The sequence below is a fragment of the Anguilla rostrata genome, chromosome 1 (assembly GCF_018555375.3).
Source record: "Anguilla rostrata isolate EN2019 chromosome 1, ASM1855537v3, whole genome shotgun sequence".
NCBI classification, from domain to species: domain Eukaryota; kingdom Metazoa; phylum Chordata; class Actinopteri; order Anguilliformes; family Anguillidae; genus Anguilla; species Anguilla rostrata.
This window is the reverse complement of record NC_057933.1, coordinates 48905881-48977969: the sequence shown is the minus strand read 5'-3', so window position 1 is coordinate 48977969 and position 72089 is coordinate 48905881. Positions and strand designations below refer to the sequence as shown.

Sequence of the window (72089 nt, the reverse complement as noted above, 5' to 3'; positions counted from 1 at the left end):
TTTCAAGTCAGGAATTGACTTCCAATTCTACACATTGGCCCATTTCAAACTCTTAATACAGCTTAAGTGATGCACAGAGGAATGCTTTTGGTCAGTGATTTGTAGATTCTGCCCCTCCATCAAAATACTGCAGGTGTGCTCTGTCTGAAGGTCAAAAAGGCCTTACTCAAGGATTAGATTCCTGGTACAACAATCCAGAGCTTTGGTGAGTATTCTGGAATAATATCAAAGGCTTGTGATTGCGCTGAATCTTGACTGCACTCCTGTAGTTCTAAGCTGAAACCTGGCTTCCAAGTTATTTTCCACACTGGAGAGGAAGCCATTGTCACACTGTTTTGTGGTGAAAACAGTGGCTGGAACATAAACGTTGTAATTTGTGCATAATGACACAACAAGAGCAGAACTTGAGCACCCTGAGGCATTGTTAGAGGAGCTCCTGTCAGTACATTTCCAACAACAGCCTTAACGACTACACAGGCATGAAAGGAAGACGTGCATATGGCTGCAGACAAGGATTTGATCTTGGTTCAGCCATGTGGGATCCTTTGAGTTTCAGCCATCTCTGCTCCATCTTGAGCTTACGCTTATAACAAACCATAGTGTGATACCTAAGGACATGGAAATTGAACACACACACACACACACACATACACATATACACACATTGCTAAGATCAAGCAGCTGGTTTTCTTAGAACAATAGACTGACCACCCCAGTGTCCAGACCTCAACGTCATTGAATATGTTTGAGATTACTTGGATCGAGAGAAGCAGAAAATACAACTAATTTCTAAGACTGAACTTTGGAGGTGTTATTTTCAAATACATGAGAAAATATCCCTGCTGATTTCTTAAAAAAACTCAAAGCTTCCAAATAGAATGGAAGCTGTAATAAAGGCAAAGGGTGGACACACTAAATATTTGATATTGTACATAGTTGTGGAGGTTTTTGTGTAAAATTGATTTGAATATATGTTTGCTTCAATATTTTCTGACACTGAAAAATAGATAACTTGCACTTAATGGCTGTTTTCATTGGAAAGTAAATAAAAGAAAGGGCCATCTCTGACTTTTTTCACAATACTGTAAATATTTGTATATATATATATATATATATATATATATATATATATATATATATATATATATACACACAGTATATATATTAATAATAAAGAAACGTTGACTCTTTAATTTGTATTTGTTTAATCCTGTGCATATGCCCTGAGACAGAGCCCTCATTATAACACTGCTGGGAGCCAAGTGATCCCGTGTTGTGATTAGCGAGATGTCTTTAAATGGGATTACACACAGTTCGCAGCTACTGCGCGCTGCCACTGGGGAGAATTGCGGGGCCAATCTGCCCCTCTGAGACAGGTTTGCAGGGACAGGGGAGGACTCAGGCTATTTTTAACAATTAACACTAATAAAACCCACACAATGGGATACAGTCAATAAAGAGCCTGACAACGTAGGAATGATCTGGGAGGGGCAAGTCCGTGTCACAGTGCATCCATAAACAAGGTGTTTCCCTTTGTACATTCAGGATAAGCAGGTCTATCCACCAAGCGATGATCTTGAACATAGGGTGAGGCCCCTCACTGGCACATGAGGCGTGGTAAATGTTGTGTTTACATTTAAGTGTCCTCAAGGCTGCCTCTTACCTGTGGCTTGCTCCCACAGTCCATTGCCTGTGTCTCTGTCTCATCCAAGTCCTTCAGAGAATGATTCTGTGTTTGACTGGCAGGGATGATCGGGGACCTCCGGCATCTAGCATCAGGGCGACTAATCCCAAGACTGTGCCATCAGTTGGCTCTCAGAATGGCAGCCGTTAAAAGAGGACAGGTCTTGGAGGCCGGGGCTCAGGAATTTCCCCCGTTTCCGACAGCTGGACGACGCTTGAGGGCAGAACGCACGCCTAACACTTCATTTGAAGGAGCAGCTGAGCAGCGGAATGTCCTGTGAACGCACGTCCTGGTTTATCTCCCATGAACCTCGTGTGCCGGGGCGCCAGTCCCATGTTCGCGGGGAATCGGTGGAACACTGGGTTTATGCAAACAGTCACGCACCGCATCCTTATTCGCTCCCCCCTTATCCTGAGGGACAATTCGCTAATTTCCTGGCTCCAACAGTCCCTTGGCCCCTTTCGCAAAACAGCCTCTTCCCAAGCATGTTCCTCTTCTTGTCTCACTGGCTGATTTCTCACATTTCAGCCATGGAACATTCCGACATGGTGATATCCATCTCTCGGTAGATACTGATGGGCCTCACCAAATATCCCCCTTCTCACTTGCTGCCTAACAGCTTAGACAAGGCAATATCTCCCGGCTGATATGGGCTGATCCAAGATCAGGCATAATATGTTTTGTGGCTGATACTCTAAAACATCAAACTCCCCCTACAACCAGCATTTTGCACTTTTCTCCAGAGTAGTATATCATTAATCTGTACTATTTACTGTTTCATTTGGTAATTAATCAGACCCTGTACATTGTCCTAGATTAGTAAGATAAACACATACATGCATCAAAGAATAAGAAATAACTGGACTTCAGTGTGGTCCAGCGTGCTCATTTTGGCATGAAGGGGTTAATTGTCCTGGGCTTATTTTTTTGTAGTTACCCCTTTTTAGTCAGAAGGGCAATATTCTGGCAGTAATAATTTCATGAAGTTCACAAAGCATGGGACACAGTACAATGCATGCAACTTGTTGATTTATGAAGGATGGCTCTGTCAATCGCACACCATTTTCTTTCTGTACACTAAGGCCTCAGCCTTTTAAACACAAATAACCAAAAATAAGCTATTTTCAAGCCATTCTCCAGATTTGGAGTTCATGCTTTTTACAGCTGGGGTTTCCTTTAATTATGTGTTCTAGGAGTTCTGTCAGAGTAATAATATGCAAGGGATAATAATATAATAAGAAATATCAAGTTAGGCATCTGGGCTCTGTGATTCAAACGCTTATCTCCTCATACCATAATAGGCCGAATCTCATACCAGGAATGAGTGATATCGCAGCGAGGAGGAATATCAGAGCACTCTGGGCCCGAAAATGGAAGCGCCTGTCCTGAAAAGAAGGGAAGCACCCACAACTCAGAGAAAAAAAAAACCTCAGAAATCAGATGGAGGGAATTCCATTGTGGGTTGCATAGTGTCTGCACCCAGCGACGCGGCAGATTCTGCACATTCCCTGCCGGGAACCTCCCCCGTCCTACTTCCTGATTCCTCTGGCCGATGTAGCTGGAGCCTGGTTCAGACTGCAGGGTGCCTCACGTGAACTCTCATCACAACATGGGCTTCTGCCAAGGAAATGTGCACGGTTCTGTAATGGGAGGAGATGGGAGAGAGACAAGAGCAGAAGAGCAGAAGGAATGCCGTCAGAGACTCGCATCACTGCTGGGGAGTGTGGAATTCGAATGCAATCCCAGAAATGCGGAGAGGCAGGTGAAGAATGCTGTGAGTCACCATCTAGGTGGGAAGATGTTCAAATAGTTTCCTATCTTTATTTTTTCATGTCTCTTTGATCAGAAACACTTAGGCAATATTGAACCTCCTTAATCATGGACCTGGAAACCGACTGAGAATATTGCGGAACTGTGTAAAATTTAAGACTGGATAGACAAAAGACAAGGAATAAACATCTTTCTATGTATAACTTGCAATCGAGTGAACAAATCCTTTGACACAAAAATAGAATAAGTGCAATAGAATAGGATACTTTAGAACAGAAAAATAATTATTTTGTTCTTGGGCCTTTTCCCCTTCAGCATCACAGGATAAAGAAATAGATTATTAATATATATTGACATTCGTGTTTCTTTCCTAATATCTGTATGTGTTATGGGTGATTTACAAAAAGCCTCATACAATCAATGACACCTGTGGCCTATAAGAATGGTGGAAATGTCCTGCTACTCCTGGAAGTAAGAAGAGTTATGTATAAATATTCTATGGCCTTTTTTCACATTTATCCTCAACAAATCTTTCCCCTTTAGATATAAATATAAAATATGCAATACCAAAATGATATATTGATGACAAAAATAAATATTTTGCAAATGTATTTAACATTTAGTGTTTAAAACACTACAGGTGTATGAAATATGCTATATATATATATATATATATATATAAAGGATGATTGATTGATTGATATGTTTTATACATTTATTCAAATATTCCATACATTACTAAATCAAATTTATTAAATGATGAAAAAATGTATGTATTGAACACTTAATAAATGTTTTGTATATTTAGCAAAAATATTTATGCACATTTTCCATACCTTTAATAATGTCTAATTTCTTAAATGTAAGTAAAATATTTATCTGTAGCCAGTCATATGCCTTTCATTGAGAGGCCATGAGTGCTCTGGTCTTCAGGGCCTCAAATTCATAAATTGGTTTTCAATAAACTAATAGATATGATGGACCTATCAGTGAAATAGCAATGATTTATTACCCAATGACATTTCATTTCAATAGAGTTGAAAAGACAATTGACCACCACTTGATAGTTTGTATTTGTTTCAATTTGTCAGAATGCAGCTATATTGTTAATACTGCATAGGACATACTTACATCAATACTCAGCTGGATTCAGATCTGGTGACTAAGAAGGCCATCACATATGGATACAATCACTCTCATGCTCATCAAACCATTAGTTTACTGTGCTTACTCTGTGGATAGATGTATTGTCATCCTGGAAGCCACCCCTCAACTGCTACAACATAGGATAAAGGTGCTCACGCATAATCCTTCAATAGTGATTCACACTGACCTTGTAAGGAGCTGAGTGCACCCAAGACCGGGAAAATGCACCCCACACCATTACCGAACCCGCAGAACCCTTTACTGCTGGAGCCTGGCATTCAGGCCTGCAGGCCTGTGCTACATATGCACTTATCTGCCTGTCAAGAACATGGTGATAGATGATTCTTGTGAGTTTGAGATGAGATGAGTTTGTGCACTGCTACCAAACTATGTTATCCTGCTCTATGGAGATCTCGATGGACCATTCTTGATGAAACTACCTGCTCACAAGCAAGACTAAATTTTACTTTCACTTGCACCCCAGACAAATGCATGTGTTCACATTCGCACGTGTGCGGCTGTCCCTCACTAAACCTGCTAGCAGTGCACTTGGGTGCCACAATGGAGTTTCATAGGCTTTGACCATGAGGTTGGAGTGGATGGTTACTACTCTGAAATTAATTATACCCACGAAGAGGTTGGGATTTGACTTGAGGCCTATCACCAAAAGGGGGTAGGCCTCAATAGAGCTTTTTGATGGAGATGGAGCTTTCAATGGAGAAAAATCACTGTTGTTGTGCAGAAGAACTAATGTGAACATACACTCTGAAAGCTGAATATTTCTGTCTGCCGCTCCCCCTACCATTGACCTTCCAAGTCTAAGAGTGCTCCATCAGTTGCTTAGTTAAAATAAACGAAAGCTCCAGGCATTCTCACCTTTGGCCCCTTTAACACTTTTACTGAAAACCAAAGCGTTAACATTTGGAGGTAGTGCTCATGTTGCAGCTGTCAAATGTTTCAAAACTAGTAATTCATTACATTACATTACATTACAGGCATTTGGCAGACACTCTTATCCAGAGCGACGTACAACAAAGTGTATAACCATAACCAGGAACAAGTATGACGAAAACCCTAGAGAGAAGTACCGGTCCATCACAATTAATCACAAAGTTACTTACCTAAGGTGAGTGAGAATTCTTCAGAGTAAAAATGAATGAATGAATCAATCAATCAATCAATCAATGAATCAATTAATCAATCAATCAATCAATTAATCAATGCTGTACTTCTAGGCTTTGTAAACATTGTGCCCACTACCAATTGGCTTTAAATCTTAGCTATTATGTTTTTATGTTTTCTGTTTGATGTATTATTATTTATTATTATTAATGTTTTGTCTTATAGCTTAGACTTAGTCAAAAATGTGGATCCTAAATTATTAATACTTTAGATATTCTATTTATTTAGCATTTTTATGTCAATTGCATTTTATTTGTTCAATTAATCTGAATTTGATTTACAGTGTGCTCATTGTACAGTGCAAAATATTGACACTGTTGGTAAAGATGAGCAAAAAGGCAATGAAAAAAAACCATTGTTGTTTCTCTTGCACTCTCTTGCAAATTGATTAAAAAAAACTAATTCTCTGAGTAATGGAATTGCAATACTATTGTAAGATATTCTCATATTTATAAGCATAGAAAACATTTTATAAACAATAGAATGATTTTTTTTTTCGTTCTTATAGTGCCGATAAATCTGGGGAGCAAAACATATATTCATTTGTGCTGCACTTATTTTGTATGAAATGTCATGTTTGAGCCACAATATTATTATTATTATTATTATTATTATTATTATTATTATTATTATTATAATAATAATAATAATAATAATAATAATAATAATAATAATAATAATAATAATAATAATAATAGGGCAGCACAGTGGCGTAGTGGGTAGCACTGTCGCCTCACAGCAAGAAGGCCGTAGGTTCGAATCTCAGTTTGGGGCCTTTCTGTGTGGAGTATGCATGTTCTCCCCATGTCTGCGCGGGTTTCCTCCGAGTACTCCAGTTTCCTCTCACAGTCCAAAGACATGCAGGTAGGCCAATTGGAGACTCTAAATTGCCCATAGGTATGAGTGTGTGAGTGAATGGTGTGTGTGCCCTGCGATAGATTGGAGGCCTGTCCAGGGTGTATTCCTGCCTCTTCCCCAATGCACACTGGGATAGGCTCCTGCAATTCCCCACGACCCTACTCAGGATAAGTGGGTATAGATAATGCATGGATGGATGGATGGATGGATGGATGATAATAATAATAATAATAATAATAATAATAATAATTTTATGAAATATTCACAGAGTTGGGTCCATGGCCCTTGTTGATTTGAATGTGCTACATGGGTAGTTTCCTCAGTCTGAAAGTGCTCCGTAGCTCAGTAGTTTCATCAAGCATGAGTTCTGTGGTTCAATAGAATGGCCTTCAAAAGTGGCGCTTCATACATAAAATTGTTTTCATGACCTTATTTAATTGTTTTAGAAGTGCTGAAGGCTCTTGTAAATTGTGTATAACCATTAAATTCCTTATTCATAGAATTTGCCGATATTTCAGACTAAATTTGATCTTATGCACAGATCTAAAAATTTGAGTATTTATATAATGTTTGTATGCGTGAATAGGGATTTGTACATCAAGCTTATGCATGTTTTATTTATAAATCACAAAGGACCATGAAATGTTGTGTGCATAATTACTCCACCCTGTGAATGGGCTCAATTAGCTATATTCTGGATTAATATGTCTCCATTTAAAACACAAATTGTTTAGCAATTGTATGGCAGAAGCTTCAACTTCTAATGCAGTGGTAACCAACCCTGTTCCTGGAGATCTACCATCCTGTTGGTTTCCATTCCAACCATAACAAAGCACACCTTATTCAACAGCTAGATATCTTGTTGAGCTAATTAGTAGAGTCAGGTGTGCCAAATTAGGGTTGAAATGAAAACCTACAGGATGGTAGATCTCCAGGAACAGGGTTGGTTAGCACTGTTCTAATGGTAGGCTAGTAAAGGAAACACATACATATGGTCTGGACCTTGCTCAGAGGTAAGCACTTGCAGCAGTTGGTGAGCTGAAAATTGGCGGGGCAGGAAACTTTCCTTTGAAGTGATCATTGGTCTAAAACCTGTTTTCATAAATTTCCCTCGATTACAAGTGTGTCAACGATGTGCATAGTTAATTGGCAAGTAACACACATCTTGTGTTAGAGAAATTAAATGATAAATTCAGTTTAGAAAAATCAATTTAATCACTAAGTACACATTAAAACATGCACCACTCCGTAGCTTTCAGAATAGCCAGCAATAACAAAATTTGTGAAGTCTGAAACATAGAAGTGGTTTTTGCTTGAGCTTCAAATGCAAACATTACAGTAATTTGTATTGACACAGATAATGTAGTGTGCAGGAAAAATGGTCTCACCAAAGGGCCTTTATACAGTACGAATAAATTATATTGAAATTATTTCATACCATGCTGGCTGTGGCTGGTGAGTGACTCCACAGAAGACCGTCCTAAGGTGCAGTTTGACCAGCTTGTGCAATAACTTTCACTTTCAGTTTTGAGTTAGAATTGACTGAAACAATTAGGCTTTTACAGTACATCAGGTAATGAATGAAAAATGACTGCGTCTAAAAATGTCAAACTTGGAATACATTGAATTATTTATAGCGACTGTGTTTTGGCTGTAAATGATTCACTTAATAACTTTTATTATATATTTTTCTTAGTACTGTCACTTTCACTCCACCTGCTGTAAATAAACACCGTCCTTCGCCTGAAGTTTGATGTTGTGAGCCTCACTATGACTCCCAGGGCCACGTGTGTCCTATTACCTCACGACATCCCATAAGAGGAAAAAGAGGGAACCTTTCAGCACAAGGCATAGGGTTGATATTTGATCCCTGTGTGTAGCTGTGTTCACCTCTCTGAATACCCAGTTAAAATGTCAGAATGTTCAAATGAATAATAACAACTATGATGCACCGAAGAACAGCATATAATAAACAGTGTAGCATGAACAGGAAGTCCTTCCCTTTGCCAGAATGAGTGTAATTACTCTACATGGCCAAAAGTATATGGACATCTGACATCCAACCTCTCATCAAAAATGATGGGCATTCACATGGGTAAGTCCCCCTGTTGCTGTGATAAGAACCTCCACTCTTCTGGGAAGGCTTTATACTTGATGTTGGAACATTGATGCAGGGATTTGCTTCCATTCAGCCAGAAGTGCAACTTTAATTAGGCCTAGCTTGCAGTCAGCATTTAAATTAATCTCAAAGGTGTTGGATAGGGTTGAGGTTAAGGCTCTGTGCAGGCTAGTCAAGTTATATCACACCATTCTTGACAAAACCATTTCTATATGGACCTCGTTGTGTGTCCAGGGGCATTAACATGCTGAAACAGGAAAGGGCTTTCCCCAAACTGTTGGGTAAGCACAGAATGTAGATTTATCAACACTAGAACTAAGCCCAAACCATGAAAACCAGCCCCAGACCAAGGGGTGTCCAGATACTTTTTTGATCATAACGTGTATATAGACATAAAGTCCACATTGACCTTGGGCAGGCTGGTACATTCCCTTTGGTAAGGATATAAACATGCAAATAATAACAACATTCATCAGTCATACCTCTGGAGCCCTTTGGTATACTGATATATAAAGAGGTAGTGTACATACAGGATTATGGTTTTCAGTTGAAGGGAAAAGAATGTAGTTACACAGAAGAATATGAGTGGAATGTTGACATATGTATCCAGCACAGACTCATGCACACACACACACACACACACACACATATGCTTGCATGCTTCCACATACTGTGCACACACATTTGCTTTCACATACAGATGCACACAATGGCATAGGCAAGTGTGCACGGTCTATCAGAATTGTTTGCAGTGTATTGCTTGGCCTTGGTCTCCTAAACAAGCTTTGGCCCTTGCATTGAGGTTGCTTGTGAGTTGAAAGCCACCCCTCTCTTTTTCTCCAGCTTAAGGAAAACATTGGTTGGCATCCTTCCGTCCTTCCTTGTGGACTAACAGCAGCAGAAATCACAGTGCAGTGGGCAAAAGCAGCCTGGCCAGGTCTGGTTGCGCGTGAAGCGAAAGCCCAGCTGTAGACCCTCGCGCGGTACGGCTGCGCCGCGTTAGCGGTTGTCCCCGGTCATCTGTGACGGGGCTTTCAGCGGTGGAGCTCTCTGTGTGTGCCCGCTGGGGCGGTGAGGGATTTTTCCGCCTGCACCAACTGCCTCTGCAGGTGTTTTCATACGAAACACTGGCAGCTCCCGGGGCACAGCGACCGGGCTGTGTCCAATTACACACGCACCATGGGCTTGCGTAGGGACTCAGTGGTGGGGACTGGGAGGAAAGAGGGTACAGCTCGTGGGGTGGGGGGGGGGGGTTGTTCCCCAATCAAGGTCATCAATCATCGCTAAGTCACATACTCACCTGTATGTTTAGTTTTTGCAGAGACCTTCCATTAAAGCAATATAATGGATGCAGTTAATAGTAAACTATATCACGTTACATCACATCTATGATAAAAATTTTTATTTTATATCTTTCCTTTTGAAGCTTAAAAATATCATTATTTTCTTTATATCAATATTAGTTGGAATCACAGTGTGGTGTGCACATTTACTTTGTATAATACTATCTTCATCTTTCCGTGTTCTTCATACATGTATTTTACATGGGGGTACAGCCCAAGGGAGCGGATTACTTTTGCTTTGTTAGGTTTCTTTACAAAGCATAAGTAATGGTGTGTAATGTTAATCTGTTCAGGCTTGTTCAAGATTCATACAAACATTATTCAATGCAAGCCATTTGTGAAAGAGAGCTTGTCTTTTCTAGTGTCTCTCTTCTCATAGCCTCAAGTCCAGGAACACTCTGTACGATCTGTTGCGCTCTGCCTCTCAAATTGGTTGAAGACCTCTCTGAAGAGTGTCTGTCTGCTGGGTGTGAGGGCACAACACGAGAATGTGATGGGTGCCTCCTGTTCCCAAACCGTAGACCGCTTCCCCCTAGATGGGCGGGCCCCATCCCTGGGCCCAGAATTTGACCTGACAGCATTGGACCCTCCTCTGTTTTCACAACACTTGCAATGTTATTTATTTCAGAGTTTGTTCCCCCCCGTGGTCAACGGAGGACGAAGAGACTCGTGAATTCATACTGCCACGATGAGGGTGTGTTTGGAGGCTAAACTGAGTGGGAGATCTCGGTGGGAGATTAGCGAGGATATCGGTGTGTGACAGGGGGCACATTGTCCAGGGGGCACATTGTCCAACCCCGCCCTCCCATCCTCTCACCAAAAGTCACAGAGTGACAACACAGCATTCTGGTCTCTCATAGGCTGGTAAGTATGCCATATATTTTTGCATCTCTCGACTCCCTCAAACCCCTCTGTAACTTAATCCATAAATGCAATGTACAGAGTTCTGTGGATAGTGGAAATTCTAATGGAAAGGCCTCTTTAGACTCGTTAAACTGTGAAACACTATGGTTTCATGCCATGTTCACCATCTGCCATCGCACCAGGGCCCTGTTCACATACGTCGCTTAAACAATCCAGGATCATTTGACACGTATCTTATCAAATTATCTCGCTAATTAAATTCAGGCTTATTCCGTTTCACAAATGTGAATTACAATTTGATTAGTTAGTCCAGGCTTTAATCAGATAACTCCATGCACCTGCTCTGCTATAAAGAGCAGATGAATGCACGCCAAAATGTAGGATCACACTCCTTATATAGACACAAAGCCAGGTGACGCTGCCGTTTGCAGGATCACATGACACATTGAAACTGACAAAAGCAACATTTTTCTAAATCTCATATTGTAACCTGTTGTTTAAAAAAATGTAAAACACATTTTTGGGGGGGTTGTAGATCACATTGTGCACTACTATTAGTTGTGGAGGTACAGTAAATAATTCTCTCATGACTAAATTGGTAACATTCATAAAGATAATCATCTGAGTGCCTTGAAGGATCTTGTCAGTCTCTACAAACGTTTCCTTCTAAAAGCTCTTCTTGCAATGATGGCTCATTCGTTGAAAATAACCTCTTACAAACTGTGTGTGAATTTCTGCAGTTGGTGTGTGTGTGTCTGATTTCATTGTTTGGCTCATAGGCTTTGTTCATGCTATCCAGCTAACTGAAGCTTAAACCAGACGTTTTGCAGGTTTGGGCTTAAGACACTGTTGCCCCAGTAAACAAGTCTAAATTGTCAACTCGCTTCATGAAACTGAAATCCAGAATTTATCCCAAAATGCCAACAAACTAATTGGGTTAACTCAGTTAGCCATGTACATGAAAAAGGGTCCAGCCCATAGGAAAGCAAAATCCAAGAAGAGATCTCATAGTTGTTACTTTCATTTCTCCTAGACACAAATGAGCTATTTTAAATACTAAGGTGAGACCAAAGGCCTTTTCTCCTACTTCTCAAATGCAACTCAGGAGAAACAACCACATATAATCTCATTTATGTCTGATCAAAACAAGAGATCTCTAAATGATCTGAAATAAGTCCATAATTTAAGTCTCCTGAATATGGGACCATGAGATCAGAGAAAGAGTTCAAAGAAAACTCAGCTATGACTCCTAGGATCTCATGATTCTTCTCAAATATGTCTCAGTTTTCTCATAGTGACCTCATGAGAAACAACCGCATCTCAATTCAATATCCATTCGTCTTACCGAAGTCTCAAATTCATCCTCTCATTATCTCATCTTTTCTCTCCTAAGGGGGTTTTAGGAGCAACAATTCAGATTGAAGTGATCTCAAAAAGATGTACAATTGAGATCTTATTACTTTCTTAAGAGTTAAAGAAAAGACTATCCTGAGCAAAAGATTTTTCCTCTGGGGGGTCAGGAGGATTCTTGCTCTCGTGGAAGGTTATTCTTCAGGTCCTGTCCAGCTTTGCCAATGGAAGGTGAAGTTAAAATTAATCCTGGTCAAAGTGCTTCCAATAATGAAGGTATATAAACATACCACAGTCCTCACAAGGACAGGCGTTTGCCCCCTGGGGTTGGGTACACAAATAACATATCCCTGTGTGTGAGGAACCTTCACTCAGAGTGACTGCGTGCCCTGCTGAATCGGGAAGCCTCTTTCTGCAGGCAGGGTCAAGCAAGGCGGATGCATGAAAATGGCCTCACATGCCTTTAACACTGAGGGGCCACTTTGTCACTGCAGTTTAGAAAAAAGGGAAAAAAAACACTCCCAATATAGTCAGTTATAGTCAACGGCAACACCCCCCACCATGTGACTCTCAATGTTATGCGATTGTTCAGCTCAGATTGATTCATGTCACACCATGTCAGGTTAGAAATCCATTTGGCACTCATGGACTGATCCATCCATGAATTAATTTCCACTGACCAAAACAGGAGAAGACGTACCCTTTCTCTGCACAAAAGTTGTTACCTGACCACCAATTTGACAGAAATGATCCTATGTATTTTTCTTTGACAGAGTTGGCTCATTTTCAACTCATTTTCAATTCAGTTACCTCAGTGCACAAACACACTCAGATATAGACTTGAACGCTTGCACACACACACACACACACACACACACACACACACAGTAATAGTAATTGCTACATATGTGTTATGGACTGTTCTGCTGTTCCTTTTCTCGTGATGCCTGTGGTGGCCATGAGACCCCACAGGAAGAGAGGGCCACTTGTGGGGACAGGGAGAGCTCTCCACCTCCTGAAGGGTGGGGAGCAGGGTAGATTTGAAAAGGTGCTTCAGTGAACAGGGCCTCCATCATGCAGAGTGTCTGTTACATGCAAGGACACTGCTCTGCCGACCTCCAAAAAATTTTTAAAAAAAAAACCCAAGCTTTTTGGAATGGAAACCAATGACACAGCTCGATCGATGGTTGTGAGTGGCAGAAATTAGGCAGAAACATTTAGTGCGCTACATCAGGAAAAGAGGCCGCTTCATGGGATTGCTCTGATATGTATGAGTCCCTGGGTTCTAATTCACTCTTGTGACTGCAGAGCACAGGAGGGCTCAACATGCACTGTGAGCCGATGGAGAAACAGGTGCAAATTACACAATTAGCTTAGATGCAACACTCTTAAAACTCATCAGGTGGACCTGACGATGCTCCCCTTTCACACACCCCAGTCCCATGATCCCCCTCTGGTTCCCGCCCTGACCCTGAGGGGTCGGCCCCAGCCAAGCCCTTAAATTTAAAAGCGGCTCGGGTGGTGAAAGACGACCCGCTGAAAGACGCCCTGCTTTAAGGAACACCACGTGTCCGTGACACACCACTAGCTCCCCGCTGCTATATCTGGACGCACTTCCATAACATTCTGTCCTGTTCCAGCAGCCGAAACCACGCGGTGGGTAGCAGGTTACAGATAGTGGTGTCTCCCTCTCGCTTTCGGCCTCTGGAAATGGTGCCATCCTCCAGCCGGGCCTGAGAAACACAGGCTCGAGGTGTCAGGGGGGATGACTCCTGAGCACATCGAGTCGAGTATAGCGTATTTGGAGATGCAGCCGGACTGCCTCCATGCAGTGTGACCCCTGCCTTGGACTGTATGCCCACGCCCCCCCCCCCCCACCACCACCCTCAGGATGCCACTGAAAGAATCCATGGGGTTACTAAGTCAATGGGTCAAGGGGTAAATGGATCAGCAAGAGTCCCATGAATAAGGAAATATTGCCAAAATATGAAGTTGTAGATTTCAAGCAGAAGTATTTACATTTCAGAAAATGTACAGCATAATATATCTTCAGTATATTTGATAAAAAGTATGTGTGACATACATAAATATCACACCTTAATTAAAATGTAATGTGATATTTATATTTCATTTATTGGAAGTTTGTACATTGGAAATATAAGAATTATTGGCACCCTTCAAGAAAAGAAGCAAAAATGCCTGTAAAAAATTAACAACACATACAATGAGTCATATTTTGGGCTCAAACATATGGGGGAGCTGTATATGTTTACTTTAACACAATGATCACAAAAAGTTTTATTGAGTGGTACAATTTTTCTGTAAAACATCAAAATTGGTACCCCAGTGATTAATATTTGGTGAAGCCTCCCCTGGAGAGGATAACAGCTTATTCCTGTAATGTTTGACAAGGTTGGTGAAGGTTGATATTCTTAGGTTTGCACTTGTGACCGAGGCAACCAGGTTTTTGCCTAATATATCCTGGTATTCAGTGGAATTCATTATTTCATTGATCTTAACAAGAGCCCTTGGACCACTAGCAGCAAAACATCCCTGCAAATCGATGATCCACCACCAACCATATGGGTATTGGGGGCTTTTCCTTGTATGAAGTCGTCTTTTGTAGCCATACATGCCGATGGTGTACAAAAAGTACAATTTTGGTCTCATCTGACAACAACACAAAATTCAAATTGTGGTTCCAATGATGATTACCAAAGTTCAGACACTTCAATTTGTGGGTTGCTCCCAATAAAGGCTTCTTTCATGCAAAGAACTTGTTGACATGGAGGTGGCAAAGAAAAAACAAACTGCTCCTGTTTAGTTTAAGACAGACAAAACAGGTATCGCTATCACCGCAAGCCGCTTTGATCACGTTTTAGGAATCGTACGGGTGTTGCATTAGAAGATATAATTGGCCTGTCATGTAGACAGCCTCGTGTGAAACGCGCTGCCGGTGGGCTGCGAGGGACGTGGTGTGCATCGTGGTGTGGCGTGCCTCTTTTTTTTCCCAGCCGAGTTCAGTACCAGTTCACGTTCCGAGCCCCATTGAAAATAAAAGGCTTGTGTTGCACCCGCGCGAGTGTAACATTGCTCCACTCTTATTTATAAAACAGCTGAGGAAACAAAAGGGCCCAGTCAGAAATCTTCTTGAGAAACGAAAAGTGGGAACGAAACCAGGAGCTATTACGTCACGTGAGGATGCTTGTTCAGCCAAGATAAAGTGGAAAAAAGAAAAAGGGGAAAAAGCTTCTGGCCCTGCGTCAGTTGCAGTCATTGGAGTAGCTCAGGGCATTCGACGCTCAAAAGTATGAGCTGCGGAACATAGGGCTTCTATTTTTTGGGGTGGGTGTGAGCAACAGAAAAGGGTGCAGAATTTAATTGAGGGGTGCAATTAGTGTCCATAAGCACCCTCTCAGTCCAAGGGCTCCCTCTGTTTGTTTGTGTCACATGCAAACAGAAGAGCCAAACAGGAGAATGCCTTTGCTTTGTTGATGTTGTGTGTGTGTGCACGTGTGTGTGTGTATGTGTGTGTGCATAGGTGTGTGTGTGTGCGTTCTTAACCTGCATTGAATGGCCCCTCCTGACTGATACCTGGAGTAAGCCCAAAGACCTGAGTAACACAAGCAAAGGGAAACCTGGTTCTGTTTACATAACCCACACACACACACACTTGCTCTCCCCTAAAATCATCTCTATGGAGCCAATTGAATAACGACTGCCCCTCCCCCAGTAAGCACGGCTCGGGCAAACTTCAATAACTGTTCTTTTGCCATGCCCCTGTCTTTTCTTTTCTCCTTTCTTTCGGTTATTTATTTTCTTGTCTCTCTTTTTTTCCCTCCCAGTGCCCGATGACGCATTCACGGCATAATGAAACTGTTAAAGAAGGGGAACAGGGCAGGGTTCTCACCACGAGGAGGGTAAAGTGACACCGGCTGACTGTATTTACAGGGTTTCCACTTTTAGACAAAAGCTATTTTTAAACCTACTGCCTCTATTCAAGGGGGCTCGGCCTGTGTCACCACCGTGTTGCCACGCGGCCCTGGCATCATATGCCACTTTATTTTTACTGCCGTCATCTCGGCCAACAAGTGTTCTCCCCAGTTCTCCATTACTGTGATAAACAGGGGTATTGAGTTGGGGGGGGGGATGGGTTTCGGATTCCATTTCGGGTCTTCTCTCTCCGACCGGAGCGTAACTCATTCGAAGCAGCAGCTGACTGGGACATGCAAACAACCGAAAGGTTGAGCGGGAGCCGCGCGGCGGACCGAGGGCTGACGCTGGCATTACACCTGCATCCCCATTGGCAGAGCACCCAAGCACTGATAAACTCTTTGCTCTTCTGTAGATTGGAAATCTGTGGGGGAAAAAAAGACAAAAGAATGTTCTAGTTACACTGTTCTTCAAGTCACCAGCAATGGACCTGGAGCCAGCAACAGACCTGGATTTGCCTGTAACTGTGATCTAAGCATTGATGCAAGTGTAACTACTTTTTTTGCACTTACACAGCTAAGCAAGTTAGTTTTGGTGATCACTGGATTCATCAAAGCCTTTAGATTTAATCGTAAGTAGAAGTCAAGGACTGTTGGCTGAATGTAGCCTATATGTTCTTCATGATTTTGTTCTCACAACTTTCAGTGGGGTCTTTCCTAAACAGTAATTAGAAAAACAACATATGAGACAATAAATGTATTGAATTAATTGAATAAACATTTACATTCAATTCATTAGCCATTTAATGACTTTGACTGACCATGTAATTTTTCCCCTTGAGTTATTTGGTTATTGGGTTGAATATTATGAATTGGCTATACATGTGTTCTCCTTTTATACTGGACCCTCAGTCCAGTATAATTTCCCAGTTGTGATGCTGCTGTTGAGCAAAGAAGTTAATCCAAACTGTGTTAGTAAAATATCAAGCTGTATAAATGGGTTGTATGTGAAAATGAAATCTGTGCCAGTTGCTCTGTATGAGAGAACCTGCTGAATGCCTAAATGCGATAACAGTGTAGCCCCATCTCTGCATCTTCCACAAATACTTAGTGGGATTAGATGGCTTGATCAAGATGCCACTGCATAGAACCAACACTGGACCATCAAACTGAACCTACACAGCACATTATTCAATCTCCCTTACAGTTTTGCTTGTTTCAGCTATTTTACTTTCATTGAATATTGTCACTTTATTTCCTTTCACAGTTTCCTTCAGTAGGAAAAAGAAATAATTTATCAAATTCAGAGCATGAAAAATACAGAGAAAATAATTTGGAACAGATTAATAAATATCTTATATTGAAGCCATAAACTAAAATGTTATCGGTACCTTGTGTATGAAACAATTGATGAAAAATTTATTTGCAAAAGGCTAGAAAAATGGTACTATTTTTTTTCTATATTCTCTGTTCCACCATGCCCAGGGATTTTCAAAATTTGTAGTGATTGTGTATGCTACATAAAATTCAATATTTCAGAATTTGACTTATGAACCTACAACTGTCTCAATAGCCTGAAATCACTCCTTATGGCTTCTATACAGGTTTCTATCCAGAGAAATGAACTTAAGACAGTGATTAAACTGTCTGATACTGAAGCATGGTGGGCCGAGTTGTTTCTGCCTAATGAACTGTTTGAGGATCAGTTATATCCCAGCCATTTTGTTGCCCCCAGTCTGGTCCTGGGTCAGCCCCTGAAACACCTGGAACGGGTAGCGGTAGTGACTGAACTCAGCCCAGCGCATAGGCTGTATTACAGTGGCCTCGACGCAGGAAACAGTATGGCCTAGTGGTGACTGTGGGAATGGAAACTGACGTACACACATATTTGCATTATACGGAGAGCATGAATGGCATGTTCTTAGAAATGTTTTGGTTTTCATTTTAAAAGAAGTCAATGGCTATTCTTTGAATATGAACCGTTGTGTCTAAAGCGAAGCTTGAAATTAATTTGAACACTTCTGGGAAAAAAGCTACAAATCTTGAAGTAATAAACCCACAGGACAAGTGTTTCGTTTGGGAGTACAGTACTGCACTCACATCGTTCCAAAGAGCCATTTCACTCTTTTAAGATGCCTTATTATATGTTAACTCAGTCCTACAAACAGTCTGGCATAATAGCACTGTGATGGCATGAAATTGTGATACATAAATATAATTAGTGTGGAGGTCAAGCATTCCGTGTATTAATTCACATGCCCTATGTTTTGCACTTGGATATTTTAATTCATTTTTCACAGCGCTGTTCCAGGAGGGACAGAAATTAGGATCTGTGAGGTAGAGGATCTGAGGGTCCCCTGGGACTGCCGACATCACAGACTCATCACTGAGCTTACAGAGCAAAGATCCCTGCGCCTCCTTCATAAGGACATGAAGGCAGAAGAGTTACGGTCTGCTTGTAGAGTGTGCACTATGTTGCAGAACAGCAGGAGGGCACCTTAACCATCAACCACACCCCCACCTACCCCACCTAGGGTGTTTAGTCTTCGTCGCTGTTTTTGTGCAAAAACAAACAAACCACGCCCAAAAGAAATGCATTGATTTCTGTTTGTAAATTTTGAAATGATAGAATCTCACAAAGAATGCTCCACTGTGCTTTATTATGTTATGCTGAATAATAATTGAATGGATAGTTTGCATAGCGCTTTTTTGTTTTATCAGGTTGGCTCAAGTGATCTAATCACTTACCATGAATGTTACAATGTTACTTCTCAGGCTGAAAAAGAAATTTGTGAGTAGAGTGTCTGATCTCCTCTGGTATTGCTAATATGATATATGCAAGCTTTCATCCTCACATCCTTTCAGCCTCAATATGAATATAAATATCAGCAGACACACACAGACACACACACACATACACCTCTCCTTGAATGCTCCAAGTCCTAAACCACACAATGCCCTCAGTGTTAAACCTGCGAAAGGAAAGCTCAATGCAAAAGCACTTGTGTAGGGCCTTTGCTGGCGAGAGAGAAAGGCACATTATAAATAAGCACAACTTCAAAGTCCACCGGGAGCCGTGAGAGGAGATGATTCATGCCTTGCCGACTGCAGGGAGAGGATCGTGCAGCCTATGCACTCAATAATGATAATAATGATGGTAATCCACCGGTACTCTGGAGTCTGTTATCTAGGCACGGTCTCTGACTTGTTTACCCATTCATATGCTAAGACCCGGCCGCAGGATTTTGCATCGCGCTGCGGGTCTCCGCTGCTATCAGAAATGCACTATGGGAAACAATGCTCAGCGAACACAAACCCTGACAACAACGACAGCCGTGAGCCGAACCTGACAGAAACACAGAGAAATTTAAGGAGCTGCGCACTAATGCTGAAACGTCACCATGTCGACTCGTGATTCCTTGGGTACTGCTAGTCACACAGGGCTCCATAAACCATGAATGAAGTAGGTCAAGATCACCTATAGGAGGACCTGCTCCTCATCCCACTGGTGCATCACAAAGCACAACCTGAGTAGGAAACTGCATTTCCCATGTGTATTTTTGATGGTTGGATGTTTAGTTCCCACAAATTTAGACAACTTTAACAATTTTCTTACACTATCAATGTACCTTGTGGCCGTGGGTCTTGGTGGAAACGAGTTGGCACACCAGCCTCGGCCAGACCCACGCAGCACATTGGTGTTCCCCACTCCGCAGGGCTACAGAGTAGCACGCTGTGACATCAGAGCTGGGGTCATATTCGGGTCAGGGCTGCGTCATTGAAAGGTCATTCTCATTAAAAATGCATCGCATGATTTCCAGGAGGATTTCATCACCGGGAGGGTTTATGTTTGGAAAAATCTCATTTGTATTCTCTGTTAATCTATTACCTCCCTTATTGCTATGAATAATAACAATCATCATCATCATAATCATGATAATTATCATCATCGTGGTTATTGCATCTTTTAAGGGAGAAAAAATTGGAGATCCAGTGGCAATGCATTGTAAGGGGGTGTGTGGACTGGCTATCAGTTTGGGTTGAGGTAATACCTTATTTAATGACATTGTATATTACAACTTTGCGGGTAATTTACTGATCACTGAGAATGTGGCTATTAATAACTGTGCATCCATTTATATTTCACACATACATAAATGGGAGGTCATGCTTTATACTTCCCTGGAAAAGGTTTTCCATTACAAAAGAAAAAAATGTTTATCCGCTATATTTCCTTTGTTCTCTGATTTGGAACCCCTGACCCTGAACATTATCACTTCAACAGAAGCTGGTGGCTAAAGAGTGCATTTTCACATATTGCCCAGAATTCAATCAATATTTGTCCTTAAATTTAATTCGCAATGAAATGGAAGTTTTTTTTTGTCAGTCCAGCAATCATCAATATCAGTATTAGTGTACACTTACCACATTGTTATTGTTAAGAATAAAGGTGACACCTCCATTCATTTGTAAGTTCAGAACAAATGTTGATTGAATTAAAAATATGGCAAGTGAAGCAAGTTAACCAGATTATCTTTCATGAGGAGATTAGGGGTGAAGAGCTAAAAAAAAAATTGGCTATAAGAAGGTTGACAGTTATTTAATGATGAAGAACAACAGCATTGGACATTGGCTTAGCAAAAAAGCCGAGCAGCGGATAAAATATGCAGACTTTCACATCAATCTATAAAAACATTGCACACTGACTGTGTATGCTGGCTAGCACATTCCATGCCTTGTAAACAAAATGGTGTAAGTGAAATGACAATATCCCAAATGACTCACTAAAGGATCACATACAGTCACACACTGAGGCCTCGAAGACATTGTCGTGAAAGCCTCAACTGTGACTGAGAGCCTTTCAGGGTGGGCTGAAGCTGGCCAGGGTTCCTCTGGTTACCATAGCGCCACAGACCAGCCCATCCAGCTCCACATATCTCTAAACTATTGGTTTCATGGCCATTCTCAAATATTCAAATCAAATGATCTAAGTCAAATATTATTCATACTTACAGGAACCATAATAATTATAATCATAACTATAATGGTATTCAGGATAATCTCGATATTGCAGCTAATGTCTCCCTGTGCACGATATGCACGTGTGCGAGTGTGTGTGTGTGAATGTGTGTGTGAGTGTGTGTAAGACAGAGAGAGAGAGCGGGTGTGTGTGTGTGTGTGTATGTGTCTGAGAGAGTGTGTGCGTGTGTGCGTGTGGGAGTGTGTGAGTGTGTGAGTGTGTTGGGGGTGGGGGGGGGGGGGAGGGAGGCTTAACACACCACTGTGTAATCCCGCATCTTTGGCAGTGGTTTCTTTCATGTCAGGGTCGTGTGCCGCAGAGCTCATGACTGCTGCTGGCTGCATAATACAGGCTCAGTGTGTGTGGACGTCCGCGGCGCGTAGAGCCGCCATAGGGGCGTACGCTGCCCTGCACCCCGCCCGTCGCGCTTTGCTGGGCCTGCCCTCGGCCCCTCCGTCATCACAACCAGGCGCCTCGGCGGTGCGTGTTTACCCAACAATGGCCCACGTCAGCTGGGAGCCTTTTATTTACCCTCTGTAGCCCCCCTGGGTCAGACGTTTGTTTTTCTTTTTGCTTTGCCCCTACCTGACATACGTTGTTGCCAAACAAAATCATAGCCATGTGTGCAGGGCCGCTCACAGGTTGCTTTCTCAGCAAAAGATGCTTCTGCTGTTCGTGTCTTCTGACAGGGAAGAAGTCATATAGGCTTCAGTCTAATTACTGCCGCGTCCACTCGGAAGGAACAGAGCCTTTGTGTCTGCTCTTACTTTTGTTCCTGTTTTTATTCAGGCCATTCTTTAGTGGCTTCAATTAGCCACCTTAAAGAGGTGCCTGGTCCTCTCGAGAACAAATACTTGTTCTGTAGCTTTCACCAGAGACTTTGGGTGCCAGAAACTTGCCGTCGCTGTTTTGCTTGTCAGCCGTCACACTTCTTTTGGGAACTCATAGTTTTGACGAATCCTGCAGGTACACACAAAACCAGCCTCAGAGGAATCCAAGGGGCCCCAGCGATGATGCCCCGTCACACCCCGCCCCGCACCCCCATCCCCAAAACCCCCTCTTTTTTTTCACCGTTGGTTGCCTACAGGGTAAGCAGGGCCCTCTTGGTTGTTGAGATTTTGGCTCCCAGCCACCATATCCCCTGCTTTCTGGGAGTTCAGAAAGAGGGAGGATCTGCCCCCGCCCTCGAAAAAGAGCCTGAATGTGCGGAGCGGAAGGATTTGACCAGACAGGGCTGTCACACAGAGCGGGGCTGCCGCTGAGGACTGGGAAGCAGGGAACATCTGCTGAAGCCCTCCGAGCAGGGAACGAAGAAACAGCCCGCAGACGCCCAGGACCCACGGGACACGCTGTCACTCCACTCCGTCTTTAGGGCACGGTGCGATCGTCCCGTACTACATTACATCCTGTTACGTAAAGTGAACCGCTTGAACCTCTAACCCACATTGGTTCATATTTACAGTAATGCACATACTATTGGAACAACTCCTTAAACACAGGTCTGATGAGGTACAATACTCATTATGTTACAGTTATCCATAGCCAAGAGCCAATAAATTAGATATTTTATATCCAGGAGAAACCAGAGGTTATAATTAGCACAGTCATAGTAAAGTACCCTGATTTCTTTCTTTATATTCTACCAGAACTATATTCATACAAATCACTGATGTGCACTTAAATGCGATTAAAGGTCACTTTACAGTATGTCATTGTCGCTTTAAAGTGCTCATCGTTGATGTATAATTAGTGTGTGCGACTGAAACTTTGCTCAGCAGACTGCTAGATAAGATCTGCTCAGAATCAAAGGGCAGTGGAGATCTCCACTCCCACGTGAGCAGGAAGTTTTGAGTGCACGTAACCCCGCAGAGAAGCCTCGGGGGTTTTACTGTCCCAACGCCGGTGATCTCCGCTGGGTTTCCAAGGCCGTCAGAGCGCAGTGGGCAGCCCCTCCCCCCCCCACCCCCGACGCGCGCCACGAGAAAGCCGTGACGGACCTCGGCGACCAAACGAAAACAAAAAGGAGCGTAAGAGGCGCGGAGGAGAGACGTCAGACCGGCCCGCGGATCTGCGGGTCGCCGTCAGCTGGCTTTCCTCCCTCGGGCCTTCCCCTCCCTCTGCTCCTCCGTCCCTCTGCATCATACCAGCCGAGAAGCCCGCCCCCTCTCCCTTTCAAAGACGTGGAAGCGGTTACTGCCCCTCCCCCCCCTCCCCCCGGGATCTGCGTTTCCCTCGGCTGCTCGGGTTCCAGATGTTTCGTGCTAAGACCGCTACGGGGACAGCGGGTCCTAGATCGTCCGTCCAAGTGCACGGGGGTCATGGAGCGGGAGCGGAGGGAACTCAAAAAATAGGAAAAAACGGAAGCCTCCCTCCCCTCGGTCGCAGCGGCAGATGGGCGGAGAGCGGCGGTGGATTCTGGGTTGTGGGTTCACGAGGGAAGCGCTGCGTTGGACGACGGGTAACTGAGGCGAAAAGTTTGTCAGCTGAGGGGACGCCGGTCCGACGCGGTCTCTGATGGCAGTGGCTCAACGCTGCAGTCCGTCGTAGTGAGGCCTATGGAGGGGGGCGTGGTCTGACGTTTCCAAGCAGCAGCGCAGTCGCACTTTCAGCTGTGCTCTCTCAGATGTCACGGGAGCTCGCGGATCTTGAGGAGGGGGACAGTTGCATCACCGGAAGACGTGACAGGATGTACACAGGATGTACACACCGCCACAAACACATAAATAAGAGGCTCCTGTCAGCGTTTCGGTTGACATACATGACACACCTTACAAATGAAGACTCCTCTTCACGCCCTTTCTGGTTGAACTGGACACAGGGCCCGGCTATTCCCTGATGAGATTTTAATTGTGTCCCCGACCCGTTCCCTGATGAGATTTTCATTGTGTCACCAATCACAGCAGCCACATTCAGTTTTTGTAAAGCCTGACGGAATATAGTACTCTCTCAGGGAAAATGATTCTTCTTTGACAAGGCGGTCATTTTTTAGGATCTGGCATCCTTCCAATAGGAGGAAAAATGTATTAAAGGAACAGCAGCAGGTGGAATGAAGGGAGGGGGATGAGAAAGAATAACGAACCAGCAGAAGTGTTTTTTTTTGCTGGAGGTTAACATTTCAGGCTCCTGTTGCTGTGAAGAGAGGAGTTAAGATAACCAATGCATTACCCCCCTCCCCCCCAACCCCTGTGCTCCCCCTGTTTGTTTTCCCTGTGTATATCAGGCTGTTGATCCTGAATGAGTGGAATGTTACCCTCACCAGCGTGTCAGGCGTGAGATCCACCGTGCTCATACCGCTGCCCCCTGTGCCCGCTCTGGGTAAGAGCAGCGTGAGTGGCACTGGCTGCTTTCCGCTCCGGAGGAACACCGGGGCTGGTGAGGATAATGAGCTGCTCATCTGGAATAGCGGGAGCCACCGAATTATTTAGCCGGGGATGAAAGATGGATGAGAAGCCGCGGTCCCCCCCCTCCCGGTCCCCAGCCACCCCACCCGCCATGCGAATCTGCTCCACCGTCCCAATCGCACGTCCTGCCACTGTGATTAGGCTTTGGGGTAAAGCGTGCGGGGAAGTATGCCCACTCACAAGTTCTCCTCCAAACCCATCCCGCCCCCAGACTGCTCTAATTGTAACCCCCGTCCCAGCAGACACCGCGCTTCGCTCACTGCTGAGGTCAGCGCGCGATAATGACAAACCACATGTTCCAGCGCAGCCGTCCGAAATGGAAGACTGAGCCGCACCGCTGCTCTTCCCACACGCGCGTGAATCAGCGGAGAAAAGAAAGTTCAGCCCAGGGAACCGGCCTGAGATTAAACAGTGAGGCCGGCCGGTAAAGAGCAGGTTCTCCGAGGACACTGAGTCACCAGAGACGTCGTCGTAATCCCGGTCTGGCTGTCTGGCGGGAGGGCACCCTGGACGCGGAGCGCCACCGCGGCGCTCTCGCCGCTTCCTGAAACGCCGCGCTCCCGAGCCCCCCCGGCTCGCGGTTCACGGCTCGCGGCCTGGCGGCTCGGCGGAACGCGGGAGCGAAGCCGCGTAGCTCCGTAAGAGCTGCATAATTAATCGCCCTGGGAGACGCGCGGCGCAGGTACACGGCCCCGGGCACACGCGCGGAGAGCGCTGTCGCTTCGGTCGCTGGCACGGGCGACGCGTTTTCCACACGGAGAACGCGGCGGCGCGGCCGGGGGGGGGCGGGGGGGCGGTCTCCGGGGCGCGCTGTGGCAGGAACTGGCAGCCGGCCCTCGGAGGAGACGTGTATTTTTAATGGCGCTGTATCCCGCACCAGCCCACCGGGCCTCTCTGAAAACCAGCAATGGCCCACTTATCTCTCTTCCAGCTGTGGACGGCTTTACAGCGTGTAAACATACACACACACATGCGCACACGCACATTCACACACACATACATCCACACGTACATACACACACACACACACACACACACACATACATACACGTACACACACACACACACACACACACACACACATACATACACAACACACACATATACACATGCACATACACACTCACACACACATACATACACACATACCGACATAAACACACACACACACACCCATAAACGCACAGACACACACATACACACACACATTTACACACACTCACACATTTATGCACAGGCACACATACATATGCACTAAAACAAACTATAGGCATTGCAATGCAAACACACAAACACAGACATTTACACAAAGCAGTCAGGGGAATAAGAGATCTCGATGACTGTGACACAAGCACACCAACACACATCTACCATACATGTGGGAGGGTTTCTCCAGTCAGGGTGCTGGGGGCACTGGCATGGCAAGGAACTCTTTTGGGAAGGATACTTAGCACAAATATAATCTTAGTTTAGATTCCCGCCTCACTGCTGAGGATGCAGATGTGAGGATGTGAGTAGGACTATTATAGAATAGGAAGATTTTCTGACTTTAAAATGATGTACAATACTGCACATACGTTTTCGTAATGCAGTAAATTGTCCAAACAAAAAATGTACAATGTGACATTTGTGGAAATTACAGCACAGGCAGACATCAAAAGAACTAGCCTGGCAACATCAAAGGGAAGTGCATCAAGTGCATCTAAACAAAATAGCCATTTTATACACAACTTCACATGTTAGTATCTACTATTTGTGAAGAAAATACATTGATAAGAGCAGCCCAATAGATGTTGGCATTGATACAATAAACAATAAATAACAAATTATGTTCAGATCAGGCATAATTTTGCTTGGGGAAGTTATTTCTTTCTCTGTTCTCCAGCACCTTTAAACACTGGTGCTTTTTCCAGATGGAGCTGCTGCCCTGCCTACAACACCCTTAGTCCCTGTGCCTATGCATGCATGCACAGACATGCACATATGCATATGCACGTACATATGCTCCAGCTCATGCAAGCACACAAATGCATTCACACAGCCGCACACGTGAGCACACAAACACAAATCCATACATGCATGCGCACACACACACACACACGCACACACGCACACGTACGTACACACAAACGCACACAGAAGCCTGGCTCCACTTTGGCTCCTGTGATAAGTTTCAGATATTTCTCAGACCGTGGCTTCCTTTGAACACTACAGACAGTTAAGCAACTGCAAATGACCTGTGCTGTGCTGCAGAATTACACAGGCATTATTTAATTTTTCTGTTTGGACGCTCCCTTTGAATTGTGGAGATTATTCTCTTGGATTGATCACCATTCGGGAGAATAATATTACCATCCCATAACGTAAATCTCCACGGAAATGAATAACCAGGAGGCACATTCATTCCAGCGCATCTCCTGGTTGGGGGAGGTGGGGGGGGGGGGGGGTTGAAGCTGGCAGATTCTGAGGTTAGGTGCTCCCTGCCAGCACTGGCCGTCCCCCAGACAGTTTGTGGTGGTGCGGCTGGGGCATGACCCTCAGTGGTACACAGCGTTCCAGCAAGGTGAGAGAACGCGGCTCCCCTCTGCCCGGCACATTCTGGACCCGTCCCGCAATCAGACACATCCAAGGTTGGCACGGCGACAGCCTCCCACATCACAGGGCTCGAGTCGGGGGCTGCTCACTGCCAAGTTTCGCATTTGTGCCAGATGCTTGCCCTACATCCCGGTCTCCCTGCTGGATAGAGCATCGAGAAATATGTTAAACGCGACTATAGCGCATCTCGAATGGAGACATGCCCGCAGTCCCAGCCCAATATGTTTGTGTGCTGTGTATCCCTCACATGAGTTTTCCCTAAATACCCCACGGGGACTTTAGCCAGTCCGACAAGACAGCTGCTGTAGAGACATTGTACAGTTGGTGTGAGCTGCAGAGAGGCTCTTTAGTTTTTTGAGAGAAAAGCATTTGTGTGTTTTCTTAGCAAAAATAAATAAAGAGGAGGGGCAGAGAAGAACCAAGCAATTCTATCTAATCTCAGGTATTACTTATTAGGTTTAATGTAAATATAACTTCTTGCTGAAATAAAAAATACAAATGACACACATGCCAACAAATTCACTTCAGAGCAAGACAAATCATTGAACAACAACAAAAAATTCTGGGGAAAAAAGCATTCAGAAAAGGCTATGTTCAATGCATGTCTATAAATGGTTAGTGAAAAGTGTTATAATACAGAATAAAGGTAGCTATCTTGTCTGTGAAAGTAGAAGAGATTCTGCTGCAAGTTAACCTGAAAATTAAAGTTGTTTCAAGAAACCCAAGGGGCACAATTTCGCATTGTCATAACTTATCTGAGGTATAGTTACGTTGTACATTACCTCACATTGTGTGGAGCACTTTGGGAACAGTGGGATTGTATATGCTTGCTTGTTCTATGGCCTCAGGTTGCAGGTCATAGCTATTTTGGTGGTGTGAGTTACTGCTATGACAACATGTTCTGAATGTAGAACTATTAGTAGTCGTAGCTATTGCTGTCATGTCAAGAAAACAAATGTGTCTGAACAATATCCACTTACTACTTTGTGGAAGCCATCAGCTCTCTTTTTTGATGGAATGTGGCATCTGAATCTATTGAACTGCACTTCCTTCCAGTTGACTGTTTCGAATGTCCATTTTTGTTCTTGAGATGTTCATGATCCACCAATAGCAAGAACACGATTGTATTCTCATACCACCTGTAATCCCGACTCAAATGCAAAAGAGGGAAAAATGGCATCCACAAATTAATTTGTCTCCTTTTGTGAAAATAAGTCTTGGTTAAGGGCAGGTGCTGCATGCAGAAAAAAAGAAAAAAGACCAAAAACAACAGATTGATTAATATGTAATTATCTCCATGCAAAACAGATGATTTGCAGTGTTTCCACTCTAGCAAACAGTCTCAATAATACATGGAGGAGCAGCTCGCTGCACACAAAATCACATCGCTCTGTCTCTCGGACAGCTTGCCACTCATCAATCATTCACAACAACAAATTTCAATGAGAAAAATCTGCAAGTCGGCAGTTTTCTCCCCATCCATCTTTTATAAAACATCTCGCAGTCAGAGCAGGAGCACATTTCCCCATGCCTGTTGTCCCCTGCTTACAAGACCTCCAAGTAACCAGGCCACGGAGTTTCCAAAAATACCGTAAGTTACGTCTCTCCGTATTATCTGATGTTTGGTGTTTGACTTTTACATCGGTGCAACTTTTACACAATTATAGAGATAAACCATGCTCAGTTCGCAATAAAAAATGTGGGCGAGATTCAGAAGTGACCACGGCATCTTGTTCAGAATTCATGAATTATAAATAATGAAAAGTGAGTGCTGTCCATTTCTCCAGTACTTACGCACAACATTCATCATTTCCCTACGTGTCTGCTAACCAGAAAGTGTGCGAGACTTTTGGAGGCATGTCATTTAATTTGACAATACCTTCGCGCCCTTCGCCGGGCCACCTGGTCTGAACTCCCCAGCTTTGTCTGCGTCTCGTGAAAAGGCCCTCCGTCTGCGCGGAGGTCGACGGCACGGGCGGATAATGGCCGCCAACACGTCTGGCGTCTTCCTGCGACCGCGCACCGAAGACTCCGCCGCATTCCACCTTCCCCTCGCTCCCCCTGGCGGGGTCGTTATAGCGCAGTTATTTTAATTGGAGTGTGGATTAATGGGCGCTCGGTCTCGGCCAGGAGTAATGAGGGGGTCGGCTGAATGGGGAGGAAATATTTCTCTCCCCTTCGTCGCGCCCCATGGCAGCCCAGGCCCCCGGTGTCTGAGGGCCTGCCTTGCTCAAAATGGATCTGCAGACAGTCCACTTTCAGGGATCAATACCTCATGTGGCACCCACCCACAAATGCCCCCACCCTGCCATTCTTTACTTTCATACAGCGAGCTACATCTACAGTGCCATGAAAAAGTAGGCCTGATTTACTCTATTATTGCATATTTCTTCACATTGAATGGTTTCCGTTCTTTGGCCAAAATGTAATATCATACAAAGGGAAAATGATGAAACACAATGTATTTTTCAAATTATAATCAAATTTGTTTAATGAAACAAGTTTTTAAAAACTTAGTTACTCAATCAATCAATTAACCTAATTTCATTGATAATTAGATTTAACTGATTGAGCACAGTCAGGCTTGATTGCAGCCAGCCCTGTTGAATCTAAACATCACTGATATCGAACCTTCAGAGTGAAGTAGTCACCACAAGGTTTCTACAAGCACACTATGCCACAATCAAAGGAAATTCCAGAAGAGATGAGAATAACATTGTTCAAATAAATCAGTCTGGAAAGGGTAACAAAGCCTATTCTAAACCTCTGGGCCTCCAACCATAGTGAGAGCCATTATCTCCAAATGGAGAACACTTGGAAGAGAGGGGAATCTTTCCAGGAGTGGCTGGCCTGCCAAAACGTCTACAAGAATGCAACAACTCGTCCAGGAAGTCACAGAAGATCCCAGAAGAACATTCAAAGAACTCTTCTATGGGGCGACATAGCTCAGGAGGTAAGAGCGTTTGTCTGGCAGTCGGAGGGTTGCCGAGTTGATCCCCTGCCCTGGGCGTGTCGAAGTATCCCTGAGCAAGACACCTAACCTCTAATTGCTCCCAATGGTGATTGGTACCTTGCATGGCAGCCTTTCACCATTGGTGTGTGTGAGAGTGTGTGTGTGAATGGGTGAATGAGAGGCATCAATTGTACAGCGCTTTGGATAAAAACGCCATATAAAATGCAGCCCATTTACCATCCGGGCCTCTCTAGCCTCAGCCAGGGTCAGCGTTCATGTCTTCACAATAAGAGAGATATGGGCAAAAATAGGATTCATGAGAGAGTAGCAAGGCAGAAACCACTGCTAGCCAAGAGAAACATCAGTGCTCATTTGGAAAAAAAAAAAGAAGCACCCAGGGTATCCCCTAGCCTTCTGGAATAAGGTTCTATGGACAGATGAGTCAAAGTGGAACTTTTTTGACGACAGTCAAAATTGGTGATGGTAGTTTGATGGTGTGGGGATGCTTTGCTACCTCGCAAACTGGACGATATACCATTATTGAAAGAACTGTGCTGTATCAGAAAATTCTTAAGGAGAATGTCTGGTTATCTGTCCATGAGCTGAACCTGAAGTGTAATTGGGTTATGCAGCAAGAAAATGATCCAAAACGCAAAAGCAAGTTCACATCTGAATGGCTGAAAAGAAACAAACTTAAAGTTTGGTCTAATCAAAGTCCTGACTCCTGACCTGAACCCAATAGAGATGTTGTGGCAAGACCTGAAATTAGCAGTTCATGCTTAAAAACCTACCAATTTGTCCTAATTAAAGAAATTCTGCAAAGAAGAGAGGACACAAATTCCTCTGCAATGATCAAATTACAGGAAGCATTTGGTTGCAGTTATTGCTACTAAAAGTTGTGCAACCAGTAATTGAGTTTAAGGGGACAATCACTTTTTCACATGGGTGATATGGGTGTTTGAAAACTTTTTGATAAAATTTGTTTTGTATTTACTTCCTTGTCTAATATTATATTTTGTCTAAAGGTCAGAAACCATTCAGTGTGACTAATATACATTAACGGAGGAAATCAGGAAGGGGGCAAAGCTTTTGTCATGGCACTGTGTATCTAACTTTCTAGTGAACAGCTCTCAAGCTTTGAGAACATGGTCAAGCAGACTGATCTCAGGATAAATAATAGACCAATGCCAAAGTAAAGAAGAAATCAGAAATCAACTGTAAGGTTGATGTTGATGCAAAAAATTGAATTGAAGATGAAATTTCAGGTTTTTGCAGCTCCAGTAAATGAACACTGATAAGACTAAGTAGGACTTATGGTTGTGGTCATTACACTCATGTTTTTGATGCTTGAAAAGCCTTCAGTTTTCCCTGTCCTATCAGTTCATATAGGTATGCAGAAGTTCATATTTATTCAGACTAAAGTTCACAGCCACTCAAAACCAGAAACCAAGTGGGCGTGTGCGTAGGATTTGCATTTTACATACCATTTCACCCACAGCACCACTGACAGAATGTAACATTTTTTTGGCTGGGGATATTTAGACTCAGGGTGCATATTGCATAACTATTAGAATTTGGCCAGTCGCCATCAAATATGTATGTCTAACGTGTAAATGCCATGTTAGCTTTTATTACCAGCGCCCTCATTCGATTTTCCTACAGTATTTTGGTTATTTTCATCAACATTGTCCGGTATGTTGTACCACAGTCCACACAGCCCTTGGGACATTGTAAAGTGCGTCTGTGAGTAGCGGAGGACAGTGTCTGTCGAAGTCAGGCTTAAGGTTTAAATTCCCTTTAAATTAATTCTGGAATTGAATTGAAATTTAATTTACAAATGGAAAAGGTTAATAATGTTCTGTGATGGATTTTAAATGGAGCTATAATAGCTGAGGTTCAGGACAGGGACCACGCCTCAAACACCTCCTCAAACACCTCCCCTTCCATTTATTCCCTATTAGACACGTTCCTGCCAACAGCACCTGTTCTTTCATTTTTGTTTACGAGCCCCCTCCTCCCCCTTCTCTTTATCTCTTTCTGCTTTTCTCTTTCTCTCTCTGGATCTCCAGGGGCCTCATTTATGAAATGGTCTTACAAACAAATTGTATCTTAAATTGTGGCTTACACAAGAAACCATGACTAAGTAGTTGTTTATAAAATCCCACTTTGACGGGCATACGATCTTACCTCTACATTATATTTGCAGTAGATGTAAGTAAATCACCTGCTGGTTATCTGGGGGTACTGCATGTTTGAGGGCTGTGTGAAAATCCCCATAGAGGGCTGTGTGCCCGCTTTAAGAATGACATTTAATAGATAATTAATTTCAGGCATAAAGAGTGCAAGAATCATGATCAATACCTGTGTTTTATTTAAGCCATTAATAGATATTGCATAAATAGTGTTCTACGTGAGAAGAATTCCATCATGGCAGCACTCACAGTATCAAGGTTCAAATTCAAGTTCATTTGGAACATAAATATCATTGTTGCATAAACCACAGATACGGGACTTACAAACATGTGCAACTTTTTTCAGTCTTAGTTATTTTCATAAATCAAGTGTAAGCACAACTTGGGAAATGATCTTAAAATCACATTTAAATTTAAATCCACAGATATTTTCATGAATGAGGCCCCAGCACCTGGAAAGAACACTGCAAGGTAAGGCAACAACAGGTCAACAGGAAAACGTACCTTACGACGGATGTTTTCCAGATTGACTGACAGCTCCTATAATTTAGCTGAACACGGGTGTAGGTGCTGCTTCTCGCAAAACAATGAACATGCTGGGAGCTTTGCTGCAGACATGAATAATTTCAATAATAAAGTCCCAGTTTTCAAGGAGATCAACAGTATAGGCATCACCAAGTATTTATTATATTATTATCATTTTTATCAGTTAGTGCAGGATTGGCTGCATTGTGGCGGTCAGCATGGCATCAAAGCTTCCGATGATACAATCTAAATGCACAGTCGAAGGCGTTCTGTGCTTTCCCTGGTTTTTCCTGTGGAAACTACGTGCTTGAATGGCTCTCTCTTGCCCCCTGGATCCCCGCTGACCCTACTCGCATGCTCTCGAGTGGTATCCTGGCGGTGGGCCAAGGCATTCGTTTCACAGGAAGCAAACGTAAGAGTGAAAGGGTTGAGGGAGGGAGGCTTTTTTTTGTCAAACCAAGCCAAGGGGCATCCCGTCACAGGACCCTGGAGGGAAACGTTGAGCTCGTCACGACCGGGGGTGGGGAAACACGTGGCACAAATAGTGACGGTGGAGGAAGGGAGGAGAGACTTCGAGGGAACAGTGGAGAGAACGCGTGTGCAGGACGTGACAGGGACAGTCCCGCCCACTGCCCTCCCCACGTTGCAAGAGAGACGTCACACAGAACAGGAAGGAAGCCAAGGAAGCAACTGTACTCTTGGCTCCTCGTCCAATGAGGTCGCCGCGTCACCAGGGGTGACTCTGCATGCGAAGGAAACCCCCCGTAGCAATGCATCCCTGTGAAAATAGCCAAAAGGACACGGCAATGCAGAACCCTGACAAATGAGCCAGGAAAACAATAAAAGAAGGAGAGTGTCAAGGGGAAGCAGAAGGCCTTTGCAGATTTTCCTGCACACTGTCACACACACATTTCAGAGAGAGCATGGATAGAGCAGCAAGCTTGAAGGGGCAGTGTGACCTATGCTGAGAAGGCAGGAGGTAGGATTTTTTAAAAAGGATGATCAAATATCAGTTTGGCAATTACTGCTATGACACCCCCCCTCCTCCCAGCGCCCCTGTACCCTCGCCTTGGGACAGTCGGCTTTTGCCATGTTCCCAGTGTCATGTGGCTGACTGGGTCAGTCTTCTATCTGGGCTCCTATTCATAGCCTGTATCTCCTGTACAGTACATAATTCTTGGCAACGCGCAGAGGGCAAGCTCCCCCCTCACCAGCCACGTCGTTGCCGAGGAGCACACATAACCGGCCCCAATGTACAGCTGCACAAGGAGTGGAAAAAATAGCTCCTAAAAATAATTGAACACCCCCCCCACCCCCCCACCCCCGCCCAACCCCCCACCCTCCACCACCCGTCCCCCTCACACACAGTGTGCCTTAATATTAGAAAGCACAAGACTGAAACCTGATTACCCCAGTTGGCTGGTATCACATCACCCAATGGAGCGGTTTTAACCTTTTAGAACCCAGTCAAATTGTATAATTCTGCTCTGGAATCCCAGGTTATTTGAGGAACGTCTCTGCTTAAACAATGTTTAATAAACTAAAAATAATTCAAGAACCACAAAATATGTGCAATTGTAAGATACATTTATTTAAAAGAAAAGTAATTGTTTTTTGATATTAAATCAAGTTTATATGTTTGAAACCTAAAAAAAGCCCACAATGGTTACAAAGAAAGTCAGTTATTTCAGCTGTAAGATCAGAGCCAGCTGTTAAGGGTTAAGGGAGCTATTGAAAAAAGGATTGTAGGCTATTTATAGTAACATCAATGTAAATTTCTAATATGATTAGTTAGCAATAAAAATATTTTCTTGCCAATTAGCTGGCTAATTTTATCAAAGTTATGTCTAGTTAGCTAGCTAGCTGGCAGCTAGTAACTCTCACAAACAACTAGTAACTAGTGCGTTATTATTTATATGGTCACCTTTATTTAACCTATGTTTCTCTCACAACTAGTTCACAATCTGTCTCTGCTTCATTGTCACTGGATTAACATTTGCTGAATCACCAGTCTCTCTATAATTTAAAGACCAATATTTCCCACGGTATCAAGTGTTGTTTCCGCCAGTTTGTTGTACTGCAGAATCTCATGTTTGTGTCAGTATACGTATTTCAGTGATACAAACCGTGGACTTGTCTTGATCTTTCTGAGAAACGTCACAGCTGTGACGGGTATGGCAGTCCACAGCCGTTATGGGATTCTACAAGGCAGCTGTTTGTGGCCACTATGGGGCCAGAGGGTTAAGAGACTCTCCTCGCACACCCAGCCAAACTCTCCCAGTCTAGTTCTAGCCGGCACCCGCAGGAAGGCCCACATGACCCCCCATGTGCCCGCGTCACGGCGTGCCACGCATTCCAGTTTCAGTCATGAGGGGGCACTCTCAGAAGGCTTGGCCGCGCGTCGCCTGTCTGCCTGACTATGGCTGAGGGCAGTCCCGGGTTGCTGGGTGAGCGTGCACTCTGCTGTTTGGGTTTATTTTAGTCGTGCAGGAGCGCACCAGAAAACACCACGGCAGGAGAAGCCCTTCTCCGAGCTTCCAGCTGGCAGGAGGTGGGGGAGCGTGAGGTGGGGGGGGAGCTGAGCCTTTCTTCTTGCTTCCAGCGAGTACGAGGCAAGACCGGGCCTGCTCCCCTTACGGCTCACTCACAGCAAGCTGCCTGGGCGCTACAGCCCAGCGTTTCAGCAAGTTCCAAAAAAAAAAAAAAATTCCCTTTGTCCTCCTGTCATCCAGACTCACACAAAATGTGTACAGCTGCTACAAAACTCTGTCCTGGTCATCATGTGACTACTGAGCACGACAGGTGAGGCTTTACACTGCCACAGCCGCACATTACTGAACATCTTAAGGACTCGATCATGAGAAGGTTAGAGGTGAAAGATACCCTTACTGGCACCTTCCAAACTGACTGAGTCAGATGAAGGTATGATGGTCACTCAGGTGGTCTGGCAAAGGAAGCATCTCCTCCCATAGTCTCAGCCCTCAGTGACTGGCTTCAGTAAAATTAGAGGACTCATGCAGTACTAAGGGTATGTCCCCAGTGTCCCGGGGAGCCGGCAAGTGATGTCATTTGCCATTATCGCAGGCCACCTGTGGGTTGAAGTTTATCTATATTTACACTGAATAGATCAGTCCCTCTCAAGTAAGAGTGACTCCTTCGACATGTGAGCATTTTAATATCCACACATGCTTTCAGGCTTTCAAAACTTTCAACCTTTAAGACCAGCAGTGTCCTGGGTCAGCAGTAAAATGATGAGCGTAGATTGTCTGAATGGCCTGTTTCCTCCTTTGCATATGTTCTTACGTACTTAAACCATAATACATGTAGTAACACTGCTGAAAATTCTGCATGTTTCAAGTGTATTGTAACCAATGTTAAAATGGGAGGAAGACCATATCCCAATAGTTTGTCATGAAATAGTATGTAACAGAAATGTAAATAGTCAGTGAAACTGAGTGAGAGTCATACACATAGGTTTTGGGGCAGACAGAGAGACATGTTATTCCCAATATTTGGTAAATGGACTGCATTTATATAGGCTTATCAAGCCTTTACATGGTGCCTTCTTCGCAACGTGTAGGGTTAGGGTTAGGTGTCTTGCTCAAGGACACTTCGACATGCCCAGGGCGGGGTTTGAACCGGCAACCCTCCGACTGCCAGACAATCAGTCTTACCTCCTGAGCTATGTCACCCCCCAATATTTCCATTTGGATGAGTTGCTAGACGAGCTAGTAAGCTTGTGAGACTTGATGTTTGACTGTGTGAGACTAGGTAGTTCAGCATTGTGTTGAAAGAAAGCTATAATGTGTTTGGCACACTTTACGTAAGCTGTTGTTACCCCATCCCTGTTCCCATTCTTATCTATTTTTGAGTGCCTGAATATGCACCCCCCAAATACACACACCCACACAGTGATGCCAAACATGCCTTGCTATTGTTGTGGTTGGCGGATAGATGAGAACAGTTGTTCATTAAAGTTCTTTCCCAATTCAGTCCTGTTCCCTTTTGTTGACATGAATGACATGGAATACCTGGAACTTTGGCTAGGCCTTTACAATCAACATCCATTAGCTCCTTTCAGCTGCTCAAACAGTACAACTTTTCAGGCATCAACAGGCAAAAGCGTGTTTGTGGATGCGTGAGTGTGTGTGTAAACCTGATGAATGTTAAATGAATAAAGTAAATGTAAGTTGGACATGCAGCTTTTCTGATGTGTCATGTGTGTTAACGCGTCTTTCATTTTTATATATTTTATTTACGCTCTTTCTGTTTTTATTGGTACATTGATTGTCCTTAATATCTCAGTCTCTTGTGTAGTGGCTGAATCTGACCCGCTTTGCGTTGAGCGTCTACTGTCTTACTATCTACCCTGAGGCTTGTTCCTGCGCTTGTTATTATCCTTGTCATTTTCACTCGGTGCTGTCTGCCATAGAGCCCCTTGGAAGTGGCTTGGGACAGCAGTGTCTTACGAACGAGTGACTGTAAGCGCAGAGCTTTCTGTGAAAGAGCTGAGCTGTGCGGCAGGGCTGCCCTGTCCAGGAGCAGCGGAGCGGGAGCTGGGGTGTGAGGGGGTGAGTTCGGGGGTGGGGGGGTCAGGGCCGGGGATTGGGGCTCCCCGAGGAGGCCGACGCCAATGATTTGAGTGGAGAATCGATGGCGGCTGCCTCCTCATTCCACGCTTTGTCAACCGCGTGATGCAGGGAAAGGGAACTCGTCCGCCGCACGCTTCCCCGGCTCGGCCCCCTGCCCTGCGCTCCCAGCCCCTCTGAGAGCCCGGCTTTATTCCAGCTCAGTTCCGCTGCGGTAAACCAGTTACACGGAGAGCACAGAGTGAAAAAACAACAGTCCATTCAGACTTCAGCCAATACTAGCGAAGCTTGGCTGGCTGCTTCACTACTCGGAGAATGCCTCCCCCTTCAAACCCCCCCCCCCCTCCCAACACACACAAATAGACACACAGTGCACAGATATACCAGTGCACATATATACACACTCAAACATACACACTAAATCACATTATAAATTAATAAAAAAAATTCTCTTATAGTATGTACACATATCCCCTGAGACCCCGCCGAAAAGTTTTTTAAGTATTAAATAGTATCTAAAATATTTATTTGTTGTATATTTATTGAATGTTGATGTTGTACTGTAAGTTTCAGCGTAGTAGAATATATGGTTGTAGATGCTCATGCCCCCTACAGGGGACAAAAATTAATTTCCAGGTCTTAGGAGGATATACTCAAACACCACCCCACTCACAAAATATAGGAAATAATTATCTTCTGTAAACTTTCATTCATTTACCAGCATCCAAATGGATCAAACTTCGTCATTTTAATAATGGGTTGCTAGCCAGACACAGCTCTTAAAATGTTGTTTTTTTGCCATAAGGCGTATAATTCCCTAATAAGGCTAATATGGTCCAAATGAAATGCACTTTATCATTACAACTTTAATGGCTGTATGAATGGCATCTGGAATTAAGCGTTACCAAAGTTATGTAATTATGCAGATTCTCTGTCTTTTTTCTGTGGATTAAATTTAGTGTTAAGAATTCTCAAATCAGTAACTGATGTTTCATGCAAGTTCCTGACTTTGACGTAGTGATGTCTATCGTTAATGCTGCGAGACTATCATTTTAATAGCTTTCCTGTCCGCCTGAAGAGCACTTTATTGTGTGAAAGATTTTAGCTGCTTAGAACTTGACCCTCACCACAAAAAGGGAGCTGGAAACAGCCTTTCAATCGAACTGCGCAAAAGATTCTAGGCCACAGTATACAAAATCCTCCTAATTTCCCTTCTTTCTTTCTTTTCATTGCTTCACTTCACTGGAGAGGTGAAACATACTCTCTCTCTCTTCTCATTCTCTGGAGCCTCTCTATCCAGTGTAAAAACCAGTAGCAGTGAGCGAGGGAAAATGAGAGGAGGAAGTTAGGGCACAGGAGTTAAAGAGGTAGGGTTGCATCATGGAGGACCTGCTGGTGGGGGAGGGGGTCAGGGTTCGCAGAATGTAAGAGTTCCTCCTTTCTAGACCACATCCTTTCCCTTGCCAGCTTGCGGCTTCCACGATGGCCTGCTCCACTTCTAACTTCCTCTCTCACCCCACCACAGACCCCACCCCCTTTCCAGCACACCAACACCCCCCCTACCCTCCTAAGAGGGCCAGGAGGCCCAGTGTCTGCTCTCTCTCTATCATCCACCTTCAGACATGTTGTCTGCACAGCCCCTTTACACACAACACACACACACTCCACACACAAACTCCTTACCCTCACACACGGAACATACAGTACATGTACTTACTGTATACACTCCTTACACACAACACATGTCCTCCATGAACTGACAGAATTCAATCTTAAGGTGCGGTTGAGAAACACTCAAACCCAGAAGTACCTCCACCCACAGGCTTACAACCAGTTATATGCATTGGAGCTGTGAACATACAAACACTGCACAGCTACACTAAGCAAACACATGACAGAAACCAGTTCACCTTGGTCTCTTTCATCTTTAGGGCCAATATGTTTAATCATATTAATTTATTTTAAAATAATTTCCCTCTGATAAAGTGGTGTGGGGTTTTAGGAAGACACAAACACGTCTGCACGTCACATAAGTTATGAAATGAAATATCACTTATATTTTTAATAATCTGACAGGTTTAATATTGCCCTCCAATCATATTAATGCAGTGAACGTAGTTAAGAGAATTATAAAACCTGTGTAATACTGACTATTCAGACTCTCTTAAATCAGTAAGAATGGTCTTATTTTATCAGAATAATTTTAATATTGAAATGTTTTCATTTTTACCATTTAACTAGATTTAAATGACTGTCATTTATTTACTGTAAACTTTTGGATTCTTTTTGGATTCTTTGTTTGCTTTTATGCATAGTATTAATAGAATACAAAGCCTAGCTTGTACGTTTGGTCATTTGCTTTGTGTATCTTGTACAACGCCAAACAATATTGTATTATTTTAACCACATCAGCTTAAATCAGCGCAAATACTTATAGTTTTTTAAATGAAACAACAGTGGAACACATTTATTTTTTGTGTCTAGATATTTTGTGTCTTATGGGTACCTGGAGTTATGTTCAATGCCTTCCAGGTCTGGTCCAGTCTCAGAAAATCAAGTACTGCTACTCAGCCACTTCTAACCAGTCTACCTAATGATATCTATTAACCATTCAGCACAAACCTAGTATCTCAGAAGAAGTTGTCTTCTGGTAGAGAAAAAAGAAACAGAAAGTCATTATTTGCTACCTGTACAAAAAGAGGAAGCCAATCTTCTCTTCAGCCTTGACAAATTGGTTTGTTCAGTGCATACAACCAAAACCTCATCCAAGATAAACAGATATGGTCCACATTCAAAGCAGATACACTCTGCAATAATTTATTGACAAGTGAAAAAACTCAGTGGGATGGGCTGCACACAGACGTTCTGGCGGAAATCTTATTCTCTGCGTTTTTTTAAATTCTATGGTACTGACCTGTTTAAATTTTTGAGGGCATGAACTTGTGTTATTGTGTTACAGTACATGCTGCTTGTGCCAGTTTCATTTCTCTAGTCATGTATATGCAATTTCTTAGCCAGTTTGTGTGCCTGTGTGATTTGCATATCGTTGTGGTAGAGTTGTTTGCACTGCAGGAATGTTTTCTATTTGATTCCCTGTGTGTGCATGTTCATGTGTGTGTATGTATGTGTGCGTGTGTGTGTATGTGCATGCATGCATAAGTGCACGGCCATGTAGAGTATGTGTACATGAGTATGTGTACATGAGTGGGTGAGTTGTGAGTTTGCATGTGTTTGTGCACATTTGTCCATAAGCATGTGTGTGGGTGCATGTGTGTGTGCATACCCCTGTGTACACATGCAGGAGGGAGTGTATGAGTGTGTATGTGTGTGTGTGCATGTGTGTGTGTGTGCGTGTGTGCATGTGTGTGTGTGTATGTGCATGCGTGTGTGCATGTGTGAGTGTGTGTGTGTGTGCACATGTGTGTGTGTGCGTGTGGGCACATGGGCTTTTGTGTGTATTTGACAGTTTGTTTTGCAGGCCTTCCATCTCTGGGACTGTCCCCGGTGACATACAGCGGTTTTTGCACAGGAAATGGTTACAGGAAAAAAAAAAGAAGAAAAAGTAGAAAAAGAGAAAGACAGAGAACAGACTGCTAGAAAGAGCGCGCCATTGTCCTCGCTAGAACATGGCCCTTAATTCCAAGAACTCTTCTCACCTGCATTCTCTCTTCCTCAGCCTCGTTGCACTGGGCAAAATAAAAGCGCATTTGTCTCAGAATGTTACCGTCGTCTTCTGATTAGGTCTCCAGGTAATTTGATAACTTCAGACAACACAAAACATTTTCATTTTATGGTCTACTGCAATGTAAAGAAATGATTGCACATCACTCATATACCTGCTGAGAAACCCTCAGCAAAAGTATAGTCAAGGCATCGAAGAACTAGATTATACATTAATGCACAGATTTAAAAAAAAATCTCCATCACCTTCACACAGTTGGAAATTACATACTGTAAGTTTCTCTCTCTGTACTGCCATTTCTTTGATATGATTCAGCAATTATAACTGCCTGTTTGTTTTCATAAGTGCCTCAATATTGTGCCAGGATTGCTGAGAAGAATCCTTTTGGAAAAGGGCTTGCAAATTAGAGTCACCCTCACAGTGGTGCCAACTCCTATTTTAAGTCCTGCTTTTCATTTCGTTATCATAATCAACAATGTTATAATGAAACAGCAGGTGTTTTCTATTTAACTCTTAATGCTTAATATGCTGGTGCTCACTCACTGGAAGCATGGTAACTGGCTTGGCTAAGCTTAGTGGCGGTGTGGCACTCTGCATGGTTTTTTTGTGGGTGGCAGGCCTGACTGTGCTGCCGGGTGGGGAGAGGGGGAGGGAGGGAGAGGGGGAGAGGGGGAGGGAGGGAGGAAGAGCAGCTGACACAGCCCCTAGTGGGCCTTTTTACAACATGGAAATTGTCACCGCAAGGTGACAGCGAGTTCCCGCTTCGAGTTTGCGGCTCTGTCTCACGGGCAGACGCAGTCCCGGCTCTGCTGTGCCTCTCCAGAAGGCCCACGCTCTGGCGCGGGTTCGAAAACCCGTCCCCATCCATCGCATATCGTCTTCCATCCAAGCAACTTAAACCCGGTCTGACGTTAGCATCCCATGTCCCCCATCTCCTGGTAAGGTACTTTCTACCCACCATACAAAGGGAGGCAATAAACATGACAGAAATAGCAGCTTGGAATTTTCAAGGACGAAACAACATTCCCCAAACACAAAAAAAATCCCTCAGTCCTTTAGTCAGATTCCTGCAATAATGTCAGCAAACTTATAGTTTGTAAAATTCCTTGAGCATTATCTATTAATCAAATGTAGGTGCCTACTAAGACACAAGGCACTGGTGTGCTGATGATGAAGTACAGTCATGTCTAACCATTTGAATTTGGGGTCTCGTTTGTGGTACTTTTTGGATTCACGTCGCAGAGAGTGACTATCTGCTGCACGGCACAAGGCGGTATAGCACAAAACAATACAAGACACAAAAAAGACACAAGGCTGGAAACAAGCCTGACATTTTTAGCCAGATGATTGTCTGACAGGAATAGGCATCTTCACCTTTGTTGACTGTTTCTGCCTGAAATCCTTGGAAATGATGCTGACAGCCCCCAGAGAGAGTAAACAAGTGAACACCTGTATCAAATCTGTGACAAAGAAGAGTGACTAACACTGGAACCATGAACTAGTCCCTACCTGCATACCAGATGTGTCAAATAAGTATTTGTTTTTGATTCAAATACTTTTCTGTGGTCTATTGATCTTGCCTGGTGTAATTGAGCCTACCAATATGACTAGAATTGGTAGAACACTTTTTGAGTGTATTTAATTGGTTCCAATACACCAGACAAGATCAGTAAAGCGAAAAGTATTTGAATCCAAAACAAATACGTATTTGACCCAGGTCTGCTGCATACCTAACACAGAGTTAACAAAGTTAACATAAAGGGCAAAAAATGAAATAAATCCAGACCAAACATGGGCTACATTGCAACAGCAAGGACATGACTGAACCAGGACGGCCCACTAAACAAGGAAACATTTTTTCAAGGTGCATTGTAATGACTCTACCAGCCTGACCTGCCATCCATAAAAATGTACATTTATTCATCGACTATCAGAGGGACATTCGATGGCCAGAGGGCAAGCAACAGATCATGGCAGGGTTTAAGGCACAAGGGTCCCCATGGACATCACAAGAAAATAAATACAACGAAGTAGGCAACATCCCTGAGCCTGGGCAGTTCCCCTTATTTAAGTTTATCCATTTTTTATGGCAGGTGCTGAATAATTCTGGCTTTGCGAGGCCGTGTAGTGGGACTGCCCGAACCCGTCATTCAGCAGCTCCGCCCACGGGACGCACGGAGCCGCAGTGACATCATGAATAATGGACTCTGCCCACATGGCAAATTAAACAAATCGGTGTCATATTCTGGATCTTCCTGGACTGCATTAAAGCTCTACAACGCAGCACGTGTGTGTGTGTGTGTGTGTGTGTGTGTGTGCGTGCGCGTAAGAGCTGCGAGAAATCCCTAAAAGAATTTTAAAAAATTAGTACTAAACTCCAGCTGATTTTAAAACAAACAGAAGAAAAGGACGATAACTTCAGCAATAAAGGGAGAAGAGCTGCAGGTCTTGGCTGGCGGCCGTCGTGGACTAAGAGTCCAGATGAGAGGCGACCTCCTTCAGCACTGAGCACAGCCCTGCCTCTGTCACCGTCAGCTGGGTTTCAAAAGCAGTCTAGTGCGCCTCCTACAGGAGAAAAAGTTTTTTTTTTTTTTTTTTTTTGCTGCTGTGGACTTTTAAAAATTAAAACACTTTTTAACTTTTGATTGCGTGTCATCATAATGAAAATTTCCAAAAAGATACTATTTGTTGTTTGGGCTGGATTTCCTGGTCCCATAAAACTATGGATGATTAGGAGGGGCAAGATGAGGCAGAAAAAAAGGGGAAAAAATACATGCTGAGCTTGTTTATTAGTAGATGCAAGTTGATTGGACATGAGCCAGGCCAGATTAGCGATAAAACCTTCAGCTGAATAGCCCAAGGCAATGGGATTAACCCACCTCTTAGCTTCATCTGCACAACCAAGCAGTGCATTATGAGACTTAGCTGTGTGTTATTTACCTCACTTACTGCAGGAGCAACACAAGCCAAGCGCTGCATTTATTGATTAAAGCCAATGTAACAGCTGGCACTGAAGCTGCTCGCCTTTGAGTTGAAAGCAGCACATGAAGGGTCCAAACAGCGACCGCTCAGCTCAGAAGGAATCGGCTAACCGCAGGCACTTTGGAGGAAAATAAAACTAATCTGAGCTCTCCAAAATGGACGCAAGGACATTGCTGCAATGGTCCATACCCAGACATGAATGGGAATTTCAAAATATTATTATTTTTTTAAACCCTGATTTTTTTCATAAATAAATATAAATAGCGGTAAAAAAATGATGGAGATGGAGCTGAGAAACAGTGTCATTAAAGAGAAATAACAAGCAGCTAGAGTGCATAGATTGCAAGAAAAGCCACAGTTTTACCTTAAGATGTGTGTTCATAATGTCAGAGCATCTTCGTATCTTCACTCAGTAATTAAGAACCTATCCATGAACTGTTTCTGGTGACACAGTCACCTTAGTGTTGACGGCATATCTACGTACTGCATTATATTTATTGAAACGTATACTGATACAGGAATACATAGAGGATAAAATAGAAAGACTGGAAATAGCTGGAAGCCCATTGTGGACTGTGGAACTAGTTCCTTTGGGACAGGCACCAAGGCGTTCACTGAGACACCAGGTCAGGAAGGTACTATGACAGCCACGCTCTTGGTAGAATGAGTCTTGTACTGTCAAAGCTGGTTTGATGCTAATGTAGACATTCCCTGGCACAGTCCATTGAGGGTACCAGTCAGTGACTGGACTGGACCTGGAGCAAGGTGTGCTCTTCATAGCGTGCAAACTTCAATAACTGGCTCCATAGCACAGTGGTTAGAGCACTGGTCTCATAAAGGTGTTTTAGATTTAATTACTTAAGGCCTGACGTGAATTAATTAAGCTACTCCATACAGGCCATTAAAACCCTTATTGTGCATCCAAGTCGATCCACTAAAGAGGTGCCAGGGACGTTCACATCAACTCCAGGTTTTCAACTCATTCCACCTTAAAATGTCAAATTAATTTGCTGCTACAGTGGTTCTCACCAACATCTCATACTACATACATGCAAGTGCTGTCAACTTTGATAGCTGTACGTCTCCATACCAACTACAGCCTGCAGTAGCCGCACGCACATCATTTTAAGAGGCTGAGCCCACAGCAGAAGCATTTTGCGCCATTCGTGTCAAGCTGTGCCACTGAAGCAAAGTCCACTGCTGGGCAGACTTGAAGCCTTCTATAGGCCAGGTCACCATTTGACCCTCACCAACGTCTTCAGCCCTCTCTTTTCATACCGGTTTCCTTTACAGCAGCGGATTGCCCGTTTCCCTTTGATTCAACACATTAAATAAAAGGCACGTAAGAAAACAGCCAAACTAGCTCTGGCAAGCCTTCCTGCGGGTTGAGGTCGGGGCTGATGACTGCTCCCAGGCACACGGTGCTCCGCGGCGAAATCTTCGCTTTGTGCCCCAAAGATCCGCGCAGAAATTCTGCCCCGACTGGAAGATGTGCCGCACATGCTTACACACGCAAGCCAGCGAATGGCTCAGAACCGCGGCCAAGAGGCTAAATTCGCTCCCGACAAATTACGAACGAAGCCCGCGTCGCACCTGGAATTTACGGAATTCTATTTGCATAATTCCAGACAGGCGCATCTCACAATGGGATATGCAAAAACCGCAGCTTACGAAACCGCTCGCGCAAGAGTCAGCCTGCAGGTACCCCCCCCCCCGCGCCCCGCTCGCACACACTCACATACAGGCACGCGCGCACGCCGAAAAAAGAGCCACCCACGGCAACATTGGATTCGTTTTATTGTTCAACCTTGCATAATCGTTTGTACAAAGGACGTTAACAAAAACTACGTTCTCATTTTGAACGACAAAAAAAAAGGTTAAAAAAACTAGAAAGCAGGGTTGGGTTTGAAAAAAAAAAAAAATCAATACATTAAATTAAAAGATGGTGGTAACGTCCTCCTGATGAACCAAACGGAGGAGGGGCGTGCGTGTGCTTCCTCAGGTGCCCTGCAGTCGCTGAGGTTTCGGTGGAGACGGCGTTTGGTCCAGGTCCGGTGGTTTAAGTTGAAAGGGGCAGACGGGGTGGGGGTGGGGGTGGGGGTGCGGGTGGCGTTTATGAGCGGGTGTACTTCCCCCAGATGTGCAGCATGAAGACGGAGGCGATGAAGAGCAGGCTCATGACCAGGACGGGAACCGGGCCACTGTGGGGGAGACAGAGGGAGCACGTCAGCGCTGAAATCAATGCAAGCAGGGCCGGAAAACACGCTATGAACACGCTCACGTGCAGTACAATGCAACTTCCCCATCTGCCCCATTGTTACTGAAAAACATGTTTAAAAGATCTTCTGATGAGGACAACACTGGAGTTCCATTAACCAACACAAATTTCAGAAACACCCAGTTATAAAACAGCAATTATCTTTGGACAACAAGCAATAATTAATAATGCATAAACTAAATTTCCAAAGCCCAGATATGCCATGTTTCTGAAGAGGATAAACCCAAGAATGAGTCACTGTTTTATATAAAAGAAGTCACTTGCCATCTTACAAAGCTTTTTCTACCATGTACACTCCACCGGGAATAAAGACAGAGGAGGAACAGGTCAATGAAAACCAGAGGTCTAGGTGTAAACAGCAGCACACACAGGTGGGTTTTAGAGAAGGTCTTTCTGAGCTAGGGCAGGAACTACTTTGAGAGCCCACCAAGTAAACTCTGGCTACGGTTACCTTGCCGGGCCCTTTGGCCCCAGAGTACACGCGGTGTAAAAGTCTCGGCGCTACCTCAGCGGTGAGAGTACGGTCGCGTATACGAGAGAGAGAGCGAGCGAGCGAGCGGAAGGACGAGCGGGGCGCGAGCGGCGCCAAGGCCAGCCGAGCAGAAAGCTCTCAGAACGGCCCGATTCTTCAGCTCCACTTCCCACAGGGCTCTCCAGTCGGCCGAGCGCGGGGCCGCTCCCGGGGGGCCTCATCGACGGGCCCCGCGGAGGAGCCGCCCGTCACCCAGAGAAACGAGTCCCGGCAGACGGAGGCAGACGCGGGCCAGATGGGCTTGAGCGCGGAGGGCGGGGGCTGATCTGATCTGGCGGAATATGAAATCACGTATGGATTTTCTCCGCTATTGACCAGCGCATTCGAAAATATAGCAGAGTCCCGATGACAGGCTGATCCCTCAAAGCCCTTTCCATCTATCGAGTGATTTCATTTGCAATGCTTAAAAAAAAATAAAGATTAAAAAAACCATCTGGTTATGAAATATGCAGATGTTTCTCATGTTACTTTAAAATGTTTTTAAAGTAACATTTGGCATGATTCGAAACGTTACGGATCAAAGCTGCGCACGCAAAAAACGTAAAAAATAAAGCACATCCCGCCTTTGCTCGCACGCCTGTTCTCATGGTCACGCAACGCGCCCCTGACGACTCTGCGGCGAGCCTGTCGATGAAGCCTTCGGGCACTTTGGCCGAGTCCACAGATCAGCCGCGCCTCTGCTCCGATAACACGCAGCCGTTCCTCCACGCAGCGAGCGCCACAACTTAGCTTCGAAAATAAAATACAAACAACAAAAAACGCAACAACCTCAAAAAGGTGAATTTGCAGAAACGTCCGGCCGTCTCATTGGCCGGCGGGTCTGACAAAGGGAGGCAGGAGGCTCGGGGAGAGAGCGCTGGAGAAGGGAAGGTGCGGAAGCGCGCGGCGGCGGCGGCTAATTAGGGCCTTTATTAGGCGCGAGGGGGGGCCCCGGGGACGAGCGCCGCGGGGGCCGGTCACTAGGAGCCGCCGCAGAGATGCCGTCTCCGCGGCCGCGCTCCCGCAGGCTCTAATTGATGTGACCTTTAACGGCGCCGAGCGCTAATTAAGCTCGGAGGCCTGCGCTCCGCTCCGCGCCGCGGCCAAATCCCCGAAAAACCGCGCCCGCGTGCTGAACATCGACGCCGCGGGAGCGCCTCCGCTCGGTCTACCTGCCTGTGTCCGCAGGGCGCCACCGGCAGAGCGGTCCGAGCGCGCGGGACTTCGCTGCCGCGGGCCTCGCGCAAAGCCAAAACGGAATTTGCGCGCGTGCTAACGTCCGCGCGCCGCCGCAAGACACCGTTGGAAAACGGCATCTGCGCAGACCGAGTTTAAAACGGAGTCTGCGCGCAGACACCTTCGCAAAGATGGGCTGCGGTTCTCCACACTGACAAAAACTGTGTTTTAATTAACCCCTGAAAAACTGATCATGCAAATCAGCTTTAATGATCATTCCTGACTGCAACACGGATGCTCTAGCAAATAGCGTGTAATAAATAACAGTGGGCAATTGCTTAATGCAGGTCATGCAACGCTGTGAATAAACCTATTCGTTTTCTGACTTAAATGGTTCAACCAGTCTCAACAATCCCAAAACGCACCAGGCACCAGGGAGAGCCAGCAGACCTAAATCTCGAGAATTCCACATGCTATGTACAAACAGGATTTTTCCCCCATTAAACTATGAAAAATGGCACCAGAACAGCAAAAGTGTGCGCGTCTTTAAAATATAAATCTAATGCAACTTCCTACATTACAAACTTCATTTTAAAGTACATCGTAATTCTAGGGATAATAGGAAACACTTAGTCACCTATAATGTGAACTTTAGTTAGATTTCCATTTTCTCAGCTAAAGTTTTGTTAAAGTGGTCTGATGGGATCCTAATAGAATGAGTTTAAAGAAGACACCTTTCCCCAAGTCTAGAACAGTAAGGAAAACTTTTAAATCAACCACCCTACTAGCAGCACAAGTAACCATCAAATACCAACAACCGAGCAAGGGGACCCTTTGAAATGTAGTCTAATGAGAAACTGAATGGCAGTAAAGTTGTCTGGTTTGACATTCCAGGTGTTTATAAATGGTGTTAAAGGGCCATTTACCTTGTCAGACGCGACTTGGTCGTCTGTTCTTATCGAAGATGTATGAGCTCTCACAGATGTGCAGGAGCTGCAGCCGCAGTGCGCTTACACTGGACAGCTAAGCTATGCTACGCATACTGGGTTTCAGAGATGAACACTAGCGCTCACTGCCCAACCACCGACACCCATCACACTACAACCTCTTGGACAAGAGCACCATAAGAAAACCTCCAACACCCAGCATGAATAAAGCTAAAAAAAAAGTACTAAAATAAAGTTTAAAAAATCTAATTCAAGGAGATACAAGAACTCTTTTATTCCTCAAGCCATCAGCCTGTATAACACGCAGGTTTAATCAACAGGTCTTTTAGCTGGTCACTCACACTTTTGCACTTTTATGTCAAACTTGATTTTACTGATTTGGATTGACTGTTTTGTTTGACTTTATTGTTTTATTCTGTCTCAATGTGATCTAATGTGTTTTATTATGATTATATTGCGGTCTTACTGTGTATTCTATTGTTTTTACTGTGGATTTTATGGTGTTTTTATGTCTGGAGCACTGGACCAAGCTAATTTCCCCGTGTGGGATAATAAAGTTGATCTGAATCTGAAACGTGCTTGCTTGTAAATACATGAACAAGCATCTTGTTCCTGTTCCTGGTTATTTTTCTCTGCCATTGCTAGAGAAAGAGACAAGCTCAATATATTCAGTAAAGAGTTATGCACTAACATATGCAAAGTATCAATGTATCAAATATTTGGCTGCCTCCTTTGACCTGTGATTAATTCATTTACAACAAATTGAGTTGTTATAAATTACTAATATAAATGTTCACCAACAGCAAGAATAAACTATAGCCTACTTGTTGCATGAGAATCACCCTACAAATCTTGAACAGCCTACGTCATAGACCAACAGATCTAACGGAGTTTATTCAAGTAGTGGTTATGGTAAATCTTGCAAACGGTTCTTATTGCCATAATAACCAAATTTGTGAAATGCAAAGGACAGCAACTAAAAGGAACCCAAAATGGGCCCATTGCTTCTGTAGGAGACGCAAACTGCAGTCCATGTAGGTTGTTCCTTAGGCCCTTCTTGCCCTAAGGGGACCATACACTCCACTGGGACACAGCAGAACACCATCATCTGACTTCACTTTTCAGCTTCATTCAGAAATAGTAGTAGTTCAACCAAAAAGGTTTTCTTTATGAAGAATTAATGCTTTATTTATCTGTCAGTCAAAGTTGTTGAACACTTTGCAGCTTTCATGCCACCTTCATTACACCTGAGAAAATAAATACCAGCAAGTTCTTTAACACTAGAGGCCTCCAACCTCATGCATCACTTTGGGGAGGCAAAGTTCAAAGAACATTCTGTTCAGATGGTAAGAAACGTCAGGGCCACACTACATATTGCACTGGATTGGAGCAATTCGGTTTTGGTTTGTGTGAACCTTAAGGTGCTTAAGTCATTTAGCGCAACTTCACTTCATTTTGACACTAATACTGTTTACAGCAGATCGTACTTGTAAATGTTCTGAGAAAATGACAAAGGTTAAGTTTTCCAACTGGTCCGTAACAATTCATTTTCTGAGAATGCACACATCAAATCATTCAAATGATCACTTGCTGTATTTGAAAAAAAAAAGATCAATATATTAAACTCTTAACTGGGTTGTATGGTTATAAAAACCCATTAACTTTCAGCAAGAAGAGTATTTTAACATCTTGAAAAATGTGCATCATCACCAACGATAAAATTCCAAATGTCAAAGCAAATTAGCCCTCCATAATAACCAAATAAAAAAATAAAGTCCCGCATTAATAACATTAATCAATATAAAGGCCATTTGTATATAAAAATGTTTGGCCATCACTTAATTCTCATATTCCTTGTGTCATTTGCACATCACTTCCAATTTGGAAAGATCTAATTTATAACTGCATTACACTGGCAGAGAAAAACTACTGCATGCAATAAAGTAAAAACAAAAGACTTGCATCACTCAAACCTTGGATAACAAAATAAGAAACGATCAGGAAGGTCCTCAGCAGAAACTATTCTTTTGTACTTTTTAAATAGTTTGTACAGCATGAGACAAAAACCAGATGTTTTTAATATGTATGCAGTGGTTAAGGACAGCAGTAGCCTTAATGGTATCCCTGAACCCACTAACACATACATACGCGCACACACACTGGAGCCAAAAAACAGACAGATAATCCATAATGGAAGGCCGTGATAAAATTAAATTAAAGGCATCTGTAGAAATACAAGTGTGGCCTAAAAGGCATAAGCCCAAATGTTCTAAGTAAATATATTCAAAGCAACATTTTATGACAGTAGAAGACATGGTGGAGGGTATTGTAACTGAAAAAGGACAGATGTGCGTAAGACATATTGGCGTATCGGACTAAATTTACAGTGATTATGCTCTTACCCAGAGAGCCTTGCAAAAGTGCACACAAAATGATTTAGGCAACAAAGAGCTGATGCCAAGTCATTAGGATCCCAACCAATAGCAGCCTTTAATACAAAACTTAAAACATAAACCCAGAAAAAAAGTCAAGTGCTGTAGTAGGCTCTAGAGGGAGACTGGAAATGTAGTGCTTTAAGAAGCAAATGAATTTGAGGACATTGTTTTGGATGTAGCATAGGTGGGGCTAGTAATGCCAAGAAGGAAGTGAGTGACACTGAATGAGAGAGTGTGTGTATGTGTATGTATGCATGTGTGTATGTGCGTGCGTGTGGGCATGTGTGTGTGTGTATGTGCATGCGTGTGTGTGCGCATGTGCGTGTGTGTATGCGTGTGTATTACTCACACTTTCAGCCCTGGAGAGTCCTCGGTGTAGAAGCGCCACATCCCCCCAGTGCCTGCTGAGGTAGCCGTCCGTCCTGCACTCCTCGTTCCACTGCTGGTGGCTTTCCTAAGAGGGGGAAAGACAAGCAGTGTATCTGCTGAACTGTGGTGTACTGAGTAAAGCCAAAGCAACAAAGACATTTAAAGACTAGTTTTAAAGGTCGGCTCACATCATTAAGTATTTGCCGACTGTTACACCACCTCAGTTTGATTCAGTTTGAGATAGGACTAGTTTATTTGCCTTAATTCTGCCATTTAAGGAAAATAACTTCATTTTATCAAAGTTCTTACAGTCTTAAGTCAGATACACAATGAAAAATGAACTGGATTTCTGGACTAATAAACACCACAGAAATGGTTTTAACTGCCTTAACTTGGTCTGGGTAGTGGTATCATAGTGGTACATCTTCAAGAAGCTTGTGCATTTCCACACATGCCCCCTGCCACCAATCCCTCCCAACAGTAGATAAGAGCCATGACCCTTGCAGTGACTGCTGAACACCGTCATCAGGTAACACTACAGCAAGGCTGGCTATGTGGATCAAACTGGTGAGTGGCAGCCGGTGGGGGCTTTACCTCTGTCTGACTGTAGAGCCTGCCGCTCTGGGGGCCACAGCTTTGCTGGGAGATCGGCTGGATGCGCCGACATTGGTAGCACTTGCGGCAGGGCCAGGCTACGGGACATTGGGGGGGAAAACAGGCATTACAGAACATCGGTAGAGAAAAGAATGTGACACTTCCAATTTCGTCAGTCAACAAAAACCAATCGAAGGTGTGACACCAACACGTCTCCCTAAAAAAAAAAAAAAAACAATGACTGAAGTTGTTAACGCAGTAGTTTACGCACTGATAAGACTGTTTCTATATTTAAAGATACTGCTGCCTAGCTATTGAACGACGACTAAATCACTACACATGAATCAGAAACGAATGAATGACACGTCTCTTTAGCGGTTTTGGCCACTAGAGCAACCGTAACGCTGTACAATTGAAGCCACATAGCCAACTACGGAGCTTTAGCTACTTCGTTATTAGTGTTCACAACCGTATCGTAAGGAAACATGCATATACAACTGCGTCTTAAAGCACAGACGCTGGTTTGTCTGGCCAACAAGAAAATAGCCACGTCTGCGAAGTATGATTGCTAGCTAACGCTAACCCCTTAGCCTAGCCAATTCTCGCCAACTTAACTCGTATCACGACAAATATAGGCTACAGTCAGTCTCAACGGGCCTAGCTAACCAAATAAATTCAAACAGCGAAGACTGTTAAACTATTAAATACACAAGTTTCTCCAATAAAGCTTGAGTAGACTGTCGTCGACAGATACATTACAAAACGAATTCAGTTAGCCAGCTAGCCAGTTTACTCAGAGGCAATTAGCTAACAATCCAACGTTAGCCTACTCGCCGGCCAGCCAACCCACATTGCATGAAAACTAAAGCGTGCCCATATACTACACACTGAGAAAACACTATACCCGTGCAAAACTGAATACTTACCATTTTATTTCTTGTGTATAGTTAGCGTTAAAACGATTTAAAAAATGATGTTCAACGTCCAGCAATGCCCAAGGCTGTCTCCAAGTCAAATGGACCAGATTTTAGCCACATCCACAAGAGAAATCCCAGAATGATGACGATCGTCTAAAAAGCCACGACAACACAATGAAGGACCCATTTGGAACGTCAAAATAAATGCCTGAGCTCAGTATACAGATCATTTCAATAAATCACAATCGTTTTTATTTAAAAAACATCAATTTCACATATATAATTGTGGAGAATATATTTATATTATTAATTTACCCTATAATAGTGTTGATTACTTATATTATTCGTCTTATTTAAGAGGCAGCGTTAAAGACACATTCCGGTGCTATCACAGGAAGTTTCAGGAATGTCCTGAAACTGATGTCATTTTGGCTCTGAAATCGAAGGTTTATAACGTCGGCCTATAATGTTTTCGAGCCGACATGGCACCGTCAGTCCGGTAGTGTCATTTGGAGCTCTACAGCAGAACTGGGAAGGATCTTTTTCAAGCCGCGTTTAAGCGACGTGTATTATAGAAAAGAAGGTAAGTTTGAACAGTAAACGTGAACACAATGAAGTCCAGCTCATATCCGAACTGCAAGCCAGCGTCACCTTGCAATTTACTGTAACTTCATAAACTGTGGCTTGCTGTCAATAGGTTGGATAATGTGTGGTCAGCATGTACACGTTGGGCTAGCCAAAGTAATTATGTATAGTATTACTTCCTGGTTATGAAGGTACAGGAGCATGTTCTAATTGTTGAGAAGTGTTGTTTAAATCAGTGGTTTTAGGAATAGGTAACAAACAGTTATAAGACGTTCCACCGTGGAAGAAATTCGGCTTCTAAGAAGAGCTTTATACCGCATAGCTTTTTAAACAGGACACAGATGAGAATTTGCCCTTGCAAGATATTGTCTGATTATTAGATGAAGTATTTGATGTAAGGACTATGTTGGTGGTAAAGTGGAACAGTAGGGTTGAACTTGTTACCATGTTAAGTAAAATAACGTGTCAACAGCCAGAGTGTCAACATGGTCCGATTCATACAGGTTATGAGCCTGACATGATCGATTTTAAGTGGCCTCTAACACGTTAGCAGCAGGAAGTGGGGACATAGTTCGGTTCCCGGACTTAGAGGACAGGCCAGTGAAAGAGAGAGGGAGCAGACAGAAGTCAAAGCATGGTTTGGAAATGTTATATTTCAGAAACCAGGCAACGAAGTGGAGCCTGCAGAACAGAAAGGTAGAAAGAAGACAAAAAATAAAATAAAAATAATCACAGAATAAGATGGCGCTATTTATAATTATTAGCATAATATTTCAATGCACGCAACCTTTCTGTACCGGTATCTGCATTATCTCTCACAGTGCCCCCTCTGCACTAAGGTCATGGCAATTGCACTTAAACAACTGTAAAATTCTCACAAATGTCTATAAAAAACTCAAGTGACTTGAAATAAAAATAGTCACAATGTTGCTTCATGAAACAAATGTGTATTTGGACGGATCGTGGCACAGTGGGTAAGGAACTGCGCTTGTAACCGAAAGGTCACAGGTTTGATTCCCGGGTAGGACACTGCCGTTGTACCCTTGAGCAAGGTACTTAACCTGCATTGCTTCAGTATATATCCAGCTGTATAAATGGATACAATGTAAAGTGCTATGTAAAAAGTTGTGTAAGTCGCTCTGGATAAGAGCGTCTGCTAAATGCCTGTAATGTAATGTATTCAAGGCAATCAACACTGTACAAGAGCTTATAGGTACTGTCTAATGACGTACCTATGAGAACACTCTCTGTTATTTCAGTGCAATACAAAATATCGCTCTTATATATAACTTCAAAATTCAAGACTTGATATCTCATATCTGTACTATCTGCAGATGGAACCCTATCATTTTTAACCGTCCAATAGGAACACTACATTTACTACTTATACTTCTTTTTTGGTTTTGTTAATAAAGAGGATGTTCTCTGTCTGTGGTGTTCAGGATGGTGAGGGTGGTGTTCCTTCACCCTGACCTGGGTATCGGGGGGGCGGAACGGCTGGTGGTGGACGCCGCCGTGGCGTTGCGCTCCAAAGGCTGTGCTGTGCAGATCTGGACCGCCCACTACGACCCCCAGCACTGCTTCTCCGAGACCCGTGACCCTGACCTCCCAGTGGTCTGCGCGGGTGACTGGCTGCCGACTAGCGTCTTTGGCTACTTCCACGCCCTGTGTGCTTACCTGCGCATGGTCTACGTGGCCCTCTACCTCGTCTTCTTCAGCGGGGTGGAGTTTGATGTTGTGTTCTGTGACCAGGTGAGACATTGCTTTTGGGTGTTCGCTTCTGTCCAAGATATGTATTGTTGCTGTCTGATGTGTAACAGTAGGGGAATGAATACTATATCTTTACTTAGAGGAGGTGCTGTGCTGTGGGGTGGGGTGGTGTTATTGTTGTTGTTGTTATGGTCAGTGTGTAGATTGTGGAAAAAACTAATAATTTCACTAAAACACAACTGTGACTATCAGGTGCAAATTAATGTTGAGGCTCTTGGCTCAATTTACATATGGCATCAAAGTATTTACTGTGTAGCTTTGAACAGACATTCCCAGTACTGCCAGTTTCCATGTTTCAAGAGACAGTCAATAGACAAAGTGTCTCGAATGGACAAAATGTATATTGTCATTTGTTTATTGATGCAGTGTATGATCACAGGATCATGGGCTAGATTTTTCAAAATTAGTTAAAGGCAGGGGAATGAGATTAAACTGTTTGTGTGCTGTGAAGGCCCTTTTTGGTATAGCATGTCTAGAAGACCAAATAAATGCTTGTTAAAACTCAATAGCAATCCTTGTGTTGACTTCCTTCAGGTGTCGGCTTGCATCCCTGTGCTGAGGCTGGCCCGCCAGAGGAAGAAGGTCCTGTTCTACTGCCACTTCCCTGACCAGCTGCTAACCCAGCGTCGCTCTGCCCTGAAGAGGCTCTATCGGGCTCCCATCGACTGGCTGGAGGAGCGCACCACTGGCATGGCGGACTGCGTGGTGGTCAACAGCCGATTCACCGCCGGGGTCTTCAGGCGCACCTTCAAGAGCCTGTCGGCCGTCCACACCGACGTCCTCTACCCCTCCCTCAACCCGGCGGCCTTCGACTCCGAGGTGGAGGACCTGGACGGCCTGGTCCCTGAGACGACGTGGATGTTCCTCTCCATAAACCGCTACGAGCGCAAGAAGAACCTGCCCCTGGCCTTGCGGGCCCTGGACGCGCTCCACAGGAGGCTGACCCCAGAGCAGTGGGGGAGGGTCCACCTGGTGATGGCGGGCGGCTACGACGATCGCGTGGCGGAGAATGTGGAGCACTACGCCGAGCTCAAAGATCTGGCCTCCAGCCTGGCCCTGGAGGACAATATCACCTTCCTGCGCTCCTTCTCTGACCGGCAGAAGACCTCCCTGCTCCACCACTGCACCTGCGTCCTCTACACGCCCAGCAACGAGCACTTTGGCATCGTGCCGGTGGAGGCCATGTACACGCGGTGCCCAGTCATCGCCGTGAACTCCGGCGGCCCACTGGAGTCCGTCGCCGACAAGGAGACGGGCTTCCTCTGCGAGCCCGAGGCAGAGAGCTTCGCCGGGGCCATGGAGAAGTTCATCAGGAACCCTCGGCTCCAGCAGGAGATGGGCGAGGCCGGCAGGCAGAGGGTGCTGGAGAGGTTTTCCTTGGAGGCCTTTGCTAACCAGCTTCACAAGTACATCCTAAGACTGACAGAGTAACACTTCATGTTCAATAGACCCCAACCCTGGTCCTAGAGAGCCACAGGGTTTTCTGCTTTTCGTAGTTTCTCAGCACTTAATTGATCAAAGAAAGCAGTTGATTACTCAGAAGTTATCTTCCCTGCTTTCTTGGATCTGAAATGGTTACTGATTTTTAGGGTGAAAATGAAAACCAGCAGACCCTGCGGCTCTCCGGGACTAGAGTGTGAGACCCGTGGCAATACGGCACTTCAGAAGGGTGCCCGAGACACTGCTGAAGGTGCTTCAGCAGCATTCCCTGGGAGCTGTTGCTCGGGAAAGACACACAAAGAAATCTCCAGCCCTTTAAATGGGGGACTGTCATTAACCGCAGATATGACGAGGGCTGGAACAGGACAAGAGAGAACAATAGGGGTGGAGCTGTCAGCCTGGGAGAATATGTCTGACGGAGCTCGTAACGAGTTCGTCCACTGCTTGCATTCATCTACAGCTTTGGTACTGAGTTACAGCAGCCTCTGTGTCTCTTCCTCTCATCACAGACCGTTAAGAAGTCCCTTAAAAAAGTTATGCTGGAAATCTTTTTTGCTCAGCCTAGTTTGAGCTTTGTTCAATTGTAATAATGACAGAAATAAAGGATAGGACCAAAACTTTGGAGAGAATAACTTCTTATTTTTCTCTGTTTTATTTAAACTTGTTAAACAATGCAGTGACTCAATGGGTTTACTCTCTCAGAGATCTAATTATATTCCATAATAAAAAATTATTTAATGACTGTAAGACTTTTTGCAAATTATCTTCACGCAACAGGACAAAGATTACAATACACTGTCGATTAAAGACAGAAAAATGCAAGAAACTGCAATCTGAGATTGACACTGTCAGGGTGAGAAAAAAAACTTAAAGTATATGGAGATAGAACGGAGTGAGATGTGGCATGATTTAAATTATGATTTAATAGAGGTAATGGTACGTTTAAATAATGGAAAGTGTACTACCAAAAATGATATACATTTTAAAGAAGAATGTGGTAAACATTGTCAAGCAGTAAAATAAGATCAATCTCCTGAGAGATGTATTTCCACTTGAAATGACTGGTAAATATGCCTCCTGAATTAAAATAAAAAAGACAAAGCAAATGATAACAAGCCAATCTTCCAATGTATTAATGAGTTTAAAGAAAAGAAATTGAGCCAGCCTTAGCTCAGAACTTGTGGACATGCTAACATTTCTGCATTGCAATGCTGTGGAACCACTCTATACTACTTCATAGTCCAGCATTGGCCTCCTGAGCCATGCTAAACCAGACAGGGAGATTTGTATTCTGCTGTAGGGTACCATTTGAAGCGCAAGAGTTGTCACTCAAGGTTTGTGGAGATGGAGATGGACATTACAGTCTGCATTAGTCCATAAAAGGAGCTTAGGGCATTGCTGGAAGACATTGTTGGCAACATGGTTGTGGTTCACAGCACATACAGAACAAAAACAATGTCAAAATATTCAACAAAGTTGCAGGAAATCTGAGTATTACAACCGTGATCAACTGAAAAGGAAACACTTCAGCCAGCCACCTCAAATTTTTGAAGACTGCTGGGATTCTTTGACCTTACACTACTTTGCAGTCTGGATGTATTATACTTCTTACTAGATTCTATTCCAGGCTTGACAAAGACTGTCACTCTGAACTTCAATATGAATGGCATGTTAAAAAAAAATGCCCCAATGTCTTTGGATCAATTCTGGAATACAGCTGAAAAAATATTTCCCAATTTAACATGGATATTTAACAATACGTGGCAGTTGGTATGAATTTTGTTGATGCTGAAAGAAGTGCACCTCTATAAACGCAAGTTTTCACACACCAGTGTTTATATTTAACTACAGAATTTAGAGCATTTGGACATTTAGAGCTTTAGTTAAATATGTGACATTAACAGCTGCCCCTGTTTTTATTACTGAGAGTTGTTACTTATAAATGTAATTTAGAAATTTACATTTAAATGCGTTCATTTAAAATAATGTTTTCACCTTTTCACATTTTTAACAATTCAGAGCAGGTTTTTCATTTCAATTAAACACATCCCACTTTCTCTAAAACAAAAACATTTTATATGTACTTATGGCTACATTGTTTAATAGGGTACACTGAGTCCTACATGTAAAAAGTGCCAACAGATAAAAATTGCACTGTCATTCTTTTTATGTGGTAATGGGTTGATTGATTGACATGATGAGTGCAATTCATTGAATGACTGACTAACGGCTGAGAACGTCTGTTGAACCCTTGGTGGTGGAGAACTGAAATACGCGTGAAATAACAACCTGAATTTTCTCTGGCCCAAACTTTTTATCCTGAAAAACCACATCTTTAGCCACTATATCAGGGTTGGACCAGTTAAGAATTTGGTAATCGGTTGCAATTCAATTAATTCATTGAAATTTGAATTGGGATTACAGGGAGTACACTTTAATCCAATGACAAAGAAATGTACTCATAAAACATGAAAACTTTATTCACAGATCTGACAAATATGGCTGTCACTTTCATTTTTATGTACTGTATATAAAACAATCACAGTATCACCGTGTATAAAATCCAAAACGGTTTAGTCCATCTGTCCATATTTACAGATATACTGTAGGAATCTATGAAGAAAATTTTCTCAATTTTTTTGAGCTTTCCCTGGGTCTCCTGCACTTGTGGGTCCCAGACTTCAAACTGACCTCTTAAGTGCATATCTGGAAATCTTTTCAAACATCATACTGTACAGTATTGTGATCACTTCAGACTGGGGAACAACCTAATATAATGTGACAGAGGGAGATCAGGTCATCTGAAGGATGAAGATAATGCAGGAAAGTGAACCGCTACAAGATAATTGTTTTACTTTTTTCTTTTTTACTGTGCATAGCTGTAGGGCAGGGATGCTCACATCTGGCTCTGTGGGCAAATAGTACTGCTGGTTTCCATTCCTCCCCTCAGGGACTGATTTAAACCTGACACACCAGGTGAGTGCTATCTCTGGACAATCAGGGATATGATTGGTCTATGGTCTCCCAGGCAGAAGAGAAACTGGCCCCGAGGGCCAGGTTTGAGTATCCCTGCTGTGGGGTAACGCTGAATGCATTCCTCACTTAATGCTGTCTCACCTCTATTGATGCACATATTGCAGCCTATAGCCCCCGAACTAACAGTGTTAAATTGACATTGATCTTAGTTTGTGTTGGATGTTTGTTTATCCTTTATGTAGGGTCACCAGTTTTTGTGAAGCATGTGACCCAAAGGGAGTTTAGTTTACATTTCAATCAATATCCTTGGTGGATCCCCATAGGCACTGGATTAGCACAATCACCTGACTAACAAATACAATTAGTGGTTAATTGTCACCCTTATGAAGCCATACAGAGAAGAAGGGAAGTAAACATGGGCATATTCTGGTGCAACGGAGTGCACTAGTATCTGTCTGGTAGGCTGCACATGGATGGATTCTATGTACTCAACTCAGTTTTCAATTTATCCATACACACACACACACACACACAGATGTTGGACGCAAGCGGATTATTTGGCCATTTGGAGTAGGAGGCGTTTTCAACCATTTAACAAGAGAAAACGAAGGGAATGGGATTTTCAAAGAGATTTGGACAAAATATTCAGAATTTCCTACATTTCCACTCAAAAAATATAATATCGTTCTCTTGGTAGCAAAACATAACACTCATACATAGGAATAAGGCCTGCCACAGAATCCCAGGTGTTGGCAATGTTCAACGAAAACAGCGTCTGATGGTGAGCGATCAGTGTTTCTGGAGGAATAATAAATATGAAAATTAATAGGCTGGTGCGAGGGACTCTTTATCGTGCCTTTGGCTTCCCTCGCTGTGGGTGATATAGAGCCCTGCTACGGCTGGATAATAAAGTGCCCGCCCGGTCAGGACTGTCCCTCCAGGAGCCAAGCGGGGGGCCTGCAAGCACGCACAGCATTACGGCTCGGCGTCTCCCACAGGGAAGTCACGGCTTGTAAAACGAGAAATAATTTGTGGCGAGATAATGTACAATCCCGGGCCCCTCGGTTTTGCGTTGGGGAGAGGGGGGAGGAAGGCGGTCCACAAGCGTCTCCGTCGCCGCACCCATACTTGCTGTTCCCCTGCTCTTAATTGTCCGCGGGGCTAACAAGCACGGCACAACCCCGACGGCGAAATGGTTATAGTTTAAAATAGCCTTTAATTCCATAAAGCAGAGGTTAGATATATAGTTCTGCTGCCCCAAACATCCATTGTGTTGGCAGTTCTGGAACACTGTTAGCCGTGGCTCCTCATTAGCGCCAGGGCATGGTGGACATTAAATATGAATGGCTTATTTTTATCCCCTCCACTGATTGGGTTCTTATTTAGATTAAATAGATTAGATAAGCGAGCCGCATATGCGTAAATCAAAGGAATCATAATTAAGGACAGGGAGCAGATATTGCACCTTGGGAGAAGACCATGTGAGTCGTGAGGTTGCTGGCTAAGTTCGCTGCAGCTGTATCCATTCGAGGAAAGCTCTGTCCAGATAGGCTACCTTGATATAGTTATCAAAGAGTTAATATCGCCATAGGAAAAAAGTTCCATTTCTTTTGGTGCATGACAGATTATCTTTAAACAAAGCAAATCTCAATTGGTATTCATAGCTTGGCTTTTTGTGCTTTCTCACATGGAACACGTTAACAAATTATGGATTTCAATTTTTACGGCTTCTATAAAATATTCGAATGTATTAGCATATATCTCGTAACAGTTAACAAAGCAGTGTGCTATACAATGGGAGGGGGAAGGGAGACGTGATTTACATCTGTGACATAAAACAATCTCCTCGGGATTTTTAAATAAAGCAATCTATATCTCATAGCCATGCATTACAACTGGATTGATGTTCTCAATAAAATACGTATTTATTGCTTGCGTAAAAGAAACGCTATGTGACATGCTCTGAATAGTTGGAAGTCCTCTCATAAAGTGGATGGGGAGTTCTATACCGGACTCTGAAAGCTTCCTTCTTCAGAGAAGACAGCAGGTGTCAGTTGTGCAAAAAAGAATGAAATTGAATTGGAAAAGTGCCACAAATAGGCTTCCTTCAGAAAAATGGCTTGTTTCTTTTCATGTTAAAGAAATTGAACTTGTGAGGGGAGTGTGGTGGGGGACTTTGGTGCCTGTTCCAACTTAAGTCATTAAAGATCTAGAAAAATCCTGAAACTTGTCTATGTAAATCCTGGGAGTAAAAAAGTAAAATAAAATAAAATTATAGTACTACATAAAAATAGGGGGTATTTCAGTTCACTATTCAGCTGATATATATGAAAACAAAACTATGCAGTGTATATTTGTACATCTTGTCTGTTACAGCTACCATTGCATACTCTCGTACATACCTCTGCAGTCTCTTACCTCTGAAAATAAGTGAATTGTTGATGCTGTGAACATTTTCAGTTTGAGAGGCTGAGTGAGAGATTGTTATGTTGGATTCAGATACTGTGAGGATTCAGATACTGTGACTTGCTGCCAGGGTGTCACAGCACTAGTAGGCTGGACATCCATCAGGGCTGCTTAGATGTCACTTTTAACCTGCAACACCTTTCTTGTTCATCATTTCACAAAGGATGTACCAACATTTAAAAAATATTTTCTAGAGGATTGTATATCCTTGTGGGTTCATCTGGCAAGTTAAGGGTTAGTTTAAATGCTGCACATATTGTTGGCAAAGACAATGGAGTGAGATTTCCAGTGGAAGTTCACTTCGGCTTCTCAAAGCTCTGTTCAAGCACGACCTTGAAAATCCTTACAATCGCCATGAAAAATGGCACTGGTGGTGTTCAGGATATTAATGTCTACAGCTACTGAATAGTATTTAGTCTTTATGCAGGTTGACCATGGGAAAAGACTGATTACAAGACAGTGAATGGTATGAATTGGGACTGCACCTGAAGGCTGTAGCATGTATAGAAATGGGCAGATTTGATCATACTGAATGTGAATGCCCAGTTTATTGTGGTCCTAGCCAGTGCTGATAGCAGTTGCAATGTCAGTTGATGCAGTTGCAATAGATGAAGTTGTCGTTGTTTTTCTTTGCCCATTGTCGTCCACCTTGCGGACAGAGCCAGGTGCTTGTGTGGCTCTAAATTTGGATGAGCTCTTGGTGCCTGCCAGTCCCACCCCCCACCCCTCCCCCAGGCCCTTTCCTCCTTCTCTGGGGTTGATCTGATCTCTCTCCACAGGGGCAGTGGGGGAGGGGTGGGGGCGGGGGGACCTCCTGGTGAACTTGGACGGGCTCCAGTGCCTCAATCACCCTGCAATCAGCGCCCTGTCACTCAACCGGGCAGAGTGACACCTCGCATATTCATCGCTCATCTGGGGCGCTCCGATTAGGCGCTTAGCAATTCAAATCCCCCCCCAGCCGCACAGGGAGTCGCCCCCCTGCCTGCCATCCCCTCATTTCTTTATTTATTTACTGATTTTTCCACCAAGTTAGGAAGGGACTGCGGTTGGGGTGGCGGTGGGGGGTGGGGGGCGGTGGATAAGAGGCTGGCGTGGCTGGAACCGAGGGGGGGAGAAAACGCGCTCTAATCGGGGAGAACAATCGTCTCGGTGGCTGGCGCGGAGGGACCGGGTGCCCCCGTTGGCGCGGGAACAATGATGCCACCGAGCCCCCCGCCTCAGCTGGAGAGGAAGCCCTCACCTGATTAGCAGCCGCGGGTTCACGTCAATCACTGCGCATCCCACGGTCGTCCCCCCCGCGCCCCCCCGCAACCCCCCCACCCCACGCGCACTCTCACACAAGCCCGCCAACACCGTTTATTTACCAGGGAAACAATGCCCCTCTCTGATATGAATGCTGCGGAGAGATGGCAGAATAGATTGAGCTGTCAGGCGACGCGCGGCAGATGAAGATTAATGTGCGGCGCAAACAATAACTGCAAAGCAATGATCATAAATATGCTAATGCCCATTATCAATACTCAGGATAATTGTGGGGAGAAATTAAAAGGGTGTTGAGCCGACGAGGGGCCAAGGAGGTGACAGATTAATTCAGGTCACCGAGATAAATGGGGAAATAAATAAATTGCACCCCAGCCCCCCCCACCCCCCTAACAACAACACCCCCTTCTCCCCCCCCGCTCCCCCTTGTTAAACTCTCTGCAACTGATTGTGTGGTGAGTATCTTGTATTTTGGGTGTGCTTTCTCATTCAGGAGAGAAAGGATTGCTGTTGTAAAAAGGATGTTTATGCCAAGGTTTTAATTAAGAGTCAACAGGTTGAGAGAAGTCAAGCAGCCCCTGGTGTATGGCAGGAAACAGATAGTGACGGGAGGGAAAGGAGCAGCATATTCGCTGATAATGTAGAGGCTTTTGTCTCAGTCAAAGCACAGATATTTTTAGAGAGAGAGGCAAAGGTTTAAGTCCGTTTGATGAACTTTAGGTGCACATAAGCCTGTCTTAAAGAGCTCATTTAAATGACTAATAATGTTTTGTCTGTGACATGTCTCACAAATTGTCAGTTTTCCGAGAATATCTGACAGCCACAACATTACACAATTATCTATAAATATTGACATCTACTGCAACAATAGTCCTTACGAAGGATGACAAAATTTCCTACCTATTTTATGCGAGTCATTGATGAAATCTCCAGACTGCTTAACTACTAAACCAAGTTAACCAAATGCTTGCAGAAAATCCTTTAGAAAACAAAGAGAAGAAGAGAAATTAAAGAAACATGTTCAGTTGGGGATACCAAGCATGAACATGAAGTACAAATATGCTTCATGCAAGATACTTAAAAATAAATATTGACTTTATTAAGAATTGTGTGATAAACTATTGGTATTATTACAAAGAAGTGCCTGAGATGGGAATGTCTAAGTTTTAACTGCAGGAATTAAGCAACTCAAAGCCGGCAGTACCTTTGTGAACCGTATTCCACCTGCGGCTCAAAAGGCTTGTGAATGTGGGCTGAACTGCTGCACCTGCCCAAACTGTGAAACAAGGTCACCCGCGTGCTCCTTCAGCGAAATCGATGGAGCCCGCGCTCTAAAATAAGTAGGCAGGCAGGTGACATCCGCCCCGCTCCAGAAGCGCATCCGTATTACTGCGGCGGCTGCCGGTTAGCGAACCCTTCTGCTCCGCTAAGGGCGTATCGAAACAAATGGAGCCCAGCGGAGAGGCGGCCCAGGGGGAAAGAACATCGCGCGCCCGTGCGTTTCTCTGACCTCCTCCTCGCAAAACTCCTCCTCTAATTATAGAGCACGGGAGGATTCGCCAGCGTGAAAAATAAGGACCCGCGCCCCATCCCGCCGCTCCAGCGGGCCGCCGGGTGGTCCCCTCCGTCTTAATGAGCGTTTCGGGGTTCGCCGTTCCAGCCGATTGGGCCTAATGAGCTCACTGGGGACAGCGGCTTTGGCGGGAAGAGCTCTCGCGTGGGGAGGCTCGCGGTCGCGTCGGAGAGAGGTCTGTGTCCTCTCGGCGGGGGTGGTGTCCGGTGTAGGGTGCAGCCGAGGGGTTGGGATTCCGTGCCCCCGTGTCTCGTGAGGACGTCCTCTTGAACCTCCCCATCCCTCTAGAGGAGGGGATCCGGTCATTAGCCGTTAAACTGCGGTAACAGTCAGCTGGGCTGGCCTGCTCGTCCTCTCTCAGCCCAGGACAGCCTCACCTGTTGTTTGGCTCAGGGGAAGAAACAGGAAGGAAGCCTGTTGTTGTGTACAGCACGTGAGCAGCGAGCAGCGGCCATGGCTAATTGCTCTGCTCTAATAGATTCTGCATGAAAGAAACTGAAAGAAGGCACGCGTTTTCTACATAAATACAAACCAAAATTATGTTAATAGTACTGTACATCTGACTAAAACGATGGTGAAAATAATTACAGCTACAGCACTGCCTTGCAGGACAAGAGTAGTCTTTCCACAGTATGTAAAACAGATGGGACATAAAACTATATTACCTCCTGACTTTATTTGATTGATCTGTTTGTGTCATCTGTCGGTGCACTTGTGTGCGTATTAGCATTACCAGTCGCTCCAAGGTCACAGCTCTCTTTGCTTGTGACCCCAGACAACCCTTCCACCCGCTCTTGAGGTTGCAGTCCCTCGAAACCGAACCCCCGCTGACAACCCAGAGACAGTCTGTCTCCATATTTTCTCCGCTCGGTGCTGAGCCCTTGCAGTCTAATGCGCACACATTCCTCATTAACATGCTGAGTGGCTGGCTGTCATTGCACTATCTGACTGACTGGCTGCCAGGCTAAGATTAAGACCTGTGCTGCAATTTCGATTATTGACACCAGTTAGGCAAGCTGAAGGGCTGTGGGCGGGGAGCAATGCTTACCCCCATCGCTGTGCAACTAGAGTTTGGACACCAAGCTCATAAAGGCTGTCTCTAGAGGTGAGCGCGAGAGCTCTTGGGCGATTTCAGTGGCTTAACCTGCAGCTCGGCTGTAATTAACTGAGACTAATTATTGGCAGGCGGGGTGGGGGGGGTGGGGAGGTTGGAGGGGAGGGGGGTTCGACCGCTGCGAGAGGTCCCACAGCTGCCTGTGCAGATAATCACAGCTTAAGGGCCTGTCACCGGATGAGGCCATTCAGTGAGAGCGTAATGAGCTGCAGCGCCCTCTACCTGTGATCGTCCACACTGCATACTTCTTTTTACGCACAAAGGTGATATGTCAATTATGTGTCCAGTTCAAATGATTTTTTCCTCAAAAAGAACAATTGCTACATGCATATATTGTGTATTCATAGTGGTTCGTGATGAACTCAGGGATCTTTACTGTTTTAAAGTTGCAAAAATGTCATGCCGTATAACTGTCTGTAGGTAAATCTTGATGACAAAAATGCATATCATAAAACTATGAACGAATTACATTATATTGTGAGGATATATAACTACATTCTGCAATGTGGTTAAAAATTATATTTAGACATTGTCTATCTTTACCTGAAATACTTATTTATGCCATTTGCATACATATCACTTGGCCATACTCAGAATATGACATGATAAAGACCCCCCTGTGAATGATTCTTTGAAAAGTTTAGTCTCTCATAATATGTGCCAAATTTAATTGCATTGTTAAATTTAATTATATTATTCCATTTTAGAACTCTGGTCATTCAGTGTAACTTCTGAAAATCAGTGTAAATGCTGCAATATTTTAAAACTTTCTTATGATACACATTTCAGTTCCATGTCATGTCTTGACACAAGTGGCAAATCATTTGCAGTTAAATTTATTTGCACAAAAATTTCAGACAGTTTAACTAAGTTTTTTATTTAGTTTATTTACAGTTACCAGTTACACTTGGATGTCTATGGTTACACCTGCTGATATCGGTCTGTATGAGTCCTCGTTTCATGTATTTAACTTTTGATACACAAAATAGACCTTATTTATGGAGTGTACTGGGGATGATGTGCAGAAAAATGTGATACATATTTATTTATTTTGCATTAGTAAAACACTTGGTTCTTCAATCAATGTTAAATTATTTCAGAATATGAGTAGCTCTGTGTGTCTTGCTGTTTCATGACCTGTCTGCTCCGAAGCCACTGACACAAAGGTTCCTCTCCCTAAGTAACACTTAGTGACTAAGCTAAGCAATGTCTTTGAGAAATTCTGACTTAAACATTTACGACACAACAAACAAAATTCTGACAAAAACATTTATGATTACACCAAATGTTATATTAATCGTGTTTAAAGACATTGTGACCTTGTACTGGATCAAAGAAACATGAACTCATTATTTACTCATCTGAACATAAAATACTTTTTTAATAATAATTTGTTACCCTTAATATACCAGCTCACAATTTAGTAATTTAGTTATTCTGGACAAATTTCAGTTTATATTGACACAATGAGTAAAATTACCTACAACACACCAACAAACACGCAGACACTATATGTATTAATATTCATAAAATAATCATATTATAAAAAACATGCAATTTAACAGAGATAGGTGCAGAATTCCCTCATCACCACCCGACTACTGCCGCTGCCACACAGTTCCACCCCAGGGGCGGAAAAAAAGACTCAGAGTCCTTTAATACATTCCTGGCCCTCTTTTCCATTTTAATTCAATATGCTTTCAGTCTCCTTTGATGAAAGAAGCCCCAATCAGGCGGTGTCAGCTAAGGGGACGTCGCACAGGGGAAATCATCTCCTTTCCGCAAACCTGGCATGCTGGGAAGGTAGTGGGCAGCTGGTTTGGCAGTGTTGAGGCTGTGGGGATAATGAGGGGTGGAAAGGTGTAGATGTGTATAGGGTTGGGTCAGAATGGTTTTTGGGTTTTTCACTGGATGCTCTCTGAAGAACTAGGACTGGGGGCCTCTGTGATGGTTTCTTTGCATAACAGGTCTGCAGTGCTGTATCGCAGCCATGCACTTGGATTCAGTGTGTCTTCCGAATGAATGCGCCTGTCTGGACATGACAAACATTTATATATCTGCTTTGTACAGGCCATGCACTTTGAGCATGGCAGGTGCTTTAAATGATAGCCTCTTTCTGTTATTCATTTTGAGATAACATGTTGACTCTTTTTTGGAATGTCCTAAATTGATTTTCGAGCTTGATATGCATGTCATAATTATAATGTGAGGACATGGTATTAACATGTTCCCTACCACCATTTTGTTTATTTACTTGCTGTAGCTTGAGATTATGTGCATGACAGGTCAATATTAGGTTAACTCTCCCCCATGGTTTTTCATTGAGAGTGATCAGTGTCGAAACTGCCGTCAAACACTTTTATACTTCCATGTGAGTCTAAATACTTTGTCAGCGCTCACAGTTTAACGCACGGCAGCCGACGCGTTCATGTTGCAGGTTCACGGTCTGTGGAGGTAATGATTTTTTCTCAATGAAAAACAAAAACAACAGACGGAAGCGTCCACCCTCTCCTCTTTCATTACGTATCCCTGATGAAGAGCTCGCCATCACACCGAACCGCCGCGATCGTGGCGCCGATCGTTTGCGTCTGGCCCCGCCCGCGGTCGGCGGGGGCCCGGACGGGAAGGTGGAGGTGAGACGGCCGGGTCGCTCCGGAACACGCCTCGCGCGTGTCGGGGATCCGGAGGAGCGAGCGAGCGAGCGGCCGATCGATAGCCGTCCGCCGCTCCCATTGATGAGCTAATCGCCCGGGCAAACATTTCATCAGCGCCCGGCGCTCTGCACACAGCGCCGCCGCGCCGCGGGGCGCCCGCTCGGGGATGAGGCGCACGGACCCGTCCTCAATTACAGGATGAAGTCGGGGCTTTAGAGCGGACGTGGCGGGCGGGGGCGGAGGGGGAGGGGGAGTGGGGGGGTCTCTGAGCTTTAATTGGCCCTGACCTCTGGTCTGACAGCTGATCACTTCATCATGAGGACAAGGCTGGCATCTGACTCTGCTCTCAGTCTCGATCTCACAGACGACTGGTGATGCGCCTCTTTGCTTCCAGGAATACAAAACGCGGTATCCTGCTTTGGCCAGTCGCTGCCACTGATCTTCGCTTGGAATTTCTATTTCCACGTAGTTCATTTTGTTTGAACAAAATAAAAATTGTTCTTAGACAGAAGAGATAGTGCCCCTAAAGATGAGACAAATGATTTCAGTAAAAGGGACAGCACACCATTATGACAATCCCGCATGGAGATGGATTGGAATGCATACATTTGCCATTGTTAATCTACAGAAGCTGGGTGCGTGAAAAAAAAATCCTGTAGACACCCCTAGTTAGTGTGACATTTGTCAACTTATTGTCATGGCATTTGAGCTGGCAGGGAAGTTCACACCTCGTAGTATGCTCCTCTGGTCGAATGGGCATTCGATGAAACACCGGCTATTCAATGAAAATAGCAGTGTACCAGTTGGAGGAACTACAGAATGTATCTCCAAAATGACACCCATAACCCAATAGTATCTCTGTACTGTTGGGGCAGTGGAGACTCAGTCGATGTGTCATCCATACAGGACGAGGGAACTCACGCACTGAGATTGGTACTAAAGCCAAAAGCAGTTCTGCAAATTGCCAGCCCATTACATGAAATCAGGTCTAAATGCAAAATCAATGGAGCGCTGGGCACTCAGGGGAATCCAACCCGACCTCAGAGAAAAGAGTCGTCCTCCGGTGGAAATATTTTGACACTTGGCGAGGGATTCGTTTAAAGTGCTAAATACCTGGATCAAAGCGTAATCTGCTGTAGCAACGGTGAAGAGGGCCGCTGTGGACGGACTTCAAATGAGCGACTCAGACGGGAAGCGCTGGAGCGAGATCGGGGCCAGGAAGCGGGCGGAACTCGACTCGAGAGGCCGTGAGAGCACCGTCGCTTTCCGCTGCTAATGAGCGCTCCGCTACGAACGAGGACGCGGCGCGGCGCGGCGCGGGGCGGGGCGGGCTCGTAAATGCCCCGGCAGGCTCCGTCTGGCGGTTGGACGCGATGGAAAAATAATGGTGTGAAAATTCTGAAAATGGAAGTCCATAGCGGAGAATTACATGCTGTCAGCAATTTGCCCCAGGATTACGCTGTGATACTCTTAAGTAAAGGAGGCTGAAAAGAAAATGTAATGTGATAGAAGTAGCTTTCAAAATGTCTCGTAGCTCAGTATAGGTACATTTATACAAATTGTGTTCCATCAAATTTTACTGTATGAAATAATATAAGTACACACATTTTTAAAATGGGAACAGGACACACACACTGGGGTACTCACATGTAGCACCCTTTAGACTGCCCCACACGTCTCTGCACATGTTCAGCCATTTAAAAAAATGGCGTAACTGTGATGAGTGAAAATGTCGGTCTTAAATTTATGAGTGCATTTCACGCTCTGAAATAGGCTTCTTCTTCTCCAAGCTTTTTGCCGATCTATGTGCTAATAATGACGCTCCCCTATTCACTCGATCCAGGGCTGTTTGGAAATGGCCCTGCTAATCTATGATGTTGTGATGAGGAGGCTCCCTCTTGTATCTCATTCAGAGCTGGCCTGAGTGGGCTCCATCACAAACAAGTGGCGCCCGCCGCCGCTTCGACCGCTGGCGGAAAATCGCCATGGCAGCGCCGCCCCGACCGCGCCTCCCGCGTAAGTCAGCGCCGCGCGCATCACTCTGCTTATCGCGGTTAAACACTGTGATGAAGACCTTTCTCGCTGACAAAGAGAGCCCTCTCCATTAAGGCAGAAACCAGTCCCCCGGGAGGAGAGGGGAGGGGAGCTGCGCCAGGGACACCGTCCCCAGATTAATGGGGACACCTGAAGCACTTTCCAGCATCATGCGCCGTAATGGGCTCACAGAGGAGATGGATTGGAATCAGGGAGATTTTGCCCAACGGAGGAGGCCATTTTGAGCGAGCGCCGCGGCCCGCTATTGATTCCCCTGTCGTTAAATTGCAGAGCCGCTGAGAAATGGACATGCCAGCTTTACTTACCTGACGTACAATTTGGGGGCTTGGGACTCTATATAAATGAGGTTCTCGCGTCTTTCGAGACTTGTATTGAGACCGCAGGACAATGATAATTGCTTCTCCCATTGTCACCCTGCCCGACCCCTGCACCCCCCCCCACCCCCTCCCCCGACACATCCCCCCTACCAAAAATATCTGAGCTGGAAGATCCAGCCAAAAGACTTGGCCAAAGCGTGAGCAGGAGTTTGAATGTAAGCAAGTACTCCAGAACTGGGCAGGAGTTGGTACTTACGGCTGGGTTTTTGGTCCACCCCAGTGATTGACATTTCAGATGTGTGTCCAAGTAGAACTGGGTTGGCAGTGTCCCCAGACACAACAGTAACCATATGTGGGGTCAGAGCATCGCTGGGGCTCAGGGGGTTGTCTCCTTGGGCTCGCTGGCCTCCAACCCCGGAGAGCAATCCTGGGAGAACTCGCTCACGGCCACAATGCCTCTGTATT

General features: G+C 44.2%; 2 protein-coding genes across 2 annotated transcripts; one reads left to right on the top strand and one right to left on the bottom strand.

Annotated features, from left to right (window-relative positions):
• Positions 1-45967: 45967 nt before the first annotated feature.
• Positions 45968-53585, bottom strand: sec61b (SEC61 translocon subunit beta). Its single transcript, XM_064339708.1, has 4 exons — positions 53424-53585; positions 52498-52595; positions 51884-51988; positions 45968-46388 (listed from the first exon to the last, which is right to left on the bottom strand). The coding sequence occupies exons 1-4, from the start codon at positions 53424-53426 to the stop codon at positions 46301-46303; spliced, it is 294 nt and encodes a 97-aa protein (XP_064195778.1). The 5' UTR covers positions 53427-53585; the 3' UTR covers positions 45968-46300.
• A 234-nt stretch (positions 53586-53819) lies between these two features.
• On the top strand, positions 53820-57951 carry alg2 (ALG2 alpha-1,3/1,6-mannosyltransferase). Its single transcript, XM_064339696.1, has 3 exons — positions 53820-53997; positions 55442-55751; positions 56304-57951. The coding sequence occupies exons 2-3, from the start codon at positions 55443-55445 to the stop codon at positions 57198-57200; spliced, it is 1206 nt and encodes a 401-aa protein (XP_064195766.1). The 5' UTR covers positions 53820-53997; position 55442; the 3' UTR covers positions 57201-57951.
• The last annotated feature ends 14138 nt before the right edge of the window (positions 57952-72089 follow it).

Excerpts from the sequence above, each read along its gene's own strand:
- alg2 (XM_064339696.1), top strand. The coding sequence starts at position 55,443 with ATGGTGAGGGTGGTGTTCCTTCACCCTGACCTGGGTATCGGGGGGGCG. Across the intron at positions 55,752-56,303 it reads ATGTTGTGTTCTGTGACCAG|GTGTCGGCTTGCATCCCTGT; the intron begins GTGAGACATTGC and ends GACTTCCTTCAG.
- sec61b (XM_064339708.1), bottom strand. Across the intron at positions 51,989-52,497 it reads GGCTCTACAGTCAGACAGAG|GAAAGCCACCAGCAGTGGAA; the intron begins GTAAAGCCCCCA and ends TCCCCCTCTTAG. Across the intron at positions 46,389-51,883 it reads GACTCTCCAGGGCTGAAAGT|TGGCCCGGTTCCCGTCCTGG; the intron begins GTGAGTAATACA and ends TCTCCCCCACAG.